Genomic DNA, 67,512 nt, shown 5'->3' on the forward strand with positions numbered 1-67,512 from the left:
TCTGGAAAAGCATGGGCATTTCTTTTGTGTTTGTGGGCTTATATGAATGAAGCCTTAGAATTTTTCTGTTGGTTCACCATGAGTCAGCAAATTCAGCATAGCTGACTTTGGAAACCTAGACTTTCTTAATGTAGTCAGGAACTCAGTCATTGGGGGAAAGAAAAAAGTGCATGTATGAGGAGGGGGTCTCTTTTGCCTGTTGAGTGTTTACTGTGTGAAATGAGGTCCAGAGGAGATGGGAACAGTAGTGTCTTAGTTTTAAAGATTGTAATTCCAGATTCAGTTTAGGAGTGGACAAGATTTGACACGATTAGAGTTTTCCATAACATTTGTAGCCAGTAACCCATGGTAAGAACATAGGCCTTGCTATGGTGAACACTGTTTTGGGTTGACACACAGTGAGGTATTTCTATTTATTCCTATTTTATTTTGCTTCTCTATTATTTTATTTTATGTGTGTGGGCATTTTGCCTGCATGTATGTCTGTGCCTGGTGCCTAAGGAGGCCAGAGATGGAGTCAGATCCCCCGGAACTAGAATTACGAAGAGTTGATTGTGAACCACCATGTGGGTGCTAGGAACCAAACCCAACTTCTCCAGAAGACCATCCACAGCTCTTAACTGTTGAGACATCTCCAGTTTTTTAATTAACTGTTTTTTTAAACTAATTCCACAGGTGTATATAACATATTTGATGAATTCACCTCTTTATCACCTTCTCTTGTTTTCACACTCTCTTGCAGAATGTCTTTCTTCCCTATTGGTTCCCATTCTACTTTCACATTCTGTTTGGTTTTGTTGTTGTTGTTGTTGTTTAGATTTATTTATTTAATTTATTTATTTGTTTAGATAAATTATTATTTATTTTTTTAGAAGCATAAATATTTATTTGTAATAAAGGAGTTTGTGTACAGTGTTAAAAATCTACAACTTCTTGTTAAATTCACATTTGTACTTCACCCTTTTAAACCAACATTTATAATCATTATTTTATACCGATATAGATATGTAAATACAACATCGAGTTCAGTGGTCCTTCAGCATTTTCCACTTAAATGTTTTTTTTTTTTTAACATAAACACAAGTTGTAATTCTTAAGTCCAGAGTTATTTGGAACTGGAAGAATATTTTCTCTGTAGAAAATAGTAAAAATGATAACATTTAATTTATGTATATGAGTGCTCTATCTGCATTTACACCTATACACTAGAAAAGGGCATCAGATCCCACTATAGATGACCATGAGCCACAATGTGATTGCTGGGAATTGAACTCAGGACCTCTGGAAGAGCAGTCAATGCTCTTAACCACTGAGCCATCTCTCCAGCCCCATTTTTTTAGTTTTTGACCCACTGTGTTTGCCTAGATGAGCATGGGTGGGAGATGATTTTCCGAAAGATGGGCATCTTACCAGTGGGCACAGCACTGCATAAAATGTCTCTCTCTTCTTGCTTTTGTTTTCTAGCCTTTTACATATTCTGGTTCATTTGTAAGTTGATTTTGGTTGGATCTCGACATAGATTTTAACCTCTTGACCATGTATGATCATGCCATTCACGGGTGCTAAAAGGCACAGTATTTTATAGCTACAGCTGGGAAATCTTAATACACATTATTAATCCTCTGTTAAATGATTACCTCAACATTAATCATATACAATTATTTCATAATCAAGTGGCCACTAGACTACAGTGCAGTCTCCTGAGTAGTGCCTGCACAGTGAGTGACATGATGGGGCAAGCAATCAGAACCCAGAAATCCTTTGTGGTAGGCAGAGTAAAGACAAGATTTATTCTGGAACCGGGAAAACTGAGTCAGAGTAAAGACCTTTGTCAGGAACTTGGGGTTAATTCAGTAACTATATCTGTGTAAGAAGTCATTTATTTGCTGACGACTTTGTAGGGATAGAACTGGCTGGTCTGTCAGTCTCTGCTCAACTTGGTGGCATCTGGCCTTGCTATCATCTTTGGGTGGGGTGGGATGTGAGGGGAGGCTGGGACCCCTCTTCTGAAGGGGTTTATGCTCACCTTGACTAAGCTTGTTCACAGGGTTACCAGGGGTAGCTTCCCAGTGACTCTGCTGATGGTATGTGTTTGCTGCTACATTATCCCAGCCAAAACAAATCACCAGGCCAGAAGGAGAGCTGAAATGCAGAGAAACACCACTTTTTGATGGGAGGGAGTTATTGTTTAAAACAACAACAACAACAAAAAGAGCCATGGTGGCTTTAAAGAAAAATATCCAGAAGGTTCAACAAGAGCTTTGCTTTTGCTTAGGTATTTTCTGATACCTAGCAATGACAACCTCATAAATCTATTCTGGGCTTGTATTTTTAAGAAATTTGTCTTTCTGACTTTCAGGTAAATATGTATAAATGATTATCTTTACTTTGTTAGAAATACAAACTATGTTGAGAATAAAGAATTCAGATAAAGAATGAAATGAGAGTTGTAGATAGCTATAGATAGCTATATTATTATTTAAACTGTTAACATTCTATTTTTAGAAGACATTATTTGTAGCTGGAAGTTTTCTCCTGTGTTCTGCCTGATCTGCAGCCTCTCAGGCCCCAATAAACACACAAAGGCTTATATTAATTATGAACTGTATGGCCATTAACTCAGGCTTATTACTGACTAGCTCTTACACTCAAGTTAACCCATAATTCTTATTTTTTTTTTTTTTTTTTTTTTTTTTGGTTTTTCGAGACAGGGTTTCTCTGTGTAGCTTTGCGCCTTTCCTGGAGCTCACTTGGTAGCCCAGGCTGGCCTCGAACTCACAGAGATCCACCTGGCTCTGCCTCCCGAGTGCTGGGATTAAAGGCGTGCGCCACCACCGCCCGGCTTAATTCTTATTTTTGTTTAGCCACGTGGCTTGGTACCTTTTCTCAGTTCTGCCTTGTCATCTTGCTTCCTTTGTGTCTGGCTGGCAACTGCTGACTCAGCCTTCCTCTTCCCAGAATTCTCCTTGTCTGCTTATCCTGCCTATACTTCCTGCCTGGCTACTGGACCATCAGCATTTTTTTTTTTTTTTATCAACCAATCAGAGCAACACACATTCATAGTATACAGAACAATATTCCACAGCAACTATATCCTTGTTTCTAATGAAACTACTTGTAGCCTAGTTAAGTAAAGATGACTACTGACAAGAAACGTCCACCTCCTGCCTGGACTGAGTCTACCAGGTTGATCGCAGTCCTCGGGGGAGGCTTTGCCCTGGAGGAGGTGGGAATGGGGGGTGGGCTAGAGGTAAGGGGAGGGGGTGAGCAGGGGGAGAACAGGGGAACCCATGGCTGATATGTAGAACTGAATGGTATTGTAAAATAAAATAAAAGGAAAAAAAATAAATAAATAAAAGAAAGAAACGTCCATCTAGGAGATGTCCCCAGACCACTCAGGAGGCAAGGAGCTAACTATGAGGTAACCATGAAGACCACAGCTATACCTTGGTGGCTGAGACGTAGATAACACTCTGCAATGGTAATGCTAGAAGTTGATCATGGGAATGTGAGAACCAAGAGAGCTCAGTATAGTCAACGGCACCCAAGGAGCCTGCAAGGTCAAAGTGTAGTAACAGTGGCCAAGTGACTAACAGCCAAAGGTTAAAGATGGAGTCAGAGATGAATAGGGAGGGATATTGTGGGAGGGAGGCCTCAACCCTAACTTGGCTAGCAGCACATGAACATTGCATGATCATCTCCCTGGTTGGATAAGAATGTCAAGCATACAGCACACAGACACTGCATTGGCTTTGCCCAAGAGAATTAACCAATCCCAGTAGAGATCACCTCAGGCTCTGTGCAGCTTCTGCTCTCTTTTATGAGATCAGCTTCCTTACATGGAAGTCTGTTGAACTTAGTTGCAGAAGAAGAAACGATACACGAAAGGACAATTGTGCCTCACCTTTGTTTCTATACATTGCTCTATCTATACCCTGGATAAAGGATATCTGTGTCCTTTGTTCTGTTGGAAACCCCCTCCAGAGTTTCAGTTTTCCTTAATTTTCACTTTTCCTTAATTTTTCACTGCTCTGTAATAATTCCTTCAAAATTTTAAAGAGATTTGTTTTCTGTGTGTGAATGTTTGCCCACATGTATGTCTGTTTGACTATGTGTGTGCAGTGCCTGGGGAGGACAGAAGAGAGGTATGGATCGCCAGGAGAGGAGTTACAGATGGTTGTTACAGCTGCCATGTGAGTGCAGGGAATCAAACCACGGTCCTCTGGGAGAGCGGCTGGTGCTCTTCACCGCTGAGCCGTTACTCCAGTCTCCTGTAATAATTTGCAATAAAGTCTGCTTCCACTTGGCTTACTCCCAGGACGGTCTCCATCTTCACTCTGACTGCCCTAAGACAACAAACGTGGAGCCACTGATACAAATGGAGCCTTGATGCTCTTAGGAGCAGGCGTTTTAGAACTCTGGGCAATCCTCATCTGGGTAAGATGTGGCTTGTCACTCACCAAAAACCCTGCACCAAGACCATGACTCAATAAATAAACAATAAAATAAAGTATGAAACACATATTTCGGCTCATGGTTCCAGATTTTTTCTTCCATGGATTCCTGTGTCAGCTGCCAGAGTGAAGCAGAGTACCATGGTTGCAACAGCATGAATAGAAAGCTGTTTCATAATGACCATGAAGCAAAAAAAGGAAACAGAAAAGACGTCCTTAAAAGGTAGAGCTTCGGGGGCTGGAGAGATGGCTCAGAGGTTAAGAGCACTGGTGTTCTTCCAAGGTCCTGCGTTCAAGGTAACCACATGGTTGCTCACAATTGTCTATAATGGGATCTGATGCCCTCTGCTGGTGTGCAGGTGTACATGTAGATATATATAAAATAAATCAATGAATCTTTAAATTTATTTTTTTAAAAAAGGTATAGCTTTCTAGAGCATAATTCTAATTATCTATTTCCTGCAAGTGGACAATATCTTCAAAACTTCACACCACTCGTCAATGCCAAGTTCAACACAGGCGCCTCTTCAGGGGATATTTATATTCAAACCATGACAAGAGTCTGGTGGGGCTTCAGAACTTCAGGGGTTGCTGTCTTTTGTAAATAAGGCGGTTGGACCAGGTCCCATTTGTTCAGACAGGGAGAGCATCTCTGTAGGGGACAACTGATGTTGTCGACTATCTTCTATCTCCTACCAGGTTCTTGTTTTGCCCTTCCCAACAATGAAGTGGGCAGACAGGAAAGTGCTCAAAGGGGAGACACTTTATAGTTAATTCAGGATCAACAACCTTAAGTGAGAAAAACAGATCACATGCAGGAGTGACAAATGGAACGGACTGGAGCTCTCCTTAGCAGCAAGGTGCCATCTGAACGCCTAGGAGTGTTACAGTCCCAGGAAGTGTTTCAGCTCTGTTTCCTGGATGCCCAGTTACCTCTGTCAGTTCTCTCAGGCCACACCAGAGCAGCTGGCTTCTTCTTTGTTACCAGTTGGGTTGCAGACTTGGGACCCCAGCACACTCAACTCTGCCCAGGTGGAGGAGCTCATTGGTGACCAATCAGAAGGCGCTTTCACTCAGCCACGGGCCAATCGCAGAAGTCCTTTCTGCAACGGGCTATTTAAAGATGTGCGCCCTTGCTTCAGCAGCTGGATGTGCTTGTCGGGGTTTGTGACTGAGACTTGGGACGTCATCTACCGCTTCCCCCACCCCTGGTCTGGGCACCAGGAAGGCGGATGCGCTGACCGACGCAGTACCCTCGGCATGCTCGGGCTCCGAGGTGAGCGCGACTGGTGGGGTGGGGGTGGGAGCTGAAATCGGGCGGCGGCAAGGTGGCCGCCCCAGGTAAAGACATACCCACCACTACCTGGGAGAGTGGTTCTTGGATTTCAACCCCTTGGCCGCTGGAGGTCGGCAGCGAACCCTAAAGGCAGACTGAAGCCAACCTCCAGCTTCTCTCTGCAGGCTCCCATGGCACCCCAGCTTCATATGTAAGCTGTCTCCCCGAAGGCACAAAGCTCCAGTAAAGTCCCCAGACAGGCGATTACTCACTTCAGAGGCACCAGATTGTTGGGAACCCGTGTGCTCTCCTGTCTCCTTGTTGGCTCTAGTTGGTGTCAAGAGCTCCACAGAGAATCTGTGTTCCCAATTGCTGGATGCCACCCACTGACTAAGTAAAGGGTTCCGCGGGGCAGGGGACACCCCTCAAAACCTCCACATAGCACAACGGAATTAAAATGACTGTAGGTCATGGCATATCAGAGTGGGATATGAAAAGAAAGATGCCACTGCATGAAAGCAATAGTTTTAAAACTAAAGCCATCCTTTTTTACCTGACAGCCGAGGAACACAGGAAAGTTAGGTATTAGGGGAACTAAGGAAAACCCACTTTAAGCCACTTGTGAGGTATTTGCTGTGACTTGAGATTTTCTCTTGCAGGAGTCTCTGGATTTGGACTGGGCATTAACTTTTTACACACAGAGAATCTATGAGTTCTTCTCTTTTCACATGGGCCTTCTTCCTTGGAGAATGCTTGAGGTAAAGGAGAACGTACCAGAACTACATTCTACCACTTTCCACAGGTAGGGAGAGCTTGGCATGGAGACCTGAGGTCTTTGGATAGGGCAAAGTTGTTGACATTGGGGCTACCATGGAAACTGGTTTACTAGCCACTTCCTCGTGCATGGACACGCCTATCCATGCACATCCACTGCAAATGCATGGCTTGGTGTCTTACAATCTAGGACAGACACATTTGCACACCGCAGCACAGGAAGTGGAGCAGGAAGGAGTGAGTCTCAGCTCTGTTAGTGTCTGTTGCAAACTTGCTTATGAGCTTCATAGTGAAATATCTGCCGGTTTGCCTGTTTGCAGGGAGGCAAGGTTGTGGAAAGGATTGTTTTTCTGAGATCAGTCTTTACCGCTTGGAATTACCGTATTGTCATTAATATATGAAATGAATGTGTACCATAGGAGCAGGAAGGTTTCTCCACACCAAACAATAGGAAGTGCCCATTCTGCTGTTAGTGGGATGTGAGAGCTGGCAGGCTGAGATTGTTCTGTGTGTTTCCCATGATGCTCTGTTGGGTTCGCTCAAGTATGGCACATGTAGTTCCACAGCACTGCTGGAGTTCTACCCTGTCCTAGAAAGCCACAGTTCTATCTGTCTTCGTGCTGCCTTTTCTGTACTTGTGTTTTTGTAAAAACATCACGCGGGCCCTCCCACCCTCCCACCCCCGATGTCTGCTGCTTGTCTTGAATATCCTGGTCACAAACAGAGGTAGCTAACTAAAGGCTAGTAAGGCTACTAAAGATGGCTCAAGGTAATTTGGCTCTGGACTTTCAACATTCTGATCTTTCAACATCATGGGACTTCAAATCCCTTAATCAGCTTTGCAGAAGGTTCAGCTGAGGATGTGACTCTTTCCAGGAACTTTTGTTCATATTGGTCACCACTTAGTTCTCGGTGGCTTGCCTTCCTTCTTTCCTTCCTCCCTCCCTCCCTCCCTCCCTCCCTCCCTCCCTCCCTCCCTCCCTCCTTCCTTCCTTCCTTCCTTCCTTCCTTCCTTCCTTCCTTCCTTTTCTCTTTAAAGCACTCAAACCAAATGGTACAAGCTGTGAGCTGTGTTGGGTTTGTAAGACACCAAGGATGCCACTCTTTCTCTCAACGAACAGGGGTACCCTTGTGGATTTCCCAGGCTCTGCTGCCAGCATCTGCAACTCAGGCATGATGGCATATTACAGACAGGGTGAGAAAACCACAAGACAAAGAATTGAGAAAGTCACAGGGGAGAGTGGAGGGAAGGAGCCAGGAGAAGGCTTGGGAGGAGGGTGGGCGTCAAATTGCCTTGAGATCTCTCTGAAAACACCTTTCCTTGAAAGTCGATTTAGGCACCTACTTCCTGGGGCCTTCATCAAGTTCTTGGCTCCCTGACACCTCAATTTCCTCTTCTGTAAAATGGGAATTGTGAGATTTTGGATGCAGTAAGTTTACTCATTAAAAAACACTTCAAACTGTGTTGGACACTTTGGTGACTGCTGGTGAGCTTTGTCAACCTGACACAAAAGGGACTCACCTAGGAAGAGGGAACCTCAATCAGATGGTGTGTGGACATGTCTGTAGTGTAGGGCATTTTCTTGATTAATGATTGATTGGTATAGGAGGGCCCAGGCCTCACCCATGGGCAGGTGGTGCTGGATTTATAAGAAAGCAAGCTGAATAAGCTGTGGAGCAAGCCAGTGAGCAGCACTCCTCCTGGTCTATGCTTCAGTTCCTGCCTCCCACTTCTTGCTTCTGTTTCTGCCACGACTTCCATATATAATAGACTGTGACTGGATTATGTCAGACCAACGAGCCCTTTCCTCTAAAAGTTGCTTTTGGTCATGGTGGTAATCACAGCAATAGACAGCACACTACAAGACTTATTATTACTACCCTTTATTTATTTATTTATTTTGAATAATCAGTGTTATCAGAGTCCCTGGTGTTTAACAAAGATTTGGTCAGATCTTCCTAGTGGAAACTATTGTCCTTTGTTTCTCCGAGCCACATTTCCCTGTGGCAGTCTGCTCCTGGTTGAGCATGAGGATTTAAATTCAGCGTTGCCTGATCGGGGCCTACAATCAAGGTTGATGTTGGACACACTTGGCTGAAATAGGACTCAGGAGCGACTGTCACACAATGAAGATGGACTCCACCAGGCAGTCTCATCCAGTGAATCAGCTTCAGTACTCTTCATGGAAGGGGTAGTCCTTTTCATTAATTGCACTGCAACAACAAAGATGGAGAGGAAATAGTCCACAGAAGGAAAGATGTGACGGGAGGGGGGCATCCTCTTATACCATTCTTATATCCAGTGATCTCTGTGCTCTTCTGTCTCTTCCCCAACATGACTATGGAGACAGGGCATGGTGGGGAGGGCACACGACATGACCATCCCCCTAAAGTATGAGGGGAGTATTAAGGAAGGAGGGTCTGCTAACAATTAATGACATGGCCACCAGTAGATTGTCCTAACGAGGGGTCAAAGCAAGACGACACATAGCTGAGGGCCTCAGAACTACTGTCTCAAATTCTAACAAATTTGTGAAGGGGGAGGTACTATTGAAATTGACAGATGGTTCATTAATATTAAATAAGATATAAATATTATCAAAGAGCTTACAGAGTCTGCTATATCTAAACTAGTATTCAGTGATGTTTGCTGTAATTAATACTGTCATCTCACTTTGTAGATAAGAAAGCGACTTTGTGACATTACCCAGACTATCCCAGCCTCATCTCTAGTGAATAAGCAGTAGAGATTGTATTAGGACCCAGCTAGGTTCACTTCTGAGTCCACCAAATCCACTAGCTCCACAATCCTCCCAGTTGATACCCACTGGCATAATAAACACATCCCCAAACCTCGACTTTCCCCAAATGATAATTCTGGACTTGAGTTGCTCAAGCAAAAACAAAACAAAGAAATAAAAACATATTGAGCTGTTAAATGCTTTTGGCAAATTTAATTGACTATGTGTTCCCATTTATCTAGATTTTGATCTTCCTCATTTCTTCTGAGACACCATGGTCCAGGTCCAATGACTATCATCTTTCCCATGGGTTATTATAATATTCTCTCAAAGCACAAGTCATTGTGAATCTTTTAAGGCATGTCACATTATTCCAGCCTCTGTTCAAAATTCCCTCATGGCTTATCCCTCCTCTAGACCTAATAAGCAAAGGCCTATACAAGTCTATATCACCTGCATGATCTTAACCTAAAGTTGTCTCCAACTTCTTTTTTTCTTACAGTAACACCCACTCATTGCACTAGATTCTCAATAGCATCCTTACTCAAGTGCTCTGAACCTGTTGCATCAAGGCATTTGCAATAGCTGCTATGACTGTCAAGAATGCTATTTCCTTCATATCCATGTTACTCATCCTTCACCCTCTTCAACTGCCACTTTATCAACAAAGCCTCCCCTAGATAATCGTGTATTAAAGTATCTGTCACACAGGGCTCACCACATCCTGTGCCTTTGTTTTTCTCTGTGGCAGTTGTTACTCTCTGAAGTACATAGTTAGAGTTAGCTCACTTTTCCCTCTGTAGAATATAAGATGGGAAACAGGAATTTTGTAGTGTGATATCATAAATATCTAGACCATTCCTGCCCATGGCACATTGAAGTAAGTTACTGAGTGAATGAGGGAGGGAATGAGAACTTTTGACTCCCACATAATAGTAACAACTCCTTTCTTTAAAATCCTAGCTCTGTGTGTAAGTTTCAGAAAATGAGCATCAAATAACAATGTCTCTACTTGTGGTGATTCCCCTGGACTCAGACGTCAGTTTTTCAGAAGAGCCTTAAAATAGTATTTGAAGACAAAAGTCATCCCCCAGTCCCTCACGCCTTCTGCTCCTTCCCACTAACCCTTTACATCATTGGAGAAAGGCCTGCTCCACCTCCTACTTAACTTGGCGCCACTTACGCAAACACGCCACAGGCCCTCCAGTTTCTGTTGAAGCTGAGAATGGTGGCCATCTCCTCATCACTCAACTGGAAGTCAAAGACCTAGAAAGTTCCAAAAACATCCTTAGCCAGGAAAGTGTGGGTGGGAGGTGAGGTTCTAGGCATTTCCTCTAATATGTCCATGGTAAACACATTATTCTCTAAACTGAGAGTAAATTATAGAATTTCGTGTTCTGAGCAGGAAGAGCTTTGGCTTCTAGGTATGCTAAGTGCGCACAATGACTGTGATTCCTGAAAGGCATTTCAGAAGGACAGTTTTTCAGTCCAGCACATCTGTCTATATGACGTGGGTGAGAGGACAAAGAGAGCGCACAGCTGGCCAGGACAGTGATCGGCCTGTGATCTAAGAGCTCAGTGGTTTGCAGTGGTCTCCTCAGTGGTGTAAGGCACAGCTGTGATCAGTCCTGACAAGGCTTTGCTGGTACCTGCCCCAGTCCATCCATGACCCACTAGTGATCATCCAGCCCTGCTGAGGCCAGCTCTCTGGCCTAGGAGTTGATCAAGTGCTTGAAACAAGGGAAGACACTGACAATGAAGGAATGGGATGAGACGCTGAAGGACAGGGACTCCCCTTCCCTCCCATCATCTGTTCCACTGAAAAATATCAGCTAATCAACCGCATTTTACCTGAAAGTTCTCACGTATGCGTGAGGGTGTCACAGACTTGGGAATCACCACCACATTCCTTTGGATATGGAACCGAATCAGAACCTGTGCATGAGGAAGAGAAGGCATGTGTCCATTTATCTACAAGAACTCCTCCTTCTGGTGAAATGGTGACTAAGTAGTTCCCTATGGTTCAACAACAACAATTAATATTAACAAGGCATGTCACTACTAGGGACATTTGCTAGTTCCCTCCCAATGTGATCCAGGAAACAACATTATGACTTTCCTGGTCAGGAATGAGGAGGACAGCCTGTGGTCGTAAGGCTGAGACCCTATACAATTGGCACCTGAACCGCAAACCCGAGGGCTTGGCAGGAAGCTGATGGACAGAGGCAGTCCTTGCTTCAATGATACTGGTCGTGTTTTCTGAAACTTCCAATGGGCTTACGATTCCCACTTGTCCCTCTCCAAGGGGTTAAAAGCAAGCAACACAGTTAAGTACATGACTCCATGAATGGATTGCTGGGGGGAAGGAAAAAACACTCTGTCTTACCTGAGCTGGTGTCTTCTTGTGCTTGGCAGCAATCTCCTTGATCTTGGGAATCTCCAGTACTACGGGGTCGTCTGGCTTGGCACTAGAGGAAGAAATATGGCTGGAGTGAAAAGCACCATGGCTACCTGCCAGTGAGCATCAGTTCCAAGTCAGTGCCCAGGCTGAGCATTGCAGCCTTTTCCCTCTGCTGCAAGGCAGGGCACGTGATCTGAAAATGTTGTGTCTTTCCCCTGGGTTCATGCATACGGCTAATGCTTAGTAATTTGAGAAGACCGCCCCAGAACTGGATGGAAGAAATGGGGTATTTTGGGGGACCTGACATTTTAAAAACTATCATTTTAAAAACACTTTGTCATCAATACATTTTCCCATGGGACTTGAAATTTCATTTGTAGTATTAACCAATTATGGAATCCCAATTTTAAGAGTAATAAATGAGCTACCACTCTGAAGCCTTACTGAGGTCTGTCTGGGGAGCCCAGCGGGCTGTATGCTGTGATGCCAATGCCCTTGGAGTGACAGAACTGGATCAGTTTCTCCTGGGTGAGGTATGGATGGCACTCAATCTGCAAGAGAAAACACCCCCATCATCAGAGGAGCAGTCCTGCTTTCTGGGTGGTCAAAAGCACTTTTCCACATAAGGAAAGACAAAGGCCAAATGCAACTCATGGGTAGACGTGCTACAGACTGGACCCAGAGATCTGCCTCCCACCTCCCCGAGCATCCTGAACACAGGCCTCAGAGATGAGACTCAGTAGATAGTATGGAAATTGCCTCCCAGTGTGGAAGCAGTCACAGAGCAGGACCCTTCACCAAAGAGGTTCATCACCTGGTTGGTCACTGGCTTGTGTTTCAGTCCAGGCTTGCTCAGGAGCCTTTCAATCTGCACGTGGTTGAAGTTGGAGACGCCCAGGGCTTTCACCAGCCCCTGGTCCACCAGTTCCTCCATGCCCTGTCACAGTAAGGAAGACCGTTTGATGGTTGTAGGAGGACACAGGGATGCTGGCTTGACTTAGTCCTTGGATAGGAGGAATGGCTCCTGCATGGCAAGGTCCAGTGAAGCCCTAAAGGGGATTTCCATCTAGACTGTGGTGTCCCCATGGCTGGTTCCAGCGCTTCTACCCCTCCCCGGCATCATTTCTATGATCTCTTTTTTGGTTTTTAGTTTTGTGGTATTTGTGAATCTATGACGGCTCCTATGCTAGACAGGCCATCTACCCCTGAGCTTCATCTCTAGCTCCATCCCCCTTTCCATTTTTCAGTTTTGAGACAGGATCTCTGTAAGCCTCTAACATGGCTGTGGTTATAAATGTGCAGCAAGGAATGCTTTGCCAATATATGGGCCCTGGCAAGGTACCCAGCCTGGACTTGGATGGCCTGACATCTGTCCCAGTGGCCTTTTGTCCAACCCAAATTGCATCAACCTAAGGATGTGAGGTTTATTTATTATCTAAATAGAATGAGCTTGTTCTGAACTTTTCCAAAGATAATTATCCAGCTGATACTGGCAGCCTTACATTGAAAATGAATGTATAATTCGTTCATTCTAAGTTCCTGTTTATAATCTGCTTCAGGAATGTGAACATATACAATGTGCTTGCTGCTTGGGATTCTTACAGCCCAGTTCAAGTGCTAGGGATCCAGTCACTGAGCCATCACGGCAGTACTGGGAACCTCAGCTTATTTGGCAGTTCAGATGAGGAAGATGAGGAAGAAATCATCTGATCCCAGGGGAGACATTAGGAAGAGGGTTTAAATTGGGGCTGAAAACAAAACAACACATGAAGCAAGGTGGTAAAATCGTGAAGAGATTGGGGGAAGGAGGAGCTAGGCTTAGAGGCAGGGACAAGCAGGTTGTGTTCAGCTGGCACTTGGTGTCTCGTCTTTGCCTACAACTTGGAACACTCTGAAAGCGCTACAAGAAATGCATGTCTAGGTTCCACACCTTGGCTTCTGAGGATTTCTCTGGAATGCAACATGGGCATTAGGATGTTCTGAACTCCTCTGGAGATTTAGTGTACAGAGTTGAAAACCAAAGCATGGATGTGGACAGATTTTTCTAGGCAGGGCAGCTGGATGTTGATGAAACAAGAAAACCCAGTGGGCAGTGAGATACTGTGAATGTTCTTCTGTGTCCTAAGTCAGGTTTGGTTAGGTTGTATGATCCATCTTGCCCTCCTTACATTCATTTCTCTTTCCCTCTTTTGAATTCTGTTCCCTGAGGTTTCTATTGGATTTGCTGTGGGTCCACAGAACTGCCACACAGCTGACGCACTCAGTCCTGTTGGTTTCTATCAGAGCCTCTGACTGGCAGCAAGACACGGACCAGGGAAATGTCTCGGTTGGTAAAGATCCTTGGTTACAAGCTTGACAGTCTCTATCTCTGGAACCTACATCTTAGAAGGAAAACAACCTACATCTGTCCTCTGACTCTCACAAGGCCTGCACATACATCACTTTAAAGTGGAGAGGGAGAACTGGAGAGTAATAATTCTGAAGTTATATACAGAACATATGAGCCTTTTCACATCAGGCTGGAGTCTCAAGGGGCCCTGACAGAAGACTTTAACTCTGAGCACCCTGGAAGCAAGTTGGAACCTACCTCCCAGGCATCCAAGAATGTGGATTTACTCATGAGAACTTTGCCATTATTGTCTATGGGTAATAGCTCACTCCCAGCCTGTAAATAAAAACAAAAGGTTCACTGGAATCTGCATTTAGATACCTGGTCCTGTGAAGAGATGTCTCAGAACAGTGCACTAAGAAATACCCATGCCTGCACAACATTTGGTCAAACTCTGGAAAGCTCACATAAAAACAGTAATCCTCAATCAAATGTCTATATCAGTCCACCATAGGATGTGAGTCCTCTATTTCTGGCAATACAGGATAGGCTCCAGATACATTATTATAGAAGCCATCATTATCATCCCATAAATTAACCAATATAAACTTGGAGGAATTTTAATGTCAAGGTCACTAGACAAAAGTTCTATCAGAAGGGTGTGGTTATCTGGGGAAGTGGGTAGCCAGCTTCTGCCTTTGCCACCTTCGGAAGGCTTGAATGTTGGAGACTAGGCCACTGTCACCACAGCTGTTCCTGAGGGCAACAGAATGAGAACTCACAACCCTCCAATCCTTGGGAGCAGAGCCCCAGACACTGTAGAGTAGTTCTTCAGGCTTGGCTAACTAACTGCCAATATCGCCACACTTGGAGATCACTCCCTGGGCACACTTTGATTTCTAGGGACTTATGCAAGATTACCCTAAGATGTCCTACCCAGGGCACTCCTGGGCATGGATTCAAGAGGAAGGTGACTGGTCATTTGAGCTTATCTGAGATGGCAGAAATTACTGTTTCTTTCCAACACAGTTGCATAAAACCAAGCATGAAGCTCACCAAATACCACCTGTTGTCTCAGCCTCCATGCTACAACGGGGTTCTTTTTTGCTCTGTGCATGATCTTCTGGGGACCAGAGAGATGGCTCAGCAGATAAGAGCACTTGTTCCTCTTGCAGACGACCTGGGTTTGGTCCCCAGCACCCATGTGGTGGTTCACAACCAATCATAACTCCAGGTCCCAGGGATCCCATGCTCTCTTCTGACCTCCACAGGTGCCCAGCATGCACATGGTGCACATACATACATGTAGACAAAACATCCATACACTCATGATAAAATTAAATTTTAAAAAAGATCTCCTGCATCATTTTGGCAATGTCTTGGCACTGTAGCCACTTTGTGGCATCTCCTAGAAAGTAGAGATGAGGCAAAGAGCAGCTCAAACCTGGAATCCCTGTGGCCAGTGCACTAGATACAGGTCCAGATAGTCCAGTTTCAGATCCGTGAGGGTTTTCTGAAAGCATTTCTTCACCAGGCTTTTCTCAAAGAAGGTGGGCCACAGCTGCAGGTGACAAGGGGGCATTAGGACTAGGGAGAGAAAGGGCCACACCACAGTCACCCTCCCTGCTTTGAGATTTGTCAACCCCAGGGCAGGCCATTCATTTATAATAAAATTAGTTAAGTAATGCAAATGAATGGGAAAAAAGAAAAAAAAATTAAAAAGGAAAGGAAAGGACATGACCACTCTTAGGTATGGTGGAAGAGAAAGTTTATTGTAGATAAAAGGGGGAGCATAGGTAGAGGAAGGGACATCTGGATTATTCCAGAATGGACATGACCAGACTGAGATGGGCCATGGGAGGTGGTGAGGGAAAGAGGGGAATATGGTCCAGCAGCATGGAGGCCAGAGGTACAAAAGGGGCAGGTAACCAAAATGTCTGGATTATACAGACATTATATAATGCCTCTGGAGAATGGGCAGCCCAGCCCCTGGGCTGGAGAGTTCAGGGTAGATGGTGGGGTATGCTAGTCATACCCTGTAACAGGTAGGGACCTAGGGATGCTGGAGAACCTGGTAGTCAGGCCCCTTTTGATATATTAAATATAAAACACCTCAGCTGTTTGTCTGGGATTTGAAACTTATCAAGTAGGTAGGTCATCAGCTCTCATCAAGTCAAGGTCATTTCCTAAGGGTTCTTCTATGCTCTTGATATTCTCTTTGTTTCTTTGGTCATTTAACACAGTTGGCCGTTGACTAAGATTTATATTCCTATGTTATGCCTTGCCTTGGCTCTCATTTCTCAGAGGGCAGGAGTTGTTGTTTGCTCTTAAAATTCAAGCATTAGGGGCTGGAGAGAAGACTCAGAGGTTAAGAGTACTAGCTGCTCTTCCAGAGGTCCTGAGTTCAATTTCCAGCATCCACATGGTGACTCACAACCATCTGTAGTGAGATCTAGTGCCCCCTTCTGGCCTGTATGGATGCACACAGACAGAACATTGTATATATAATAAATAAATAAATCTTTAAAAAAATTCAAGCATTAGGATGCAATTAGAAGCAGCTGGCCCTTTTAGTACTTCCTTGTTCCCAGGCTGGCCAGGCCCTGTGATGAATGACAATGAGTACATATAAGTGTAGCCACTCCAAGAGTGGCTGTTTGTGTGTGTGTGGAAATCTGCCTAGAGATATAAAGGAGGCAGGGGAAAAGGTCTAGGAGACATACAAGGGCATAGGATCAGCTGGTAAGCTCTAGAAGCCGTCCATACCCAGAGACTTTTACCTGCCTTGAAGTCATATTCGCTAATGGAGGCTGGCTCTTAAAAGACCTCCTTTCAGGGTCCAAAGGAAACACTATAGTAAGTGAGGGAAAGACTAACGGCGAAGGAATGATTCCACTCACACTGTGACCCTTCTGTGCATGTCTCCTCATTCTTTTGCTCTCCCCCTAATTTTCTTGGCCTAATTGTCTGTAATTTTTTAGTTCTAATTCTCTGTTCTTATCTTTCTGCTTCCTCTCATCTAGCCTAATACTTTTTTCACAGTAGGCTCTAAACAAGAGTTGCCTCTCATTGGTCAAAAGCACATTCCTAGGGTAAGCGATAAGGAGCCGAGCCATTTACCATGGCAACACACATTTTCAAGGTTTTGGGAGTAAGGGAAGGGGCCATAGTACCCAAATGAGACAAACTTTGAGGCATAGGTCTATTGTCAGCAGACTTGGCAATCAAAGAATTGGCATGCTTTTCTTAGGGTGCTTTGTGTTAGTAATCTTGGTAGACACCTGTGACCCTGACCTGTGCGTGACTGTAAAGTTTTAAACTCATGATCTATTTACAAATGCCTTTAGTCTAGTTTGAACTTGCTCTGAGGTAAAAATGAGCTAAATGTGTGCAGTTTGTGTCAGACTGAGGTGAGATTGTTATTTTTGTTAGTGTGAGTAAAAGGAACAAGGCAAGCTTTAAGTGTCTACAGTCTCATGGGACAATAGATCTAGTTGTGAAGCATATCCTAGTATATTTTTAACATATCAACAATTGTACAGTTAAATGAAAAGTCATCTTCCTGACCATCCACAGATATATGTGTGCCTATAAGATTGAGATGCAATCATGTGATTACATATAGACATTTCATGAAAATGTTTGGTAATGGGAAGATATCATTGTTGTAATTGCACAAGAAGTCTACAAGAAACAGCCAATTCATTCAAAAGGCAATAATTTCAAAATGCTCTGTGTTTTGCTTTAATCCTCCATCAGAATTCTTGATTCTTGTGGGTTGACCTTGTAAATGACAGTTGAATTCTCACTGCATAAGCCTGTGATCTGCAATAGCTCATGATAAGGGCCTGACAATCCACCATGGGCCATTGTACCTTGCTGACGATGAAGAGGTCCTCCCGCTTCACAGCCTTCTCTTTGATCTTCTCTTGGATGGCTTCTCCCACTTCATTCTCATTCTGATAGGCATAGGCACAGTCAATGTGGCGATATCCAGCATCAATGGCGGCCTTCACAGCTTCCTTGACTTTGCCTGGTGGGGACTAAAAGAGAATAGAAAAGACAGTTAGATACTCCCAAGGCCCCCTCTTAAAGGCTCCACATAGACCAGATTCTCAAAACCATAGCCTTGTTGGGGTCTTTAATCCAAGTAGACATGGGAGAGGAAAACATATATTGGGAAACTTTTCAAAGCAAAAGAAAAAAAAGAATTATTATTTTGTTATTTCCTTCAATTTTGGGGTTATCATCTAAGTGATGGGTTTTATCATGGTATCTTAATACACATGTCATTGTAATATTATCACCCATGTCCTAGTCTAGTCAATATTTAGTTGTCCTCTAATCCAGGTTGATCTTGAAGTCCCTCCAGTTTCTGAGAGTGACAGATGGCTTCCTTGCAACTTGCCCAAGGTCAGTCTGAAAACCAAGAGAAATTTTCAGACTTCGGAGAGAAGGACCTCAAAATGGTCATTACAAGCTAATTTGCTCTGCCATGGTGGAGTATGAGGCTGAGCAGATTCCTCAATTTCTCTGAACCTTGACAACAAATTATAACAACAATAACAGCCCTGCCTCATGAGACCTTTGTGTTGCTTGTTTGCCACAAGAATGTGAAGTTTTTAGCCCATCACCCACACTTAGTAAGGCTCGGTGGATACAACATGTGCTCAATGTTTCAGAAAAGGAACGAATAGGAAACTATAATAACTGATATTTCCCCCGACCAATAAGAAAAAGAAGAGAAAAGAACATTTAAAACGTCACCTTGTGATCTAACCTAGCCAAGCCAGACATTAGTGTAGGAAAAGTAGCACTCAGCACTGATCCCTCTGCAGAGTATAGGGCTACATGCCCGTGATCCCACTATGAGAGGCACAGAGGCAGCAGGGTCCTGACCCTGACGCCAGCCTGGGGCACATTACCATCTCACTCCAAACAAAAGAACATCTGCTGGATGTGGAAGCCCATGTTTGTAATGTTAGTATTTGGGAGGTAGAGGGTGGGAGAATCATGAGTTCAAGGTCAGTCTCAGCCACATAATGAGCAATAGGCCAACCTGGGATACATTAACACACTCTCAAACAATAAAAATAACATTTTATCTCTCACAAAATCTAAACATTCTGTTTAAAGTAGCAAACTTTGAGAAGCACATTAAGCAGAGAAGAACAGCTATACCATCACGTGAACATGGAATTGCCAGAAACTCAAAAGCTCTGGGGTCAGGCCCAAGGCCCCACCCTCCTGCATGCCCACTGATGAGCAGATCCTTACAGCAGCACCATCTTTTAGGTGGAAGATTCTGTCCCACCAGCTCCTCCTAAGTAACCACACTGGAAGGTGTTATTAATAATAAGTTATTAATAATTAACTTGGCTGATAGCTTAGGCTTGTCTCCAGGCAGCTCTTACAACTTAAATTAACCCATTTCTATTCTTCCTCCCAGCATTCTCTCTGCCCTGAAATTCCTGCCTAGCCATCTACCGATGAGCTTTTTATTAACAATGAGAGCAACACATCTTCACAGTGCACAGAAATATTGTTCCACAGCACCATCTCCTTACCTTGAAAACAACTCCTTTACGATATTTACATCTGCTTTTGAAATTCTGAAAGTTGAACTATTGTGAACTTATTCAGGGTGAGTAGATTCCCTGGAGATTTATGGTTATTTGTTACCTTAATGGAATGTGAAATTTCTAATTTGGTTGCAAGTCTCACTGTTCTAGGAAGATTTCAATCCAGCAAATCACAAAGAGGGATTCTATCCTCTGTGAGAAAGAGAAACCGACGAGGAAGACTGGAGATAAGTCTCTGAGACAGGAGAGAAGGTTCCCAAACAGCTCATGATCTAGGGATGAAGGTTTACACCTGTAATCCCAGTGTTCATGAAGCTGAGGCCAGAGGGTTACTCCAAGTTCCCTTGAGGCCAGTCAGAGTGAGACCCTGTCTCAAGAAGTCAAACTGCAAATTGAAAACGGTTCTGTAAACAAGCTGGCTATTGTCATGTTACCACTGAGCAGAAAGGCAGAGTTAGAAGATGGAACAATGCCAGACTTGTCCCGAGAGAGGCTGGGAAATCTGCCACTGAGCACTGGGATGGGCCAAGGAGCAACTTGCCAGGAGATTAACACACCCAGGGCAGACCTGAGCTGACTCCAGCCCAGGTTCTGTAGTCCTCATGCTGCTCAGAGTTCACTGTGTCAGGGAACTACACGGAGTCTCGGTCAAGGGCAGGGATTCAGGAGCCTGGGCTGGGGTCTGATACTCTGTTTCTCCCCCAGGACCCCCCTGCAATTGGAATGCTGGCATAGAGCCTTACATCATGAGCAGGAGAGGGAGAAGGGTCATTCAGAACTCTCTCCTCTCAGTCACTCAGTCAGTAGCAAACCAACAGAGAGTCTGAGAAGGAGAAGCTTCTAAGAAAACAATGGCTCTGAAAACAGTTTTCTTCCCAAAGTACAGTACAAAATGCAGGGAAACGAGTCTCATTTCAGAGAAAGGCTCGTCTTGGAACTTTGCAACCCAAAGAAGCCCCAAATGAAAGGACACTGGGGGTCAGCTCTGGGCTTCCTTCATTGTACAGCAGATGCTGGGCAATGAGGGGAAATGCCAAGGTCCCCCCCTCAAGAGAAGCAGGTGGCCCAAGATGGCACACTCACCTTCCAGGTGCCCAGGCCCACGATGGGCATCTTGGCTTTGGTACTGAGCTCCACAAAGGTGGCCATGGTTGCTGCAGAGACTTTTCTGAGAGAGCAGATGAATGCCTGCTTCCTCTCTAAGGAGGCTGGAGGAGTTTTTATGTCCTGGATAAGAAGGCGGGCTCTTACTGCATTGGCAAGCAGCCACAGTCAAGGGGCGGGGCACTCAAACAGGATGTTTATTCACATCTTTGTAGGACTGATTAGTGTGAACAAAGATTAAACTTTGTACATTGCAAAGTCTCCCTGGTGCAGCATTCATGATTTACTGTGGAGTTCAGCTCAGAGGTTTGTGAACCAAAACCATGGGTGAAAGGCCCTCCAGGATGAATCGGCAAGTTTATTAGGAAGGAGACACTGCCATGGGAGTGGATATAACTCTAGTGAACTGAGTGGGTGTTCCAGATGTTTGAGGCAAGGAAAAATGTCAAGGCAAACTGAAATACCTTACAGTAACTATTTTGAAACAACCGTGATGGGCCACAGAAGAATGTCTGTTTTAGAGTAAACTGACAGATGACGTTGCGGAAAGATTTTTTTTTAATGTAAGGTCATGGTAGCCTTTGTGCCAGGCTCTGGTCCTGCAAATGCCAGTAATTTAATTTATATTCATGCAATTCTGCCAGACTGTTGAGCAAAAATTTCTGTAAGCAAAAATTGAGAATCAATCTACCTCAAGATCCAGCTATACCACTCCTGGGCATATACCTTGTGGTATACTCTGTCCTACCACAAAGACACTTGCTCAATTATGTTCACTGCAGCTTTATTCATAATAGCCAGAAACTGGAAACAATCTAGATGTCCCTTAACTGAACAATGGATCAAAAAAATACGGTACATTTACACAAGGGACTATTACTCAGCTATTAAAAATAACGACATCATGAAATTTTCAGGCAAATGAATGGAACTAGAAAAAATTATCCTGAGTGAAGTAACTCAGACCCAGAAAGACAAACATGGTATGTACTGTTATAAGTGGACTTAGCTGCTAAGTAAAGGGTGATCATGCTACAATCCACAGACCCAGAGAGGCTAAGTAACAAGGAGGGCTCAAGGGTAGACACATGGATCTTCCTGGGAAGGGGAAATAGAATAGGTTTTGTGGGTGTACTGGGGGTGAGGGGGATGAGAACCTGTTGGGGTGGGAGGCGATGGAAGGAGAGAGTACCGGGAGAGATGACTGGAATTGGGGGCCATGTGGAAACCTATTGCAACAGAAACTCTCTGAAATATTTGAGAGTGACCCTAGTGAAGACTCCTAGTAATGGGGGACACGGGGCCTCCCCTGGCCATCTTCTACAACCGGGCAAGTCTTCCAGCAGTGAAACTGGGATTCCAACACAACTACAAAACCCATAATCTGTCCTGCCTCCAAGATGTGCTGGGTAATGGTGGTACAGAACTTGTGGGAGTGGCCAACCAATGACTGGTCCAACTTGAGTCCAACAACCAGGAGAGTGAGCCCATGTCTGACACTGCGTGGATGGCCAGAAACCAGAGGCTGGACAGCTCGGAGACCAAGGATAGAATGAAACACGACTGGGGGAAAATTCTATGAAATGATAAGTAATGACATTCTGCTATACTCATAGGTCAGTGTTGTTTTAAAAAATGATAAGTGGCGCTGGTTACCATGCAGAAAGGTCAGGAGGCATGAGCCACAATAAAACCCAGGATCAGAGCTTTATTAGGAGGAGAGGAGGGACAAAAGACCAGGCCTGGGGAAGAAGCACATGCAGAGAGAAAGAGGGAGAGAGATAGTGGGGGAAAAGAGAGCAGAGGAGAGAGAGGAGTCTGTGTCCAGCTTTTTAAGGATTCCTGTGCACATGCGCAGGCAGGCTTACCGAGGTACACCACACATGCACTGATTGTGTGAACACTGCGTGAATCTAAGAAACCACGTAGCACATGGCACAAGACACCCTCCACCCCCCACCCCACCCCCCTGCACGTACTCTGACTGCTCAAGGTTCAACCAGTTGTTTACTGTCTGGGACCCCTCTCACCAACTTAGAGCTACGTGCATAGGTCAATGTGAATGTGCTAGGCCAGCCAGCCTCCATGGCAGCTCAAGGACAGAGCCTGGGACGTGTTCAGGCCTGCCCAAAACAATAACTGTAACCCCAAACCAGTAAAATCAAAGGTTACACACCCTCACCCAATCATATGATGCAAAGGCTTGTACCACCATGCTTGCGGTTTTTCCCTTTAAAAACCCCTTACCCTGAGAGCTCAGGGCCATTCTCCTCCACCCGCTGTGTCGAGTGTTGGACATGGACCAAGCCTGGGCTTGCTTGTTATCAATAAACCCCTGTGTGTTTTACATCAGATATCAGTTCTGTGGTGGTCTTGCTCAGGGTCTTGCAACAAGACCAGGTTGCTGTAATTCTCCAACATCACATCAATGTACAAAGCCCTCTGAGCAGAGTCCAGGCATCCCCACTCCTCTTTCGAGAAGTCCACAGCTGCACCCCAGAATGTCAACAGACCCCGGCGCATGTTTACTGGAGAACCCGCCATTTCTTTCTGTTTCTCTTCTTTGAGTTTCTCCTTCAGGGACAATGAACTGATGGCTTGTTGCCCTGAATCCTTTGCTACTGTCTCCTCCGTCTCCATTTTCCAGGCCTGTTTGTTCTGCTCCACAGGTGAGCAGGTCTGATTATCAGTGAGCTCTGAGAGGTTCCAGGGCCACAGGGTTTCAGTTCTGACATTGCCACTGCTGCTGACTGGTGACTTTCCCAGGCCACACCACAGGGTGCTTGTGGTTGTGGGTAGTTTTAGCTTCCTGCAAGACCCCACCCCCCACCCCACTGTGCAGAACAAGACCCCCCTTGCTGTGTCCTCCAAACCCAGGTCTATACCACGCGTTTCCCCAGGTGCAGGCCCCTGAGCTCTGTCTGGGAATGAGCCCGTGGCAGTCCTGGCTTTTGGCTCCTCAGTCCCACTTCCCTGGCCTCACCCACAAGGTATAACAAGAATTTCAATCCCGAGCATCCTCAAATGGACTAAAAGTCTCATCAGGGAGAAATGTCCTAAATCACAGAGGAGAGGCATCCCTTTCCACGTGAGAGGGGGCGATAGGGTGAGAGGAGGCTTCCTGGCACACTGCTGTGGCTTTCATAATAAAAGTAGACCAAGCAGGGAACTCTGCAGTGACACTTAGGCTGTAGACAGGGAGAGGCAAGTGGTTAGAGCAGGTAGGGGAGAAAACAGCTGGAGAGGTACACTAGGAGAGGCTTTGGAAAGTGAGGGTTCCAACAGAAGAGCAAGTGTCTTAGTAAGTACAATTGCCCAGGTGGTAGGGTCCCGAAGGGTGTAGCAGGAAAATGCCCATGTGGTAGGTAGGTGCCCCAAAGCAGGGAGATGCCCCCATAGTGGGTGCCACAAAGTGGGTAGCAGGTTCCAGGAGCCAGAGAGAGGATGCTTACTGAGTAGTGGAGGAGAGATGGATGGTTAGACAAGGTGGAAAGAAGGACAGGCAGACTTTAGAATCAAATTTGGTGGGTGGCCAAAGCCAGCAGAAACAAATGATCCATACATACCTTAAGAGAGTCAGATTAGTAGCATGGTTCAGAGTGGCCAAGTTCCTTAGGAGGGAACTCATTTATGCCACTCCTGATTTTCAGTGCCATATGAATGAAGAGAGAAAGAAAGAAAGAAAGAAAGAAAGAAAGAAAGAAAGAAAGAAAGAAAGAAAGAAAGAAAGAAAGAAAGAAAGAAAGAAAGAGGAAAGGGCAGGACTTCTCCTAGGTATGGTGAAAGAGAAAGTCTATTATAGATAAAAGGGAGAGCACAGCCAGAGGAGAGACATCTTGGAGAGTCCAGATTGGACATGACCCTGAAAGGAGACAGGAGAGGAGAGTGTTATGCCCAGATCGTGGGGACCCCCAAAAGACCACCACAGAGACTGAATCCCATATGTAAAAGCAAAGAGCCTTTATTTTCAAGCTCTGAGCTTGGTCTCTCTGTCTGTCTGACAATGTAGTGGTGAGAGCAGAGAACCCCGAGCTCAGATGGGGTGGGGTTTTTATCACAGCAGAGGTTGGGGTGAGGGGATTTCCAGGGTTCAGGACCCTGATTGGCTGACATTTGTCTAGGGGTATCTGTAAAACAGAAAATAGGTGTGTGCTAGACTCAAGGACATCTGGCCACCTTATGCAATGGTTGGAATGTTTGGGATGTCAGGTACTTCCTCATCCCTGGGTGGTGTTAGCTTATGGCTTTTCCTGGGTCTTGGTGTTGCCTACCAGTAAGCCTGTCACAGAAGCTGTGTCTGGGCCTCTAAGCCTGTCATGGCAGTGTGTGGTCAAGATGTTTTGGGGCCCCTCTACAGGGAGAGAGGAAAGGAGACAGACCAAAAGACCAGGAGGGTAAAGGGTAGATGAAAGAAGACGAGATAACCCAAATGGTTGGGTTATATAGAGAAGGGCGGCTGGGGGAAGGGCAGCCTAACTCCTGGGCTGGAGAGTTGGGGTGGAGTGCGGGGTATGCCACCCATACCCTGTAACAGGTAGGAACTGAGGAATGCTGGGAGAACCTGGTAGCCTGGTCTGCTTTGATATGTTAAATAGACACCTCAGCCATTTGTCCCAGGGTTTGAGACTTAATAGTGCTAATAATCAAACTCAGGGTACATACTCCTCAAGCACCCTAGCATTTTAGCTAATCCCTATTACTGCCCCTCCCCCCTTTATGAGAAATGTGGACGACAGTCCTCTAACTCACTGTGTAGCCAAGGTTGGCTTTTATCCACTGATCCTCCTGCCTCCGGCCCCTGAATGCTGGAATTCCTAGCATGGGTTATGCTTGATTTTATTTCTTTTTTAAATTATTGCTTGAGAATTTTATATGTGCACATGATTTGTTTTGATCAAGTCTACTCCCCATTCCCAGCCCTCCAATGCCTTCCCTACCCATCCCCACCACTACTCCTTCCTAATTTTATGAGTTCTTTAAAAAACAAACAAACAAACAAACCCCAAACCGCAGATACCACTCCATTCTGCCGGTATGTTTGTGGATGTTAGGGCCATGGACTGGAGCATGGGAAGCTCTGAGAGGTAGTATCCATGAAGAAAATAGACTTTCCCTCTTCAAACAGCTATCAATTGCCAATAGCTCCTCAGCCAGGAGTAGGACTTTGTGACTACTGTAAGAGCCAAAGTTACATTTTAAGTTTTAATTACGATGCCTAAGAGATCCATGAAACAAAAATGCCTGTGATTTGCAAGCCCCTTGCCCAAGGACAGATAGTTCCTGACATGCTGGAGGCTATTGTTTGTGGGAGATAACAAGCCACATGTTTTCCATTCCCCTAAACAAGTTTGTTTGACCCATCTGCACTGGATGCCTTGATCACTTACCAAGGGGAGGTTCACAGGCTGGAGGTACGTCAGGGTGTATGCTTGCCCCTGATTGGACCTGATGGGTTTTCCTTCTTAAGTTGCTACAAACTGTGATTTGAGCCATTTCCCTGGAACCTGGGTATGAACCTGGTCAGAGTTCATCCACCTGGCCAGTATTTAATTAAAGCTTGCTTTAAATTTGGCTTTAAACTGTGGTAGTGGGATTAATACTGCCTGTGCTGAGATTTTTTTTTTTTTTCTGGTTTGATCTTGTGCATGTCTTATACATGTAGGCACAGCCACTGTGAGTTGACATGTGTTTATGCCCTGTTATGCCCAGAAAATGCTTTTCCTATAATAATTTACTTCCTTCTGGCTCTTCTAACTTTTATGCCCCCACTCCTTGACAATCTCTGAGCCTTAAAAGAGGGTTGTGATACAGAAGTCCCACCCGGAGATGAGCATTCTGCATTGTGATAATGTATTGTGTCCCCCAATAAAATTTATCTGAGGATCAGAGGAAAGAGCCAGCCACTATAAATAAACATAGGAGTCAGGCAATGGTAGCATAAGCCCTTAATCCTATCATTCAGGAGGCAAGGATCTATCTAGATCTCTGTGAGTTCAAGGTCACACTGGGGAACAGAGCCATATGTGGTGACACACGCCTTTAATGCCAGTACTAACCATAGAGATCTGGAGGTCTGTACAGACAGACAGAAAGTGACTGAGAGAGCAAATGAGTGAGCAGAACAGAAAGGAATATAGGTGTGGGTATACAGGAAGTAAGTCTCTTTGGAGACTGAGCTGTCGGTGAGGTGAGGTTAGCTTGTGGCTTTTCCTATTTCCCTGATCTCTCAGGTAAAATTTACTGGGGGACACAGTATATTGGGAGACACAATACATCACCACACTGCATTTTCATTCTCCACACATTGGCCAGTTTTGAATCTGTGTTAACCACCATCTACTGCATACAGAAGCATCTCTGATGAGGACTGATAGATGTACTAGGCTATGGGTATAATGACAAGACTTTAGGAGTTGGCTTCTGGCTGTATTTCTTCCTCATAATTATTTCTTTCTCAATATGTCCCAACCACTGAAAACAAAACGCATTTCCAGAAGGCATCCACACCTTATTACCGTAAACTTTGAATCCCCCTGTGCTTCACAGTGACTTGATGACTCATTGCTATTTTCTCAGTGTTACTCTTCCACTGTCTGCATGTCCCACAGTTTGTTTTGTTTGTTCACTTATCTCTGGAAATGCAAAGCAGTTTCCTCTGTAGTTGTGACGTTTGAATAATATACTTTCTCTGCTGGTTCACCATGAGTCGGCAAATTCCGCAGAGTAGCATGTCAGAAAGCTAGACTCCCTTAATGTAAACAGGAACTAAGCTTTCTGGGTGGAAGAAAAAGAGAGGGCCTCTTCAGCCTGTTGGGTGTTGCCTGTGAGAGATGAGATCCAGAGGAGAAAGGAACAGCAGATCTTGATTTTAAGGACTGCCAAGTTTTGATTCAGTTTAGCGACTGACAAATCCTGACCTGACTGAAGTCAGCTACAACACGAAGGCTGGACAAGAAGAGGTGTGGGATGCGTTAGATTTAGAGGCTGGAAATGGCTTGGATGGAATGAAGCCTGGTGGACAGAGGCTGTTATGCAGGATGTGCTTCCTCGTGCAACCCACGAGTATGGGGTAGATAGGTCTCACTGAAAAGGTTGAATGTGACATGGGAAGGTCCTGAGGTTTGGGAGATTGGGAGGAAGGTTCCTGGCCCAAGCCTAGAGCTCCTTTGGAGTGAAGACAGAAGGCCAGACTAGAATGGTGTATGGATGTGGGACCCAAGCTAAATCCTCTGGTTATGGGAAAGGCTAGACGGTGAAGGAGGCTGTGGTAGTCTGGATACCAAGTGGGGTGGTAAATGCAGTGAAGAACACACGAGGCTCACTTGGGACTGTGTGCATTTGTCACATTTATTGTAGTCCTAAATTAATCGTTGTTTTGGGAAAGTTAGCATGAATAGCTAAAATATCTGCTTTGGAAGGACTGAAAAGCTGTTTCTAACATCCAGTGGAGTGTTTTGTAAGTTATCTGCCATGCCAACACAATTCCCCATTAGGTAGCTTGCTGTGCATTATAGTGAAATTGGGCAAGAGATGACAATTCAGAAACTTGTGAATGCATCTGATCTCTACACCACAATTCTTTTTTGTTTGTTCTCTCTTTCATTTATTCATTTTTAAAATATGGATCTTTTTTTTACTTTTAAATGGTTTATAATTTATTTTTTATTTTATTTTACAACACCATTCAGTTCAACATAATAGCCACAGATTCCCCTGTTCTATGGATCTTGCTGTGTGTTCCATTCTGGCCTGGAAATTGCTATGTTCTTGGCTTGGCAACTAAAGATTCTCCAAACTCAGTCTTTTTCATAAATGCTGGGATTATTAGTATGTGCCACCCCTCCATTCAATATTATATTCAATGCCAAATCTGGTAGCCCCCAAATGAGAGCCACTGAGACTGCTAAGTGATAGTATTGTTCTGTCTTATCATTTGCTCAGTATGATCTATAGGATTAGAAATGATATTAAAGGAAATCCTGGCATGTCCAGATTTCTACCAACAACATAGGGCTGTCCAATGGCTCCCTGAAAAGGAAAAGTATAGATTAGAATTATAAATTAAAGAAAGATAAAATTGTTGAGAGAGAGAGTGAACAGGTGGGTGTGGCATCTAACGGGACCTTCGTGTCTTGTAGAGGCTTGGAGCTAGAGAACAGCTTCAATTCAGGTAACTCTTGGGACACAATTGCTGGGAGCATCTCTTCAAGAACTCAGAAGTGAGCTGCATCATGTTCAAACTGATAAGCTCATCAAGGACTTTGCTTAGAAAGCTACTCATGGGCATGCTTCCCCATCCAATGCAGAGAGCACTGATCCATGGTATTCTGAGTAAGCACTGTGTGGTCTGACCCGTGATTAACGAGAATGACCCTGGCTATAACAGCAGAAGGTTACCTTTTGCTTCTGCCAAAAATCAAAAGGCATTCTTTTATGCATGATGGCTAATACCTATGATGCCATGTACTTAGGAGGCCGACGCAGGAGACTAAAAAGCCAAGGTCATTGTTGACTACCACGGAGTGCAAGGCCAGCCTGAGTTATAGTCCCTTACTCAAAAGAGTGAAGTTCAAGGATACACTGGGGTGCAGAGAAAGTCAGCTGCAGGCCAAGCATGGCTGTGTAGGGAAAACTTGTCTCAAAAATTTGAAAATCATTTTGGAAAAGTTGCAGAAGCTCAGCCTTGAAGGACTTGCCTGGCAAGGGAATGCTGCCTAACAGTTTCCTCCTCCAAGACTACACATTCCATCCTTCAAGGAAACTCCTTAAGCAAGAAGGTTTAAACAAACAAACAAACAAATAAACAAAAACCAGCAACTCAAAATAGCTTCTGGTAGTCCCTGAAACTGATCAGATTCACTACACCCTTCCCCACCAGAGCAATTGGAACAGTTGCCAAGAAGACTGCCAGAGAAGCCATGGTACAAAGAAGTCTCTCAGACAAACAGCTTCCTAGAAGAAGCAGAAGCCAGCTGAGCTGCCTGGAGGCAGTTTAGCCCAACTGAGACATCAGAAAGGACACTGTCCAACCTGTTGGGCTGCCTGCAGGCTGTGCAGTGTGCTCCAGGTTCCCAGCTTTGTGAGATGTCACTGATTCTGAGGTGAGCTTTGGTGATGCAGCTGCCTTTGAGTTATTTCTGCTCCTGTAAGTAACTCCTTACCCATACTCTTGTAAGTAACCCCAATAAAACTCATTGCTTCGCCTAGTTGGTCTTTGGTGGTATCCGTACTTTGGTCTTTTGTGAGTTCCCTAAATGGGGTTGAGTAGATGTGTGTGTTGCATCTCCCCAGGAAACGTTTTGTCACACAACAGGAAAGAACCTAACTTTCACCCCTAAAACTAAAAAGAAGTTACCTCTTTCTGAGTCCCATCCATCAGTATATTATGTGTTTAAAAAGAAAAGAAGAAAAAAAGCTGTGTCAGACATCAATGAGGAGGTGATGGTACAAACAGGACACTTGGGTCCTGACATAGGACATTAGTTATTATAACCTGGAGGGTCAATGTTGCTGAGAATCGAAGACCATTACATGTAAGATTTTTACATAAAACAAAGCTCAGTCAGAGTGGCATTAGTCTGCATTTTTACAAAACTCTTAATGTATGTTTCTTCTTAATTTAATGAATTTACCTATGTCCACATGGGGGGATATGTTCACATGAATGCAAGTGCCTGAAGGAACCAGAGCTGGAGTTACAGGTGATTGTGAGCTGCCTGGTATGAGTGCTAGGAACTGAACTTCAGTCCTTTGGAAGAGCACTATGTATTAACTTCTGAATATATGGTTCAATTAAAGATTGCTGGAAGCTGGATCCTCCACCTCCATTTATTCTTTTTTTTTTTTTTGAGAATTTCACCCAAGTACTGTATTTATATCCTTCTTACCCCTCCTCTCTCCCCTCTCCAACTCCTCCCATCCCCCATTTCCTCTCAAATCCATGATCTCTTTTTTCTTTAATTATTTTTGATACGCACGCACGCACGCACGCACGCACGCACGCACGCACGCACGCGCACACAACTTACTACATCCATTTAGTGTTGCTCATATATATGTGTGTTTAGGGCTGACCACTTGGGACTGGATAATCTATTAGAGGGCTCTACCCTGGAGAGACTGATTCTCCCTTTCTCAGAAACCATTGATTTCATGTAGCATTTCATCATTCAGGCTTGCATGCTGACTGGTGGTGTCATTATGCAGGTCTTGTTTAGATAACCTTGTTGTTGAAATTTCATGGCACAGCTTCCATGCCATGTCTAGAAAATACTATCTTGCAGCAGACACCCTGTTCCTCTGACTCTTAACAATCTTTCCACCTCATCCTCGGAGGTCTTCCCCAGGTTGAGTAGTAGAGTTATCCACTGGGGTTCTCTGCATTTTGATCATTGTGGATCTCTGTAATAGTTCCAACCTGCTGCAAAAAGAAGCTTCTTTGCTGAAGTTGAGAGCCATACTTACCAGGGAAGGCTGGTATAGGAGCTCTGGGACTGGAGGAGAACTGGAATGATGCTGGAAAGCTCATCAGATAAGGCTGGTAGGCAAGCTGTGCCTCTTTCTATTTTTTTTTTTCCAGACAGGGTTTCTCTGTGTAGCTTTGCGCCTTTCCTGGAACTCACTTTGTAGACCAGGCTGGCCTCGAACTCACAGAGATCTGCCTGGCTCTGCCTCCAGAGTGCTGGGATTAAAGGCATGCACCACCACTGCTTGGCAGCCTCTTCCTATTTTAAACAACAGTAGTGGTGTGTAGCTGTGGATAGCCAGGAACTCACTTGGTAGACCAGGTGGCCTTGAACTTGAGGCATTCCTCCTGGCTCTGAATATGAACTCCTTTATTCACTTCTGGGAAAATAAGAATAGGAGAAGATGCTACCATTGCTCCAGAAAACAGTTTAAGCTTCATAAGGTCCCTGAAAGCACAATGCGGATCCCAGACATGGCAAGCATTCAGAATCTAAGAACATCAACTCACTGTATCTAACTAAAAACGCTAGAAAAGTAGGCCATGCTCTCCTACTCCTCATTCAGTGCAGGAATGAAAGAATCCTACCCTAGAAGAAAGAATAGTCGTGTAAATTCTTCAAACTCCAGAAAGGTTATTCTACTTCTGTCTAGAATGAAACTAGGATTTCTTAATCTTCAATCAGAAGTTCAAAAAATGTTTATTGTTGTTATTGTTACCTGAGATAAGGTCTTTACACGTAGCTCTGACTATCCCAGAACTCACTTTGTACACCAGGCGTTCAGTAATCTTGAGACTATTCCCTAAAACATTATTATTTAAATATTAAATAATTAAAATATTAAAACTCCCTTAAAATTATTAAAACCGAGTCATCAAAGTTGATCTATCTATGATGAAATTTAAATTTCAGATTGTCCAAAGAGTAGCTCCTTGATTCATAAATCAAGAAGCAAAGGGGAATTTATTTTCGAGATAGGGTCTCTCTACATAGCCCTGGCTATCCTGGAACTTACTACATAGACCAGACTGGCCTCTGCCTCCCAAGTGCTGGGATTAAAGGTGTGCACCACCACAACCGCAGAATTTTAATTTACAAGTCATTTTCACTTTTTTTCTCAGCTCCACATAAGTTTTTTTTATAATTATACTGGCAACATTTTAGAAGAAATATGAATTAGATCACAACAGAAAGAAATAACACTTCAAGTGAACTAAAAATTATATATAAATTTAAATGTACATGCCACCACAGCAGCACCTTTATTGTTGTGTCCAGAGTCCAGACCCCCAAAAGATCACTAAGAGACGGAATCTGATGCAAAAAAACAAAAAGTCTTTCATACGAATTAATTCAGGCCTCTCCGTCCAACCGACTGATGCAGGAGAGGCCCAGAGCAGCACAGGGTGAGGGTTTTTATAGTGGCTAGACAATGGGGGGACTTGGGGGATTCCAAGATGGCCTAGTTACAGGCCTGGGATTGGCTCAAGCCCTGGCTAGGAGTACCTAGACTGAGCTGATTGGCTCTCTTGGGAATTGCAATATTTTAGTCTCAGCAGAGGGACACCTGGAGTTGTTTGTCTGCTTCTGATTGGCCCTTCCCTGTGGGATGAGGTGTTCATGGCTCTCTCTGTGACTAGGGCAAAGGTCAGGGGCAGTTGGGGGGAATAGGGGAGCATCCTGCTCAGGCCTTTTAGCTGTGGCTGCAATTCTGCTGAGGCCTGGGTCTCTTGTTATGAGAATGTATTTGCTAATATATATATTATTGGTGAAATTATTAAGGCCACTCCACGTAGTTAAAAGGATATTTATTTAATGGCGTAACTTACAAATTAAGGGATAAGTAGGTCGCGGGGTCTGGGGAAGGTGTATCACAGTCCAGCAGTGTTCTCTGGAGCTCTGCTTGGTCCATCTCCACCATTCACGGTCCTGGAACAGAGAGCACACTGGCCCATCCAGATCTTGGGTCTCCAGGCGCCTCCCCTGGCCCTGCCTCATAGGCGTGACAGTTGCCAGAGTCTCAATGGGGGTTGGAACTTCCAGATCCAAGCTGGAATGGCTACCCACTACAATATATAACCAGGTGAATATTCTTATTCTCAAAAACGCTTTCTTATAATTAGTTATTAGATTTTTGAAAGATTGAGACTAATGTATTAATAGTAAAAGTTAGCAACATTAAACTATTATTTTGGTAGGCTATATATATTTGCTTTTGCGGCACTATTTTACAAAAGTCAAATATCAAAACAAACCCACTCCTCTGTTTTGCAATGCTGCTATGGTATTTATTTATTTTTTTTAAACAAGTAGGTTTATGAGCTACTTCACAGATTGTACCTAGGTAACAGCTGTGTTATTTGTTTAAAAAAATATGAAGCCATTGGATTATTTTCCCAAAGAACCACACTTTCTAAGCACTATGTCTTTTCCTCTGTTGCTACTTATTTTCCTGGCCAGTTTCTATGCATCTCTTGCGTTCTTTATTTTATTGAGAGAGAGTCATGCACAGTCCCTGGTGGCCTTGAACTGGTGGCTGGATAACTTAGCACAACCTTCGAATCTTGATTCTCATGCTTCTACCTTCTAAATACTGGGATTACTGATGTGGATCTCACCTGGGTCTGTTTCCTATTTTTATATTATTTCTTTTTCATCCTTCCAAGTGTGTCCCATAGCTAGAATAAGAAGTTGTTTATAAAAGATGTTCAAAACTTAACATTGTAAACTTAGAATCCCTCTGTGCCTCTTAGTGCCTTGGTGATTGGTCATTTCTAGTTTATTGAGATTATTGTTCCACTCCCTTTATGCACCACATTTAAATTTTATTTTATTTTTACTTATGTGTGAGTACCTGCAGAGGCCAGAAGAGGGCATCCCAATCACCTGGAGCTGGAGTTTCAGGTTGTTGTGAGACTCCAGACATGGATGCTGGGAACTGAATTCTGGTCTTCTGGAAGAGCAGGAGGCACTCTTAACCACTGAGCCATCCCTCTAGCCCCGATTATACCATATTTTGCTTGTCCACTTACCTCTGGAAGGACAGAGTTGTTTCTCCACATCTGAAGGACTTTATTAAACTTTATTAAACTTTATTAAACTTTTACTGTTGTTCACATCAGTCAACAAGTTTAGCATAGCTGGGAAACTAGACTTCCTTGTTGTAGACAGGAACTCAGTTACTGGGAGAAAGAAAAAGAGGGATTTTCCTGGCCTGTCGGGTGTTTCCTGTGAGAAAAGAGATCCAGAGGAGAGGGGAACAACAGAATCTTGATTTTAAGGATTTTAATTCCGGATTCAGTTTAGTGATGGGCAAGTCCTGACTGGATTTAAGTCAGTTATAACACTCAGGTAGTCAGCAATCCATGGGAGGGAAGTAGGTGTTGCCATGGTGTGATATTATGTGGGGATAACACATAGGTGATGTGTTTCTTTCTATTCTTTTGTGCTTCTTTTTGCCTTTTATACATTCTCATTGTTAATAAGTTGACTCTGGTTAGATCTTGAAGCAAATTTTAATTCCCAGATGGTATATGATTACTCTGTTTATGGAAGTCTACTGACATGATGTTTTGCACCTAGAAAACCTTTATGCCCATCATAATGTATTGTTAAATGATTTACTTCAACATTAATAATACACGCATATATCGTAATTGGTGGCACCAGAATACAGTACAAAGTCCCTTACATCTACTCCCTATGCACACTGGGTGGCCTGACAGTGTAAATGTTATCATTTGGAAATCCTCTGTGAGTCACAAAGTAAAGACAGGTGTATTATTCTTGTTAATATTTGTTCTTTAGCCAAGAAATCTGAGTCAGCAAAAAACACCTTATTGGGCAGTTGGGAGTAATCAGTGATTTCTGGGTAAGATGTCAGCTCATTGTAACAACAGCCATTTACTCAAATTCTAATGGCTTCAAGGTTTGGGCTGGGAATGTTTGGTCCACATGGCATCAGTCAGGCTCCCTCTTAGGTTTGGCTTGGACTTATTCACAATCATAAAGTAATAGCATCTCAGTGACCCTATTCATGAGGTATGTGCACTGTCACTTCCACCACATTCTCTTGGTAAAAGAATTGCCAAAACAGTACCAAGTTGATGATTAGAAAGTGACTTCACTTCTTGATGGGATTTATTGTAAATAAGCTGTTGCTACTTTTAATCAACCTCAGAGTGTTTAATAAAGTCTTTGCTTATATACGTCTGGCTACATGGTTTATACGTCTAAGAAACTTGTCTTTCTATTTTTTTTATTCTGATGAATACATGTGCATAATAAAATTTACTTGATTAAAAGTATAAACAAAATCTAGAAGAAAAAACTTAATGAAAAAGAATGAGCTAGGTGTTACATATTTATAACTTTTCTTATTGCCATAACAAAATATCTGGCAGAAACAGCTTAAGGGAAGAAGGGCTTATTTTGGTTCACAATTTGAAGGAATACAGTCTACCGTGCAGGGAAGACATGAGACAGGAATGTGAGGTAGTTGATCACATTGCATCCAAACTCAAGGAGCAGATAGAAATGCATGTTTGTACTCAGCTAGCTAGGGCCCCAACTCATCAAATGATGCCATCCACAGTTAGAGTGGGTAATCACGCCCTAATTAACCTAATCTAGATACTTTCTCACAGGTATTGGAGTAATTATTTTGGCCACTCCACATAGTTAAAAGGATATTTATTTAATGGCGTAACTCACAAATTAAGTAATAGGTAGGTCGCAGGGTCTGGGGAAGGTGTATCACAGTCCAGCGGTGTTCTCCGGAGCTCTGCACAGTCCACCTTCACCGTTCAGCGTCCCGGCACAGAGAGAGCACTGGCTCATCCAGCTCTCAGGTCTCCAGGCGCCTCCCCTGGCCCCGCCTCGTAGGCGTGACAGTTGCCAGAGTCTCAATGGGGGTTGGAACTTCCAGATCCAAGCTGGAATGGCTACCCACTACACACAGGCATGCCAGGGGTTTGTCTCTTCACCTATTCTAGATCCTGTAGTTAATAATATTACCTATTAGAGGCTGTGATTGTATTTTATGTTAACATCCTGACTTCAGGCAGTGGAGCTTTAGCTCAGCTGCTTGCAGTGAGTCTTTTCTGTGTCCCACCAGCCTGCTCCCAATTAATGACACAGAGACTTCCTATTAATTATGAAAGCTCAGCCTATAGCTTAGGCTTGTTCTAACTAGCTCTTATAACTTAAATTAACCCATTTATATCAATATATATTCTGTCATGTGGTGTTATATTTCTTCCATCTTGCACCTCCTGCTTCCCCTCTGTGTCTCCTGGCTTCTGCTGTGTTCCTAGATGCCTCCTCCTCTTCATTTCTCTCCCTGGAAATCCCACTTATGCCTCCTGCCTAGGTAAGGACCATTCGGGTTTTTATTACACCAATCACAGCAATACATCTTTACACAGTGTACAAATATCCCACAACATATCCACTTTTGACTAAGTAAAAAGGAAAGGTTTTAACTCTAACATAGTAAAATTATATACAATAAGAAAAATTATCAGATAGGAATTACATTTACAGTGCCCACTCTATTTGTATTTGTCAAATTCAGAGAAAGTACTGTATTATCTATCTTATCTTAGTAAGCCCAGAGTTTCATACCTAAACTACTTTTTATCATAACTTGTATTACCATCCTAAAAAATATCTTTTTAGACCTTAAAACATCTTAGATAAACAGCTTAAGCTTTTATGTTTCTCAACCTTATAAACTTAACATCTCTTAAGTAAGTTACTTTTCGAATTTTCTGAATTATAATTACCTAGTCTTCAACCCCATCAAAGATCTGAGAAGGATATGACATTACCTGAGTAAATAGGGCATGCAGAGTAAACAACTATAGAAATGACAGAGACAGCTGACTACCTGGACAGTCACCCAAGGCTCCATTGCAACATTGAGCATTCATCTTCAGCCTACAGGCCTAGAATATCTGACTGACTTTTCTGTGAAGCAGAAATTTTGAAGGACTGTCTTGCCTTATCTTGGCAAAGTTTAGCAGTCACCTTCTTTTGTGTCCTGTTTGTCCAATTTGGACAGCATGCTGTCGGCAGTCGAGGCAAGGGCAGTATCTAGCCCAGTTGTCTAGCTTTGCCACATTGAAAGCAAAATTCTATATGGAGGTTCTTTGATGCCCATCATCCTTTTTTGAAGGAAATTGGAGCTGCCAGAAGCAGGTATGTCTTACTGTATGCCTTATGTTATTAAAATATTTTAAATGCCATATTCTTTGGGTCTTTAAAGTATTTGAAGACTATCTATCTATTTAAAATATATCCCTGTTTGACCTTAAAACATACCTAACATGACTATAAGTTTGATTGTTATAGATGACTAACTACTAACCTATCTTTCTTTATCCTAAATAGCTTTCAAGGGCCAAAACTTTACATTTTTCAATGAGCCACATAGGTACAATACCTTAAACAAGAGAAGAAACATATACGGTATAATAAAAATAACTTCAAATTTGTATCAATATATAAAAATCCATACCAATGTAAAAAATTTGAGACTAGTGGTTGTTCAAAAATAGACTCAACAGGGGTTAGGGATTTAGCTCAGTGGTAGAGCACTTGCCTAGCAAGTGCAAGGTCCTTGGTTTGATCCTCAGCTCTGAGGAAAAAATAGACTCAACAATCCACCCTTTAATCCCATTGTTTCTATACTATATTCCCTCTTTTTCCCTTCAGAAAGAGATCCCTGAATCTAATCTCCTTTGTTCAGCTTTTTTCCTGACCATGACCAATAATAACTTGTAACCAATTCCCCTAAATGATGACAAACATCCATAACCCAATGAATGACCAAAAACAACCCACTCCAACTCTTGGGAATGTGTACATCATGTTCTCTAGAATGATTTCTGTTGTTTGGGGGTGATGACATCTTTAGGGGACCCTGACAAAATTGGGATAATGGTCAAGTCCTGGGAGAGCTAGCTTTATTATTTTTTCTTTAGTCTCTGTGTGATAGAAAAGTATAGAGCTTACCTGAAGGATTGGCTAGATAGTCTGTGAGGCTGGGCCATGTCAGCTAGCAGGTTTGAAGTTGTTGTGGATGCAGAATTTTGAGGAAACTGCAAAAAAGGCATTCTGAGAGGCTGGATCACCTGGGCTACTTATCTTTATTGCTGTTTGGTCCTTTTTTTCTGAAAACACATAAACTTTTAAAGGTAACATATATATCTGCATTAACACAAGTATGGATTGTGTGGTGTGCACAAGACCACTAAAGATGATTTTCTGTCTTATGTTTGTGCAGGTAAAATACATCTGTCAACTTTATAAATCCTTTTGGGCTATATAACCAAACTATAAATCTCCATCCATGTTATATGAAATGATGGCATGTAATAATAAGTCATGAGGACTCTGTAGCCAACAAGACTTATCATGTCTCATCCAGTCTCAGAGCTGTTCCCATAGTAGAGGGATCAGCATATATCCCTGTCCTGTAGTCTTTCTTAATTTCTTTCTTTATGTCTGTAGCCAAGTGTAGATGTAACCAACCGTCTTATTAAATAAGAAACACAAAACCAATACAGAGATGAAAGCCAAGAGGTCAGAGCAATAGCTAAGAGCTAAAAACCTTACCCTTCACTGTCATGGTGATCCTACCTCTCCGAAAGAGAGCTACTTCCTGTGTCTGTCTTTTTTTTTTTTAATATAGTTTCTGTTCTGCCTTCTCATTGGTTGTAAACCCAACCACATGACCTCCTAATCACTGCCTGTCTGTATAGACTTCCAGGTCTTCTATGGTTGGTATTGAGATTAAAGGCGTGTGTCTCCAATGCTGGCTGTATCCTTGAACACACAGAGATCTACCTAGCTCTGCCTACCAAGCGCTGGGATTAAAGGTGTGTGCCACCACTGCCCAGTTTCTGTTATGGTTTGCTAATAGCTCTGACCCCCAGGGCAACTTTATTTATTAACATACAAATCACATTTTAGTACAAATAAAATATCACCATAGCCAAGATTTTCAGGTCTCCCTCTAATCAAATCTGATCTTTATTAATTTTGTAGAGAGCCATAACTTTTTGTTTCCTGTGAAAACAAAGGCATAACCTCTCTTGAAACCAAGACATCTCTAAAATATCTAGGCTGGTTTAATTCAGCAGTCCCTTTCATAATCCAATGTCTCTCAGCAGCTGCCATTTGCTCATCAGCATTCACAAAATTCAAAGTCAACAAAGCACCATATAGGATCCAGATGCCCTGTGTATTTCCTATCTTTATGTGGCTTCTTTCTTTTATAATACTTTACTCTCTCTTTAAAGACTCTATTATTTTTAAACTATTTTTCCTATGACTGTATATACCCAGTTTTTACTGCACACTTGCAGCCTTCTCTGACCATGTGAGCCAAGCCTTAAACCCACATGTGGCTCCATACATGGATTTGGCTGGCTCTAGCCCACATGCAGGAGCCAGAGCCATGTCTCTGTACAGTGTGGCCTATGTGAGAGACTGTGGACTAGAAAGCCATGTCTGGCTCCATGTTTGTGTGTTTGGAACTTTTCTTTTTAAGCTTTCTCAGGTCCTATGTGGAAATATATGCCCCCATGTTGGATACCATATGTAAGGAGTCTTTCTCAGTCCCTCCAGCCATCTTCCAAATAATGACACAGAGAGTTTTATTAGTTATAAAAGTTCAGCCTATAGCTTAGGCATGTTCCTAACTAGTTCTTATAACTTAAATTAACCCACTTGTATTAATCTATATCCTTGCCACATGGCTTAACCTCTCTTTCAACTTGAACCTCCTGTTTCCTCTCCATGTCTCTTGGCTTCTCCTGCATGCCTAGATTCCTCTTCCGTTCTCTGCCCAGAAGTCCCACCTATTTCTCCTGCCTAGCTATTGGCCATTCAGCTTTTCTATTACACTAATCACAGCAACACATCTTCACACAGTTTACAAATATTCTGCAACAGTCAGTAGAATATTTGCTTAGCACGCCCACTCCTCTGCTTTGTAATGCTGCCACAGAATTTATTTTCATGCATTTTCTCTCTAATTTCATGCATTTAGTTCTCTGATCTCAGCAGGAGTGATGAAGAGATGTGGAAGGTGTCAGTGTACTCTGGGTGCTGGTGTATCTGGAAGGTATGTATTTAGCCCTTCCTTCTCAAGGCCAGGCTTTCTGCCCCATTATTCCAGCCCCATAAAATAATGATTTCCCAAGGCTTCTATTCATCCTTTCTTTTCTTTTCTCTCTACTATTCCTAGGGATTATCTCTCTTATTTACATTTCCTGGAACAGGTTCTGATTTACTCAAATCAGCATTGATAGGATTCTTGACTACAGAAGTCTCCTAGAGCTTCTGGAAACAAATATATCAGAATCCATATATAAAAGAGCAGACATTCACTGAAATCAGGCTCCAAATCATGATTGGGTAAATGGTACTATTGTTTGTTAGATATTTTGCACTGGAAGTATGACATGCTTCCCTTATTAGCTTGGCTATAAGGTAGTGAGGGAATTTTAAATACATAGTTTGTGAGAATAATTTGGCTATGAGGAAGCAGAGAAGATGGCTTCAATATTATCTGTGCTGTTGGTATATAGGGTTCAGATATCCTGAGGTGAAATAATGTGACAGTTCACCTTAGTTTCCCTTTCTTAAGGCAGAAAGTACAGAAGGCTGCCTCTTGCTCATATTGATTCTCATAGCATTTCTTCTTTGGCATTGCGCTAACTCTGTCTTACTTGGTTTTTAGCCCCATGGCATACATTGTTTTTCTCTTCCATTTATCTCTGGACAGGTGAATGAACCCATTAAGGTTTGGCTGACCTTGGATACTGTGTTGGTTAGTTTCTGTTGTGAAATACTTATCAGAAAGCAACTTAAGAGAGTGTATAGGTTTTCTGGCTTACAGTGTGGGAGGGCATAGTCCACTGTGGGGGGAGGGCCTGTTGGAGGAATAGAAGGCTTTGTGCTCGAATCGGGAAACAGGAAGAAATAAGAAATAAATTCTGGAACTCCGCTGGGCTTTTCCTTTCCCTCTTTCATTCAGCCACCTCTTAGGAATGTGCCACTGCCATCGGGGTAGGTCTCCCTCTCTGTTACTGCTACCAGGAGACACTTCCATGAGGGCACTCAGAGGAGGTGTGCCTCAGTAATGTCCTAGATATTTTCTTATTCTAATCATGTTGATGATAAAAATGGACCATAACAGATATGGACAGAGCCATTGCACCCAGGCATATCAACAAGAGAAAAAGGTCAGAATGGTCCTCTAGGAGAAGCTGAAGGAGTGTGCTGAGAAGCACTAGGAGCTCTTTGAACTAGCCAGGTATGGAGGAGACCCGGGTATATCACGATCCTGGAAGATGTTATTCATGCTAATTGATTGAATTTCAACTGTATCCACTAATTGGAGATATTTATCAAGAAACCAAATGAGTAGAACATAGATGTAAAGCAGCTAGATTTAGTATTGGGGTGGGGGGCTTTCCTGTTTTGCTGAAGGCTAGGACAGCCTGTTCTATGCTTTCACTGCTCACAGAATTAAGATGCACAGGAAGAAAGTAGAGGCGAGCACATAAGAGTTTCCTAAACAGAGCATTTCCCAAGGATTCCTTAGGAATGGAGTTCCTGGTCATTGGTGGTGCTGGAACACTAGCCAGACTGTGGTGCTGTAACACCACACAGTGGTCTCTAACCTCAACTAGACTTGAGAGCCTCTGGCTGACCCAGGCTGCAGTTCCTGAACCAGCGCCATCCTCTCTTCGGCAACCCAAAGCCCACAACTGCATTTGTCCTGGCAGTTAGACATGGCCTTGGCTGCCAGCCCAGGCTCACCCCATGCTGAAGCAGCACAGGCCTCCACTGGGGCAGAGCAAACCCTTCAGCTCCTCAGAGTTGTGAGTGCACAGCTCCTTGTCTGGTGAATTCTTAAGGGATGATGGTGCCGGCTGATAATTATGAGGCCTGTGTTTACACGCTTGTCCCAGAACTGGGCTTCCAGCTTCCTGGGAGAACGGAGTGAAGTCACAAGACTCCAGAGCCTGAGAGCTACCACAGAGACACTGGCTTTCCAGTGCTGTTCATTCATAAACAGATGAAGCCAAGCTCAGAGAGATGTTTCGCTTCAATGATGGAGTCAGAGAAGGAGCAGGAAGGTTCATTTTGTGAGGTTACTATTCCCTGTCAGAGCTCGGGCAAAAGTGATGATTTCTGTTCTTGTGTTTCTAAGGTTTTTTGTGTATTGTGTTGTGTTGTGTTGTGGTGTGTGTTTCCTGGTTTGTTTGTGTTTTTGCCTATTTGTTTGCTTTCCAAAGACACAGAGAGAAGGGTGTAGAGTTGGGTGGGTGGGAGATGGAAAGAATCTTGAAGACGTTGGAGGAGGGGAAACCACTATCAGAATATACTGTATAAAAATTTTCAATTCAAAAAATGAAAGAATTGGTCACTGAAGGGACCCAGGGCCTTTAGAAACTTCTGCAGTTTGCCATTAGAGAAAGAGCCTGTCTCTAGAGCTGCAGCTTCTCTGAGGCAGGCAGAAGGGGGAACTTACTTTGGAAGATGTAGAAATATAAATATTTAGAGGATCGTGACCTCCAACTTACAGGTCCCTCCTCCTGTCTCTGTACTTGTGAGAGGACACTTGACAGGCTGTGTGTTCTGAAGACCATTGTGAGTAATGTACATGGCAAATTTGTATGTGTGTGTATTAGAGAGACAGAGAGAAACAGAGATAGAGAGACAATGTGTGTGTGAGTGAGAGAGAGAGAGAGAGAGAGACAATGTGTGTGTGAGTGAGAGAGAGAGAGAGAGAGAGAGAGAGAGAGAGAGAGAGAGAGAGAGAGAGAGAGAGAGACTAGGTTGCCTGCTGAGGTCTGTGGGAGTATACAGCAAGTGACAACTAGTGTTTGACAAGTCGACCCACAAGATGGATAACTCCCTGATGGGGAGCCCACCTGGCAAAGCCGTGGGGTCACTGGCTGTGGAAACCAGTTGTTTTCTGTCTGTAACTTTCTCGGATGCCACTGTTATGTCTCCCTAATAAGAACAGCTGTGGGTGCTTTCCACAGCCAAAGGGTAGTGTGTTTTCCATCTCTGGGCACACATTTAGCTGTGGATTTCTGTGTAAGCTGTATAATTCTGATGAACAGAAATATTACCAGAATATTCTTCTTTACTGACACATTTTTCAAAGACCTTAGAATTAGTTCAAAACAGACTAACCTGCCCCTGCAGAATATACGCAAAGACTAATTTCCAGGTGTTGTTTATTGCTAAATCAAGGCCAGGCTGTTTACATCAAGTCATAGTCCTTGCAGTAGCTCCCTTTCTGCACATACCGCTCAAGGTTCAGCCAATTGTTTACTGTCTGGGACCCCTCACCAACTCAGAGCTACATGCGTGGGTCAATGTGACATTACTAGCCTAAGAAAAACTACTTATCTTGTGTTTTGAGAATGAGTAGGGCCCTGAAAATGTAACTTACAGTTTTCCAGAGTTTGGCTGAGGGTGGAGCAGCAGTGGTGGTGTGGAGAGAGATGGCTGTGTAGAGCTATGTGAGAGCTGCAGTGTGTGTGTGTGTGTGTGTGTGTGTGTGTGTGTGTGTGTGTGTGTGTGTGTGTGTGTGCATGCTGGGTGAGAGATGAAGATGAAGAAGACATATGAGAGAAGTGTGAGGGAATGAGTGGGTGAAAGAGTGAGTAAAGAGTGAGTGAATAATGTAGAAGAAAGGTGTGTAGACATGTGTAAACAGATGTAACTGTGTATAGAGATGTATGGCTGTATGTATGCAGAGACAGATGTATGTAGCTGTATGTGTAGAATGTAGCAGTGTGGGGATATGTAGCAATGAGGAGACAGGAAAGTTAGAGAAATTCTTAAGATGAAGTAAAAGAGAAAGTTAACATCAGAAAATGTGTGTTTTCTTATTTTACCAGTCAGAACCTCATTTCTAAATACCCTCAGAAAAAGTCTAGTCCTCGCCACCTTCGTGGATTTTCTTGCATTACCCTGGGGGTGGTCTTGGAGCAGGCTCTCCACAAGGCCCCTGATAGCTGCTAGAGCCAGCCTGGATCTTTTTGCAATCTTCCTGCTTCAGACTCCTCAGTGCTAGAAATAAATATCCGCAACATCAGGCTAGCTCATTATTACAAGTATTGTTTTATAGTTAACACCAGGAGAAGAGGTTCTTAGAGAGCACAGGCTGGCCTTGTGGATATTTTTATTCTCACAAATCTGCTTCCCTCTAAGATTCCACAGCTCTCGTCTTGGTGGGAGAGTATAATGGTGAGAGTGGGTCATGAATCCAAGGACTGGAGTAAGAACATCATGGGAAGGCAGAGGAAGAAATGAGTCCAGCAGCTACACAGCCAAGAGCCACAAGGATTCCAGCAATCACCAGAGTCAGGGAGAGTCCAGGCCGAAAACATCAAAGCCTCAAAAGCGAGCTCCACCCTTCTGCAACCTTGATGGAAGAGCAGGGATATCGAGCAAAAGAGTAGGAGGTGATTCCAAGGTGAGCAGCAGCAGGTAGAGACCACCGCTCCCTATTGTTGAATATTATTTTTAGATGTGTTATATTCATTTATGCTATGGAACATTTGTTTAATGATGCAAAGATGTGTTGTATTCTTTTATGTTGCCTTTGTTTAACTCTCTGAAGCTATGTTACTGTGCCTGTCTAAAACACCTGATTGGTCTAGTAAAGACCTGATTGGTCAATAGCTAGGCAGGAGAAAAAGGACAGGTGGGGCTGTCAGGCAGAGAGAATAAATAGAAGAAAAAGAGAAGGTGGAGTGAGAGAAGGAGAAGGAGAAGAGGACATCAGGGGCCAGCCACAAGCTACACAACCAGCCCCAGAGTAAAAACTAAAGAAAGATATATAGAATAGAGAAAGATAAAAGCCCAAAGGCAAAAGGTAGATGGGATGATTTAAGTTAAGAGAAGCTGGCTAGAAACAAGCCAAGCTAAGGCTGGGCATGTAGGGACCCATAGAGGCTCTCTAGTGAGACCTTCCTCAGGGTCAGAGAATCTGGGCTTGCTTTACCCAGCAGGGCTGCATAATGGGATGATTTGGCCACAGGCGTGGTTACCAGGTGTTTTGAAGGGTCTACACTTGGCTGTATGTTGTGCTTTGATCTTGAAAGGGGGAGGTCTTTTGCCTCACCCCTTGGCATTATATAAAAAGCCCTTTGGAATAAGCCTTGAGGTGACTGGGTATTGACCCAGGACATTCCCGAAGCTATCCTGTATCTCTGTCTTTCTCTGCGTCTCTGCTATATTTCTCATACTTCCTCATTCTTCTCTCCTCCCCCCAAGAACTCTTTGAAAGGTGGGAGCTGGACTCCCACAGGGCATTCGTAAGAATAAGCCTCTGTACAATTATTTGGGAGCTGGGTGGTGGGTCCCCCAGGGAGTAACGAGTAAAAACAACCAACTCTTCTAGGAGGCATGGGATGCCCTAACCCCAAAAGTGGTGTCAACTGGTAGGAATCAGAATCAACGTGGAGGCTTCAAGAAAGAGCTGGGATTGCGTGGACAGATATACTAATGCCTTTCTCTTTCTGCAGATTTTCAGCCTCTTAAGAGAACCTCACTGAGCAATCACACAAGAAGCCATCTGACTAGGATATTTGGATAGCAGGTGTCTGCCCATCCCCATGGGCCCTGGGGAAGAGCAGAGCAGGAAATTTATATGAGCATAGGGAGGGCCATGAGCAGCAGAGAATGAGGTGACTCAGTTGTCTTCAGTGGACACTGATTATGGGGAACAAGGATGAGGGCAGTATAGAGTGGTCCTCCACTGTCCAGACTACTACTTGGTTCTTTAATAAATTTCTTTTTAAAAAGCATTTGGACTAAATGTGGCAAAACGTTAGCATTATGTATTTTAATTATTTAATTTGTAAAATGGATGGCCAGTTGCTCATTGTGCTCTCTTGTGGACATTCCTAGATTATTGGAATAGTTTCTAAAAATGTTTTCTAGAAATGGTTTCTAAAAATAGTTCTCTATAGAAAGAAGGACATGTTCCAGATTAATGGCAATAGTAAATGTCCTATCCAGACGTCCCAATTCCCTGCCCCATTCCCAGAAATGTTATACTTTCAAGGAACGGTGGAATTGTGTGAATTTTAAGGGCTCTTACACCAACAGTATTGACCCTTTGTCAAGAGGCATTTCAAAGGCAGGATGAAAGAGCAACAAGAGGAGACAGTCAAGAAAGCCGTCGGGGAAGAGGAAAGTACTGGCCAGGGCATTGTTGTGTGATATTTTGTGTTCTGACAAATAAGGCTTGCTTGGAGTCAGAGGGTGGAGCCAGCCACAAGCCGACCAAAATTAACCATAGAGGTTTGGAGGACTGTGGACAGAGAGGAGGCAGGAAGTAGTAAGGCAGGGCTGAGAGAGGATTTCAGCCCTTCTGGACGGAGGAACGGAAGAGGTATGAGGCGACTGGTAGCTGCTCGCTGCTTCTCTGATCTTTCAGGTTCTTTCTCTGACTCCCATTTTTTTTTTATTGATAAAGATTAATTAGATTGATGCTTCAGGAGAAGGCTTGGGAAGAGGAGGGTCTCAAAGTGCCTTGAGCTCTCTCAGAGAGCTTCCTTTAAAACTTGCTTTAGCCCCTTATTTCCTGGGGCCCTCAGCAATATGAATGATGAAAAGTTGGACCCGATGAGTCCATCGTTCAAAAAGCACTTCTGAAGGTGTTGAAAATGTTTGTGACTATTGTTATTTTTATTATTTTATCTTTATAGCCTCAGGATTACCAGTATTCCTGGGGTTAGACAGACATTTGGCCAGATTAAATTAATGAAAACCATTGTCCTTTGCTGAGTCACATTTCTCTGTGACAGTCTGCTTCTAGTTGGGCATGAAAATTAGAATTGCCTTATCATGGCTGGCTTGGTGTGATATCTGGTAGGCTGGGCAAAAATAGTAGTCCTGAGGAGTGGATTTCACATCATCGAAGAGGGGCCACTGGGCAAGCTCATCAGGTAGTTCAGCTTCAATATTCCACGTGGAAAGGAAAGTCCTCAATATGACTTGCCCTGCAGCAACAAGCATGGAGAAGAAATTGTTCCGTAGAAGCAACAGGTATGATCTAAGAGGGAATAAGAACTCTGGCTGTCAAGGGGAACACTCCTCCACTGTTGGTGGGAATGTAAACTTGTACAACCACTGTGGAAATCAGTATGGCGGTTTCTCAGAAAATTAGGGATCGAACTACCTCAAGACCCAGCCATCCCACTCTTGGGCATATACCCAAGGAATGCTGATTCATACCATAAAGATACATGCTCAGCTATGTTCATAGCAGCACTATTTGTAATAGCCAGAACCTGGAAACAACTTAGATGCCCATCAATGGAAGAGTGGATGAAAAAAATGTGGTACATATACACAATGGAGTACTACTCAGCAGAGAAAAACAATGAAAGCATGAAATTTGCAGGCAAATGGATGGAACTAGAAAAAATCATCCTGAGTGAGGTAACCCAAACCCAGAAAGACAGTCATGGTATGTACTCACTCATAAGTGGATTCTAGATATAAAATAAAGAACAATCAGACCACAACCCATAGAACCATGGAGGCTATATATATAGCTTGGAGGTCCCTAGGACGACTGTGGCTTATAATAAATTTCAGTTTTACTCAATTATTGAAAAAAAATAGCCAAATGAATGGAAACACATGAACTATGAACCAAAGGCTGAGGGGCCCCCAGCTGGATCAGGCCCTCTGAATAGGTAAGACAGTTGATTGCCTTGATCAGTTTGGGAGGCAACTAGGCAGTGGGACCAAGTCCTGTGCTCACTGCATGAGTTGGCTGTTTGAAACCTGGAGCTTATGCAGGGACACTTGGCTCAGTCTGGGAGGAAGGGACTGGACCTGCCTGGACTGAGTCTACCAGTCGGGGGAGGATTTGCCCTGGATGAGGTGGGAATGGGGGGTGGGCTGGGGGTAAGGGGAGGGGGTGGGAGGGGGGAGAATAGGGGAACCTGTGGCTGATATGTAGAACTGAATGGAATTGTAAAATAAAATAAAATAAATTTTAAAAAAAGGAAAAAAAAAAGAACTCTGGCTCCCACAGAGGAGTGATAACTCCTTCCTGTGTGTGTAAGATTCAGAAAATGAGCATCAAATAACAATGTCTCTACTCCTGGTGATTCCCCAGGACTCAGACGTTCATTTTTCACAACTGCCAGAAAATAGTATTTGAAGCCATCCCTAATCCTACATTCCTTTTATTCCTTCCCACTTACCCTTTACAACCTTACAGAAAGGCCTGATCACCCTCATACTTAACCGGGTGCCACTTACGCACGCAGGACACAGGCCCTCCAGTTTCTGTTCAAGCTGAGAAGAGTGGCCATCTCCTCATCACTCAATTGGAAGTCAAAGACCTAGAAAGTTCCGAAAACATCCTTAGCAAGGGAAGTGTTGTTGGGATCTAAGGTTGTTTCTCCCATTATATACACAATGCATCCAAATTATTCTCTAAATTATGGCTGGATTATTTAGAAGTATTAGTATTACACAAGGAGGTATACACAGTGTGTGCAATGACTGAAATCCTTGAGGGGGTCTATCAGAGACATGGTTTTTTCAATCCATTCTATCCCCTTTGAAAAAGGGGTGAGTAGACCAAGACAGTCCACAGTTGACCAGGACAGTGTGTGGCCTGTGATCTAAGTGCTCAATTGTAAGCCAGAATCTTGGCTGTGGATAAAGCGCATGTGCTCAGACCTGACAGGCCTTTGCTAGTGCCTGCCACCAACCCATCCGTGGCCCACGTGTTCGCTGCAGCTCTGCTGAGGCCAGCTCCCTAGCCTAAGTGTCGATCAAGTAGCTACTTGGAAGGGAAGACACACTGGCCCTGAAGGAGTGGGATTAAAGCCCCACTCCCCTGAGGAATAGCAGATGTTCAGCCCACGTCTTACCTGAATGTTCTCCTGTATGCGGGAGGGTGTCACAGACTTGGGGATCACAGCCACATTCCTTTGGACATGGAACCGAATCAGGACCTGTGCACAAAGCGGGGACAGTAGGTATCCACTTACCTACAGGGAACCCTCCTAGTGCAATAAATAAGAAAATGCATCTGTGTTTCTCTGTGGCTTTAGCTATTATTAGAGACACTTGCCAGTCCTCGTCTTATATCAGGGGATGCTGGAAGCAGCACTGCAGTTTCCCCAGTTAGGAAGGAGGAGGGTAGCCTGTGGTCAGAGGGCTGAGACTGTGTCCAGTTAGCCATGTTCTTGAGGCTGAGCCTAGGGCTTGACCGGAAGATAATGAACAGAGGCAGCCTCTCTGATGCCAGTGGCACCACCAGGAGATGCCAACAGACTGGCATTTCTCATTTCTTCCCCTCAAACAGATTAAAAGAAAGCAATACAAACAAAACACACGACTTCAAGAACGGATTGCTAGATACAAGGGGGAAACACTCTATTTTACCTGGGCTGCAGTTTTCTTGTGCTTTGCAGCGATTTCTTTAATCTTGGGAATCTCCAGTACTACAGGGTCCTCTGGATTGGCACTAGAGGCAGAAAGATGGCTGGAGTGAAAACCACCATGGCTAGTACATGCCCATGAATATTACGGCCAGGACAAGGTTGAGTACAACAGTCTTCTCCTTCTGAGAGACAGGGGGGGAAAAAGGAGAGCTTTGTGTCTCTCCCAGAAGCCCAGCTATGGGACCAGGAGCTTTAGCAATTAGAAAGTGTGACCCAGCACTGCAAGATGGAAATGGCATATTCTCTGAGCATCAGCCAGGACTACTGTTGGGTTTTCCCAAACATTATTACAGCTGCATTCCCCCTTGTGTGGCCCAACACATTGCCAAGATAGACACATTTTTTTTTCCTGGTGCCTTAGAAATTATGAACCAATTATCAAACACTGTTTTAAGAGTGTTAAAAGAAAGAGCCACTGCTCTGAAGCCTTACTTAGGTCTGTTTGGGGAGCCCAGGGGGCTATAGGCCGTGACAGTGATGCCCTTGGAGCGGCAGTACTGGATCAGTTTCTCCTGAGTGAGGTATGGGTGACACTCGACCTGCAAGAGAAAACACCTGTCACTAGGGAAGTAGGTCGGGTTTCTGATTGGCTCAGAAGGACTTTTCTACAGGAGAAATAGCAAAGACCAAATGCAACCCACTGATAGATGTGCTACAGACCAGACCAGAGATCTGCCTCCCACCTCCCCGAGCATCCTGAACACAGACCTCAGAGATGAGACTCAGTAGATAGTATGGAAATTGCCTCCCAGTGTGGAAGCAGTCATAGAGCAGGACCCTTCACCAAAGAGAATTTACCTGGTTGGTCACTGGCTTATGTTTCAGTCCAGGCTTGTTCAGGAGCCTTTCAATCTGCACGTGGTTGAAGTTGGAGATGCCCAGGGCTTTCACCAGCCCCTGGTCCACCAGTTCCTCCATGCCCTATCACAGTAAGGAAGACCGTTTGATGGTTGTAGGAGGACACAGGGATGCTGGCTTGGCTTAGTCCTTGGATAGGAGGAATGGCTCCTGAATGGCAAGGTCCAGTGAAGCCCTAAAGGGGATTCCCATCTAGACTGTGGTGTCCCCATGGCTGGTTCCAGCGCTTCTAACCCTCCCCAGGACAGCTGTGACCCAGAAGGAAAAGTGAAGGTCTGGCCTCTCGTTATGATTTTACCGCCTTTGTTCACATTCCTTTTCCAGGCCCAATTTAAACTCTCCCTTGAAGGTCTCTCCCGGGATCAGACAATTCCTTCCTTCCCTCTCTGATTCTTATGCTATTTGAACTGTGAAGTAAGCTGAGGTAGCCTAGCACTGAGGCTGATGACAGAAACCTTGGCTCTTGAACTGGGCTGAAAGACTCTCAAGCAGGAAGCACATTGTATATGTTTATAGTCTAGCAACTACTGGACGGGAACTTACAATAAAAGAATTACAACTTTATGTTCAGTTTGTGGCTGGTGCTGTAGGGTTGGATAATTATTTTTGGGAAAGTTCAGAACGAGATCACTGTGGATAATAAAAAAATAAACCCCAACTCCTTGGGTTGATTTCATTTTGGGCTGGGCAGGTAGTCAGTAGGCTAGATTTCAGCCCTAGTTCAGCACCGAGGCAGGTACTCCTACCAGGGTCCACATATCTTCAAGGCCTTCCTCACAGCACAGCAAGCTGTGTTTGGCATCGGAGAGAGGAATTACGACAGCAGATGGGCCTAGGTGTAAGCTGATAATCACAGCCACGTTGGGGGTGAAGGCAAGAGGTTCACAATTCAAAGTCCACCTGGATGGCAGAGTAAGGTCAAAATCAGTCTGTGTGACTTAGAGACCAAAGTTAGTTTCCAGAAACTCACATAGGTGAAGTAGAGAACCTCCTTCCACAAGTGTTTTCTGACCTCCACAAGCACACCTTCCCCCAAATCAAAAAATGAGTAGAAGAGAGAGAGGCAACTTGTAAATCATAGTGGTAAAGTTAGACACGGGGCACTTGGGCATTTTCACGCCAGGGTGGAGTGTCCAGGGGGCCTGATGGAAGTTTTGAGCATAATTGGAGAAGCTGCAACGTACCTCCCAAGCATCCAAGAATGTGGATTTACCAGCAAGAAGGTTGCCTTTATCATCTGTTGGGAAAAGTCCATTTCCAGACTGTAAACGCAGAACAAAAAGCTCATTAGGACCTACATCTGGATGCCTGGCTCTGCGAAGTGAGGTTTGAGGACAGTGGCTTACCAGAGGGAAATGCCTACACAGCCATTCGTCACACTCTGGGGAACACACGTCAGACCGCAAACTTCAGTACAGTCTCTGTAGCGACCCACTGTGGAATGTGGACCCTATGTGTCCGACCCTCATGGACACTGTTTTACCATCTGCCCTAAATATGTTGTAAGAGCCGTTATTGTCACTATGGAAACTAACCCAACATACCTAAACCCATAGACACTTGAGGGGTATTTTGGCTTCAAGGTTAGTAGATAAAGGTTACATCAACGGGCATGGTTAACGGGGGAAGATACTAACTAGCGTCTGTCCTTGCAGCCTAAACCTGAAGTTTGGGATAGTATGCCATCATCACCAAAACTGGTCACATGTGCAGCAGAATGAGAATTCACATCACTTCAATTCCCCCCCCAACATTCACTTTTTTAAAAAGACTTGGTCGTTTTATTTTTTATTTATTTTTTATTTTTCTATTTTTTGGTTGTTTTTTGTTTTTATGTGAATGGTTATCTTGCCTGCATGTATGTCTGTGTAACCACATGCTTGTCAAGTGCCTGTGGAGGCAAGAAGAGGATGTCTGATCCTTTGGAACTGGAGTTGTAGACGGTTATGAACCTCCATGGGGATGCTAAAAATCAAACCTGCATCCTCTAGAAGTGCAACCAGTGTTCTTAACTGCAGAGCCATCTCCGAAGACCCTCCCCCACCCCTTTCCACCCTGAGGAGCAGGCAGGAGTGGGGTCCCAGACACAGACCTGTCGTTTTTCAGATTATATTATCTGTCAGCATTACTATATCTGGGTTTTGCTCCTGGGTGCTACTCACCAGTGCAGGGGTGCTATAAATGGCAGGAGGGTTGATCCTTGAAGTGTGTTATACAAGACTATCCCAAGAGAGTCGTACCCTCTCTGCCCAGGGGACCTGGGCAGGGAATGAATAGGAAGATGACAGGTCAGTTTGTAGTTTGTCTGAGCTGGCAAGAATCAGTTTCTCTCAGACCATATTGTAAGAGAACACAAACACGTGGTGCTCCCACATGCTGCCCTAGACTGTTTTTGTTGTGGAACAGTATTTTTGTACACTGTGAAGATGTGTTGCTCTCAGTGGTTTAATAAAGAGCTTAATAGCCAATAGGTAGGCAGGGAGAGGGTAGGCAGGACTTACAGACAGGGAGAGAGAGCTCAGAGATGAGGAAGAGCTCAGCCAGATGCAGAGAAAGCAGGACATGTAGAAGATGAGGAAACAAGCCATGAGTCAAGTGGCAGCATGTAAATTAATAAATATGGGTTAATTTAAGTTGTAAGAGCTGGTTGGTAACAAGCCTAAGCTATTGGCCAAGCATTTATAATTAATAGTAAGTCTCTGTGGTTATTTGGGAGTTGGCTGGTGGGACAGAAAGTCCCACTACATGCTTTATAGACCATTGGCTTTCTGCTATGCACAAAACTACTGATACAGCCCATCCCCCTCCCCCAGCTCAGGTGTAGCTGCTATTTTCTGGCATGTGCTCAGCAGCTAAGGATGAGGCAAAGAGCAGCTCAAACCTGGAATCCCTGTGGCCAGTGAATCAGATAGAGGTCCAGATAGTCCAGTTTCAGATCCGTGAGGGTTTTCTGAAAGGCTTTCTTCACCAGGCTTTTCTCAAAGAAGGTGGGCCACAGCTGCAGGTGACAAGGGAGTGGGGCCATTCATATATAATAGAGTTGGTTAAGAAAGGTAGCACAGTAGGTTACCAACACTCAGCAAGTCAAGGTCATGCATGCGTGTTCTTCCATACTCTTGGTGTCCTGTTTCATTTAGCACATTTGACCACTGATTAGAAGTTGAAATTCCTGTGTTATTCTCTTTCTTGGCTGTCAGCTCTCAGAGGGCAGAAATTGTGTCTGATCCTTAAAGTTCAAGTATCCTGATTTCCCTGGGAAAAGATGACCCTTTCAGTACTCTCTTTTCCCCAAGAACATCGGTCATACTGCTCCAGCAGTGGGCCTATCTGTCACACCAGTTACAATTTCCTGGGACAAGAGTGCTTTAGCATGCTATGTCCAGTCCAGGACCAAAACTCCTCAAATACCCAACACTCAACACCTCTGTTTTATAACAATTTATAATCCATACATTTTACTGATTTGAAATGAAAGGAGGGTCCTTCATGACAATAAATGATGCTCCCACCATCTCTAAAACACACACATCTGAGAACATCAAGGCCAGAGCCATTCAGACCACAGTGGTGTTAGGCAGTAAGGTTCAGGGGCCATACCAACCAGACCCCTCACTGCCACTTGGAGAGTTGATCCCACTGACTGAAAACAGGGAGGCCAAGAACACCAGGAGGTTCAGTGGAGTCATCTCTACTATAGGAGAACCAGTACAGTAAGGGACCAGCATCAGCATTTTCTTACTAGTACTGATTTGGTGTGGATGTACATCCAGAGATATGATGGAGGTGGGAGAAAGGGGCTGGGGGAATACAGCGGAGAGGAATGTCAGATAAAGCTCTTGATGCTTCCCATATCCAGATACTTCCACTTGCCTAGAAGTCATGTCCACCATGGGCCATTGTACCTTGCTGACAATGAAGAGGTCCGCCCGCTTCACAGCCTTCTCTTTGATCTTCTCTTGGATGGCTTCTCCCACTTCATTCTCATTCTGATAGACATAGGCACAGTCAATGTGGCGATATCCAGCATCAATGGCGGCCTTCACAGCTTCCTTGACTTGATCTAGGGGAGACTGAAAGGTAATAGAAGAGATCATTAGCAGCCATTCTCCCAAGTCCACCTCTAACAAGCTCCACATAGATCAGATTCTCAAAACCACAGCCTTACTTCAAGTACACGGAAGGTGGGGTGGCAGGGCTGGGAAAACCTACTTTGGAAAAGTCCTTAAAAGAATAGTGAATTGTTTTATTAATTTTTATAGTTAGCATAAAATATAATTGGCCTCATTTATTGGTCTTCTTTCATATGTGTTATTATAAACAATAAATTGATTTTGTGATTATCACCCATGCCCTGTCTTAGTCAAAAATGAGCTCTTCTCTCATCTAGACTGACCTGGAAGGGTCTCCAGTTGCTAGGAGTGACGGATGGCAACTTGCTGAAGGCTAAACTCAAATCTAAAGTGTCCCAGAGGAATTTTAAGTTACAGGCACTTAAACTACAGTCATGATGAGTTAATATGAACTCTACCATGGAACATTTGAGGCTGAGCAGATTGCAGTTTCTTTAAACCTTGACAGCAAAATAGCAGTCAAGACAGCCTGCCTGATGAGGTCCTTGTGCTCCTTGCTTGTCCCAACGAATGTAAAGATTATAGTATATCCCCTGTCACTTAGTAAGGCACTGGACAGGACTGCAGATCCATGCATAATCCATTATATAACCACTGTCTCAGGGGAAAAAACAATAGGAAACTATATAGCAATGGATTTTCATTTCTGCCAATGAGAAAAAGAAGCGAAACAAAACATTTGAAATACCATCTTCTGATCTCAACTAACCAAGCAGATATTGGATTAGGAAAATAAACACTTAAAATTCACCTCTCAGAACAAGCAAGATGATTCACAGGTAAAGGGGCTTGCTGCTTAGGATCTGAGTTCAATCCTCAGACTCACATGGTAGAAGGAGGGAACTGACTCATACAAATAATCCTTTTGAAGGCCACATCCACACCATGGCATAAAGATACTTGAGTGTGTATATGCACATGTTTGCATGCACACAACCACACTAACAAACAAATAAAACATGTAACAGAAAACAAGTTAAGCCAGGCATGGTAATACACGCTTTTAATCCCAGCAGTATAAAGGTAGAGGCAGGCTGATCTCTGTGATTTTTGTGGCCAGTCTGTTCTACATAACAAGTTCCATGCTAGCCATGGCTACACAGTGAGACCCTGCCTGAAGAAAAAAAAACCACCTCAAAACTCATCATTAACCATGTATCATAGTGCAAGCCTGAATCCCAGCATGAGGGAGACAAAGGCAGGAAGACAGTGAGGCTGAGGACGGCCTGGAACTCATCGTTGTCTGACTAAAAATAAAAGTAAAAATACCCTCAGACTCTGGGTGTGGTGGCCTATGCTTGTAATTTCAGGCTTTGGGGATGCAGAAGTGGAGGGGTGCTCAGGAGATTAAGGCCAGTCTCAGCCACTTACTAAGCTCTACAGCTGCCTGAGCTACATGAGCCTGTCTCAGACAAAAAGTAAAGCCACCTCTCACGACGTCTAGAAGTTCTTTATGTAGTCATCAAACGTAGAGAAGCATATACAGTAGAAACAACAGCTACACCATCATGGAGACAAGGAATTGCTGGCAGCCACTCCGAGGCACTGGGGGCCAGGCCCAAGCCTCACTCTCCTCACACACATTGATGAGCAGCACATGGTCCTCACCAACAGCCCCAGCTCCTCCTGAAAACGACTCCTTTACAGTCTCTACATCGCTGCTGGAATTCTGAAAGTTCGTCTCAGCTGATATTTCCAGGTGAGTAGATTCCCTGGAGTTCTGCAGGGGATTATTTACTGTTTTGATGGATGTGAAATTTCTGATTTGGAGCAATCTGCTTCACTAGGCACTGGGATGGGCCTTGGAACAACTTGCTAGGAGAGACGGACACAGCCAAAGTGGACCTGAGCTGACTCCCAGCCTGGGCTCTCTGTCATCTGGATACTGCTCAGACTTTAATGTGTGGGAACACATGGGGGTCCTTATAAAGTGCAGGTGCCAACTCAGTAGCCTGGGCGGGGGTCTGAGACTCTCCCTTTTCCCACAGGCTCCCAGGCCACTAGGACGCTCCAAATGGAGTCCTTCACCTTGGGCGGCAAGGGAAGCTGGGTCATTTTGGAGCTCAGTGGTCTGTCTTGAAATAACTCAGACAGAAATAAATACACAGTCCAACCCTGTAAACTGTAAAGTAATTCAGAGGAAAAGCTTACAAAAAGAGAAACTGCCTGGAGCCGGTTGTTTGCTGTTCACTGTCAAGGCCAGGGACAGCTGGGTACCTGATGCTGGTTTGGGAAGTTATCATCCTGCTGAGAAAAGCCAGTCTGAGCTCTGAGGCCTGAAGAAGTGCCCAAGCTGAAAGCAAATTGGGTCCTGGCTCCAGGGTTCCAACCCCACCCCCCATCCCCCCATCCCCCAACTCCCCCACTCCCCATCCCCCACCCCCCACCCCCGAGGCTGTGCAAACAAGAGGGATGCCAGGAAGCCCTTCTCACTTGAAAGAAGCAGTTGTTCAAAGACTGCACACCTACCTGCCAGGTGCCCAGGCCCACGATGGGCATCTTGGCTTTGGTACTGAGCTCCACAAAGGCGGCCATGGTTGCCGCAGAAACGGTTCTGAGAGAGAGCCGTTTTAGGTTGTGTCCTTGAGGAGGCAGGCTCTTCCTATAGGCAAGCAGCCACAGCCTAGGGGCGGGCATTGGAACCGGAAGTCCATTTCAGTGTTTTTGTGAGACTAATTAAACACTCCAGATTGCCAAGTCTCCCCGCTGCAGAAGGCAAAGGCTGCTGCTGGAGTGCCCACGCAGGTTTGCGGACATAAACAACACGAAGTGAAAGATGAATTAGTAAGTTTACTTAAGAAGGGCCATTGCTGTGAAAGTAGACATACTCTAGTGAACCTTGTGGATGTTCGAGAAGTTTTCAGCTAGAGAAAAAAAAAATTCAAAACCGAGGAGGCTTATCTCAGTCATTTTGATAGGTTAGCAGGGAGAGCCCACTGCTGTGAGACCGGCCATATCAGTTATTTCTGGAACCACCGTCCCTAGCCACAGTAGTAATTACAGGGGATGTCAGCGGGAGTTTAAACAGTCAGTTGGCTGATTCCTTGCAGAAAATTATTTATATGGATTTTTAGTAGCTTCTGTGCCAGGTGTGGCTCTGGAGGTACCTGTAATTTCATTTGTGCTCACACAACTGCTGTGAGATTGTGGGGGTGAACTGTTCTAAAAATAGAAATTACCCGCTAGTCATTTGGACGTGACCTTTTACTACTAAAATTCTCTCTCTCTCTCTCTCTCTCTCTCTCTCTCTCTCTCTCTCTCTCTCTCTCTCTCCTTCCCTACATCCCATCTTTTCTTTCCTATTTCATTCTTCTCTGCATTTCTTTCAGATTTGATGACTTGACCGGTTGTGTTCAGAATAAACTTCAAAAATTTTTGCACCTCCTTAATAAAAAACCCTTCATGATTTTAAAATGTTATATATACACAGTATGGAGACTATGAAAAGTAAAAATGCTTATAAATGTGGAAAAACTAGGTTTGTCAAACTGCTCAGGCTGGTGATGCCCAATACTGTTTTCCTCCATCTTACATATGTTTTTAATTATAACGCATATGTGAATGTGTCTATTTTTATATACAAGTATATTTCTAAAGTTAATACAAACAAACTTTCTCCGCATTTGTAAAAAGTCATTTTAAATTGCTTTTACACCAAACATTTTTTTTTTTTTTTGTGGTCTGATTGTTCTTTATTTTATATCTAGAATCCACCAATGAGTGAGTACATACCATAACTGTCTTTCTGGGTTTGGGTTACCTCACTCAGGATGATTTTTTCTAGTTCCATCCATTTGCCTGCAAATTTCATGCTTTCATTGTTTTTTTCTGCTGAGTAGTACTCCATTGTGTATATGTACCACATTTTTTTCATCCATTCTTCCGTTGATGGGCATCTAGGTTGTTTCCAGGTTCTGGCTATTACAAATAGTGCTGCTATGAACATAGCTGAGCATGTATCTTTATGGTATGAATCAGCATTCCTTGGGTATATGCCCAAGAGTGGGATGGCTGGGTCTTGAGGTAGTTCGATTCCTAATTTTCTGAGAAACCGCCATACTGATTTCCACAGTGGCTGTACAAGTTTACATTCCCACCAACAATGGAGGAGTGTTCCCTTTGCTCCACATCCTCTCCAACATTGATTGTCATTGTACACCAAACATTTTAATGGTTCTTGGAGGTTCAATTTTATGGAATTTATTTTCACTATACTTAGGTCTATAGTTGGTTTCCAGTTAGTTTCTACTGGAATATATTTCAAGGTAAACCATTGTAAACAAAGCATTGAAACATTTTTCTTGGGCTAGATCTTCAGAAGCTGGAATTTATTTCAGTTTATCATGTGAGATCTAGATCCTAATTAATCTTTTTTCCAAGTAGGGAATTCTCTCACTGTCATTTATAAAGTAACATAATCTCATTACTCTTGCTTATATTTCAATAATCATTCTAAAGAATTCTCAACTTTCACTTAATGGATGTATAAAACTAGTATTTGCTGATTATAAAAGGGAAAAAGAGGTACAAAATAGAAAGTATGTGAGAAAATAAAAATCCAAATCTCTAGTTTAGAGATGATTATTTCCAATAACATGGGGTTATGTCAGGGGATGCCCAGCTAAGTGTGGAATTCCCAGATCACAGGACGGCTGTACCTCATGTCTCAAAGTGAGCCTGGGAGAAAAACATCAAGACTAAGAAGTTCTGGAGCCTCACTCATTGACAGTACATCAGAGAGACAGACAACTATTCACTATAGATAACCAACAATACCCCAAACAGCAAATCTACCCAAGTGTAACACGGATAAACTAATGAGTTTATTGGGGTTACTCTCAGGAGTATGGGTGAGAGGTTACTCTCAGGAGTATGGGTGAGGGGTTACTCACAGGAGTATGGATGAGGGGTTACTCACAGGAGTATGGGTGAGAGGTTACTCACAAGAGTATGGGTGAGGGGTTACTCACAGGAGTATGAGTGAGGGGTTACTCACAGGAGTATGAGTGAGGGGTTACTCACAGGAGTATGGGTGAGGGGTTACTCACAGGAGTATGGGTGAGGGGTTACTCACAGGAGTATGGGTGAGGGGTTACTCACAGGAGTATGGGTGAGGGGTTATTTACAGGAACATCAGTAGCTTTAAGGCAGCTGCATCACTCAAAAGCCCGTCTCAGCTTGGGTAACAACTCACAAAAACTGCATCCCTAGAACTTTGTGTGTGATTTGAAGTCAGTTTGACAGTTCAGAGTCTCCTTGAAGCTGGCCAAAGGAGAGTCTCTCCCCGGCAGGCTGGTCCACAAGCTCCCTTCTCAGTGATGATGGTTTACTGTTTCCATAACCTTGGGGAGGGCCCTTATGATTGTTTCCACTTCCCCAGTTATGTGAAATCTTCTACTTCCTGAGTCTCTCTGTCTCTCTCCTCCCTCCTGGAAGGGATGCTTTAATTAGGAGGAAATGGCCACAAAACTAAAGGTATCTTCAGAGTGCTCATTTTAAGTTACTTGTCACCTTCAGGTAAGATGGAGTCACTGGTCAGACTGTGTGGCTAGAGATTTCACAGTGACATGGATATCCTCAGGTTGTCTGCATACAGAGCTCACCACAGCTGAGACTAGAAACAGGTCAAGGGAAGTCAAGCTTCAAAGAGAAGACACAGCCAAGCCCCACCTCACACTGGGACATTGTACACATGCTCCCCCACACCTCCTGAAATCCCATTGACACTTGGAGATAGAAAATCCTACATGCAGCAGATTTTAATCTAGAAGTCAATGGGAGACAAAAGGAAATACAAAAGGCAAAGAACTAAGTTGAGGAAGCCACAGTTGTATCAAAGATGCTGCACACTGCCTCATCTTGGCTCTCATAATAGCCTACAGAGTTGTAAGTCAAGAGCCATAACCTCTGGCTACTAACGGCCTCAATAGCATCTACTTCAATAGCTGATCTGATGGACTATGTCTCTGAACTTGACACATCTCTAGCCTCCAACTGAATGGGATAAGTGGCCTGGGACCCTTTAAGGGGGCATCTCTTGGGTTCCAGGCTTGTCTTCCTCACCCCCCACCCCTGCCATGCTCCCCCACAACTGTTACAAACTACTTACTGCTCAGCTGGATACCCTTGGCAGGACCAATCAGGGAGAAAAGGAGGGCAGAAATCTGGAAGGGGGAAGGACTTGGAAGCCCACAGGCCATCCAATGCAGAGCCCCTGGCAGATTGCCAGCCCTGGAAGCCTCCCCAGTTCCTTAGTGAGAACAAAGTGTGTCATTCTGTTCTTTGTTGCTCTGTGTGTGGCTGGTCCTTCTTCTGCGTATCTCTAAATGTCACTTTGAGGCAATGACTGCTTTTGCCTTCTTTGCATCTTAGGCCATCTTGATCGCCAACTGTCACTTCACTCTGAAGGACAGCCATTCCTGCATGCCCTGCATCCGCTGTCCTCTTCTTTTTCAGTGTCCTTTCGCTTCCCAGTGGCATTCGCTTTCTCTCTGTGGGTCTGTTGAGGGATACTCACACACTGTGTGAAGGTGCATTGCTGTGATTGTAATGAAGAGCAGAATGGCCAATAGCTGGGCAGGAGGCATAAGCAGGACTTCCAGGCAGAGAGAGGAAGGAGGAGGAGGAGGCACTCTAGACAGACTCAAGGAAACGCGGAGGAAGCAAGATGGGTGGTACATGACAGAATGTAGATTAAGAAACGGATTCATTTAAGTTATAAGAGCTAAAACAAGCCCAAGCTAAGGCTGAGCTTTTGTAATTAATAAGAAGTTTCCATGCTGTTATTTGGGAGCTGCCTGGTGAGACACAGAAAGACTCACTAGACAGGTCTTCTTTAGGAGATAAAATTCTTTGTCCTTCCCATAAAACCAATTTAATAGTAGTCTAGCCCAACACCCTCCATCCCAAGCCCCCTGTAACATTGGCAGCAGATAACCCAGGATAGACCCCTCCCCACTGGGGTTTGAAGAACATTGCTTAAGGTCCATATAACTAATTGAACATCTTGATGGAGGATGACTGTGATTGTCTGGTGCCCCCAAACAACCTGGTAGATTCAAGAGGACATCCTGGCCACTATTGGCATAGCCAACTCCCTCAGTCGCCAATACCCGCCCTTTATTTTCTTAGCAGATTAGGAACAATAGAGGGCCTAATCTTTGGAGGGAACAAATGGATTTGATCTCATACAGCTAAATGGAAATCACTCCCTGTAATAGGGATAATCAGGGAGGGTTTATACTGCCACTCCCAAGCTAAGTGGCATTACTGCCATCCTCCAGGAAATATGCACCCATGGCAGAGAAAGAGCTTTTATTCTAGCCCTAAAATGCCCAATCAACCTTTTCATCTCTGTTTTAGGATTTCTATTGCTGTGAAGAGACACCATGACCATGGCAACCCTTATAAAGGAAAACATTTAATTAGGATGGCTTACATTTTCATAGGTTTAGTTCATTATCATCATGGCCAGGAGTATGGCAGCTGAGAGTATGGCAATGTGGAGGCAGACACAGTGCTGGAGAATGCTGATAAGTATTTTGTATCCCCAGTTGTGGGTCCACCTATGCAATAAGCCAAATCAAGCCAAATTAATAAGATCAGGTTTAATCTGAGTAAAGCATTCCCTGGTGATCTTGAGGGAAGAAGAGAAATCACGTGGCAAGTCTATGGACCAGAGCTTAAATACCCTGTAGGCATGCTCTTGAGGAGCTTTGGGGGAGGAGCTGCCACTTTATGGGGGGCAGGATTTGGAGAGGAAGAAGTGGGCTGAGGTGGAGATTCCCAGCTAAACAAATTCTAAACAATTCTACATCTTGATCCAAAGGCAACAGGGAGTGAACTCAGACACTGGTGGTATCTTGAGCATAGGAGACCTCAAAGCCTGACCTCACAGTGACACACTTCCTCCAGCAAGGCCACACCTCCTAATATTGCCACTCCATTTGGGGGCTATTTCCTTTCAAACCACCATAGTATACATGATGTTTAGCCAACTTTCTCTGTGGGTAAGGTCCATGAAAGATGTACATTCTTCCATCAAACATCTAGTGCCCCATTTGGATTCTCCCAACAGCCCTTTCTGCTATCCCCTTTTCTCTTGGCTCAGACTACATCACTAGTGTCCCATTTCCCGAGGCTTTTCCATCTTAGCTACCACTTGACCACTTGGCTACCACCAGACTTACTCCTTTTCAACACAACCAAGGCAAAGATGCAGAGGAGCTAGTTGATGGTGGCACACACACCTTTAATCCCAGCACTCAGAAGGCAGAGGCAGGCATATCTCTGTGACTGCAAGGCCAATCTGGTCTACAGAGTGGGTTCTAGGACAGCCAGGGCTACACAGAGAAACTGTGTCTGGAGAAAACAAAGCAAACAAACAAACAAAAGATGCAGAGAGCTGATAGAGTCCTGGCAGATATTCACCAGAGCCCGCCTGGACCCATCATGTTTGATGGTCTCTAGAAATATGGGCATTTTCTTTCCCAACTGGACATTTCAGGGACCAAAGAAAACTTGCCTCAATCTTCCTCCAGACAGATTCCTACTGACTTAGGGTCTCAGTATCTAGCCCTAGCTCTCTTGGAACAAAGTATGTAGACCAGGCTGGCTTCAAACTCTCCGAGATCTGCCTGCCTCTGCCTTCCAAGTGCTGGGAATAAAGGTGTGCACCACCATGCCCAGCTTTAATCTTTTGTTTTAAGCAGCAATGCTACAAGAGATATTAGACCGTAAGAGGAACTGCTGGGGACCAGGTACTTGGGGTAGAAAGGGGTAGAAAGGGGAGGAAAGTGGGTGGTGTTCGGAGTGGAGGTATGGGTAGGAGGGGAGTCCCTGCTAAATCTGGTGTCTCTTCAGGACAGACCAAACCAACTGCTGCCTGCTACAGGCTCGAACTTCCCCTCCAGATAGTGCAGGGTAGACCATGGGGAAAGGGCAAGCTCCACCTAAGACTTCTCCATCTTTCCTCCTCTGTCTCTTCGCAGATGGGATAAACTGATTCCAAGATTTTTCCAAGATCTCCACTCAGCTGCCTCCTGAAACACTGGGCAGCATAGGGCCCCCAAACTTAAAGTGACGAGTCAATCAAGATAATGAGAAAAGCTGCCCCCCCCCCCGTCTAAATTATAACACCACATTCCAACTGCAAAAAGAAAGGAAAATGATCAGAGGTAAATTGTGTATAATCTGTCTCTTGGATTACCCCGAGTTAACCAGGATAGGCAAATAGAACAATGAGACCCAGTTATGCTAGGCCTTGTATACTGAATGAGTCTTTCTTGTTTAGAAACCAAAGATCTTTCCCACCACACCCCTACCACTGTTTTTTGTTTGTTTGTTTGTTTTTTGTAACCTCTGATTCCCCTCCTCTTATTCCTGAAGACCCCACTCTATACCCCACCTTACCTTCTTTGAAGACATGTTCTTTATATCCTGAGGACTCTCTAAGGTGCTAAACCAGAGCCTTCTAGATCCCATTTAGAGGAACAAAGGATACTCGGTCTGCAGGGGTAGACTTAGCCTCTTATACAACCAGATCTCTTTATAGGAAGGAGCGCACTTAGTAAGCTTCCTTGGGTTACATGCCTCCATCTGCACACACACAAACTGATTATGGGTACAGGGTTTGAGCAGCTGGTCACCCAGGACTAGGCAATGAGAATCTTGGGGTGGATACTGTTAAAAGTAAATGCTTCTGTCAGCTTGATCCTGCTTGATCATGGGTGCAGACTGCCATGCACCTGTCACCTTATAAAGTGTAAAGAGGTCAGAGGGCGTCCCTTTAGGATCAAGTGTTCTGTCTCTTGAAGGGAAGAAAATTCTTTCTACCTTTCGTCAGTCCCGTTCCCAACATGCAGTCCAGAAAGTAAGAGTCATTTGGACAACTCTAGGCAGGTCAGAGAGAAGACGGGTGCCTTGGGTGCAGGCACTTGGCACTGGAGTCTGCAATAAGCTCTCTGTCCAGTGTAAGCCCTGGGTTTATAGAGAAGCATTTGGGGTACAGAGTATATTGGTGAGTTGTCACTGGCTGTTTAGATTCACTGAGAAGCTGGCTCTGGAGATGAGGTTTGGCCTCCCCACTTCAGACCCAAGCATGTTTGTTTGAAAATGTCCTCAAAAATCCTGTCCTGGACCAGGCTAGTTCTCAGACTTACTGGCAAGGAAAGAAGAGTACAGCTAAATGTCCTAAGAACAAAGGCACGATGCTCTTAAAGAATAAATTATTTCCAATAAAAGCTGCTATTGCTTATCCCATGACATAAAGATGTTTGTAGTAAAATTGGAAAATGTGATATTCATTTGTGGAGAAGACAGAGAGGACTTCCAACCTGGAAACCTCTCAACCAGGAACCTAAGTATAACAGTTGTAATAAGATTTTCTTTCTTGTTTTCTGAGGAGGGTTGTAAATGTAGATTTGAAAATGGTTTCCTGCGTGTCTGCTGCTTCTCTCTATTTGCTACTTAGACCTACAACTAAGAGCATGGCCAGGGTAGGTCATTCTCTGGACTGCACGAAGTATAAAACAAAGTGCAAAAAGACCTGGGGACAGCAGCTGGGGGATTAAACCCCAAAAACCATGAGATGTAAAGGAAACAGGCAAAGTGACCTCTTAGTCTCTACTTGGAGCTGGGGGAGAAAACAAAATATAAAAAGGTCATAAAGAAAGGATCCTAGCTGGGCAGCAGTGGTGTGTAAGATGAATTGCTAAATGGCCTTGGAGTCAGATATTGGGGTGAAAAGCTGAGAGATCAGAGTGTTGGGCCCTGGCCCCCGTTTTAGGGGAGCTGTTGCCTTGCTTGCTGACCTTATTCAGATGTCCTCCCTATGCTAATTTCCCTGCTGGTTTCATTCCTCTGAAACAGCTTACCGAAGGTTCCTTGTTTGTGTATCCTGCCTAATGATGTAATGCTAGAATGTGAAACATCTGTAGCAAACTTTTGCCCTCCGGGGTTCTCCCACTGTGCTGTAAGTCTGTATTTAAGACCTCCTCCCTCCTTCAATAAACGGTGTTCTACTGAGACGAATGACCCGCTGTCTTGTCTCTCTTTTTTAATCCTCAGCCCCTCGCTCGGACATGGTGAATGAGTAGTAACACGGGTGTTGCTACATCAGAGGAATAGGACACGCCACACCTCACTGACACCTCAGCCTCCAAAGGGACCTACTTCCTGTATACACACGCCTACATGCCTTTCTGTTCTGCCGTCTTATTTCCTATCTCCACCCAACTGTATCAACTCCTCTTCCTACCCAGCTCTGTCACTTCCTTTCTGTCTGTACAGACCTCCAGACCTTTATGGTTAACTAGTGTTGGAATTTAAGGTGTGTGCCACCATGTCTGGCTCTGTTCCCAGTGTGGCCTTGATTTTCCGGAATGCTAGAATTAAAGGCATGTGCTACCACTGCCTGAGCGCTATGTTTACTATAATGGCTGGCTTTTTCCTCTGGTCCTCAGATAAACTTTATTAGGGTGCACAATATACTGGGGGACACAATATATCACCACAGTGGTTGGTGCATGCCTTTAATCCCAGCACTCAGGAGGCAAAAACAGGCAGATCTCTGTGAGTTCAAGGCTAGCCTGGTCTACAGAGTAAGTTCCAGAGCAGGCTCCAAAGCTACAGAGAAACCTTGTCTCAAAAACAAAACAAAACAAAAGATAAAGGACCTAAAGGGGTATAAGGTCTCTCAGGAAAAAGGCCCCACTATGCCGGTCTCGGGGTACATAACTTGGGGATGATTAAAGGGGAAAACAGTCTCTCTGGGTAAGAAGTCTGATAATGTAACAGCGACGACTCATTTGCTCATGAATTTATGGGCTGGAGGTGGTTTGGGTTAGAATTAGTTGGTAAGGCTTGTCTCTACTTGGTGTCAACTCGGCTTGTTGTCATTTTGCTTCATTTGGGTACACTGGGATATGAGAGAAGGTTCAGACTCCTCTTCCTAAGGTGTCTGCTCTTGTCCTCCAAGACTTGCTCACATGGTCACAAGCAATAGTGTTCTAGTGTTTCTACCAGTGGGAAGTATGCAGTATTACTTGTGCTACATTTTCCTGGTCAATATAAGTTACCAGTCTAGCACAGAGGTCGAGGACTAGAGAGAGAGAGAGAGAGAGACCCTTCTTATTATTGGAAAGAAGTTGAGGTTACTTTTTAGCAACCTCAAAGGTTTACTAAGAGCTTTGATAGGCATTTCCTACCCTCACAGATTCACCAATATATTCCTGGTTTGTACTTTTAAGAAGCATATTCTTTTTTCTGATCTGATAAAAATATATTCATAATATGATCTATAAAAATTTTTAAAAAATAGATGGGCTTGCTATGTGATCATATTTTATCTCCTTTAACATTCTTACCTCTATTTATTCAAGAAGGAATAGAAGCAAGAAACTTGTGTCCAAATAACAAGGAGAATAATCTTATTATTGGAGAATATATTATACATTTTCTATTTCATCTATCAATATTATATTAATCTTGTCAATATTATTCATGAAAATCTTAATATCACAGCACACTTTTATTCCTCATGGGTGGGAACAGAGGAACTATGAAGAATAACAGGGTCCTGTATTAACATTCCCAAAGGCCAAGAGGACTCAATAGTATTTAGCAAGGAACAGGCAATAGCCTATTCTCAGGCTGGCTGTAGCAGAATGCAATCTGGAAGAATTGAAGACTTTCCATGCCTAGATGCCAGTGTCCTGGGCTACTGACATTCCAAATAAATCCTGACACTATTGTAGACAAATTTCTAAGCAGTCTTATAAATAAAAAACATGGAGCCAAATATAGGGGTAAAAGCCTTAGATATCAGGGAAATAGTGAGAGCCACCAACCAACCTTACCTCACCAGCTCTGTAGCTT

The 67,512-nt window shown here is 44.0% G+C and overlaps 3 protein-coding genes and 1 long non-coding RNA gene across 17 annotated transcripts; 1 reads left to right on the top strand and 3 right to left on the bottom strand.

Annotated features, from left to right (window-relative positions):
* The first annotated feature begins 5,236 nt into the window (after window positions 1–5,236).
* Window positions 5,237–19,619, top strand: LOC121827918 (uncharacterized). 2 transcript variants are annotated; one of them, XR_013049774.1, is made up of 4 exons: window positions 5,237–5,730; window positions 6,390–6,532; window positions 18,326–18,388; window positions 19,425–19,619. XR_013049774.1 is itself a non-coding variant. In XM_076566545.1 (2 exons), exons 1-2 carry the CDS (start codon window positions 5,376–5,378, stop codon window positions 6,440–6,442), a joined length of 408 nt encoding a protein of 135 aa, XP_076422660.1. In that variant the 5' UTR covers window positions 5,237–5,375; the 3' UTR covers window positions 6,443–6,561. The 2 variants fall into 2 exon arrangements, 1 of the variants encoding a protein (XP_076422660.1); XM_076566545.1 differs by lacking the exons at window positions 18,326–18,388; window positions 19,425–19,619 and having other exon boundaries at window positions 6,390–6,561.
* On the bottom strand, window positions 8,373–20,800 carry LOC102914779 (aldo-keto reductase family 1 member B7). Its single transcript, XM_006990375.4, has 10 exons — window positions 20,641–20,800; window positions 17,851–18,018; window positions 15,420–15,536; window positions 14,234–14,311; window positions 12,461–12,583; window positions 12,091–12,197; window positions 11,632–11,713; window positions 11,097–11,180; window positions 10,429–10,511; window positions 8,373–8,718 (listed from the first exon to the last, which is right to left on the bottom strand). The coding sequence occupies exons 1-10, from the start codon at window positions 20,704–20,706 to the stop codon at window positions 8,676–8,678; spliced, it is 951 nt and encodes a 316-aa protein (XP_006990437.2). The 5' UTR covers window positions 20,707–20,800; the 3' UTR covers window positions 8,373–8,675.
* A 7,183-nt stretch (window positions 20,801–27,983) lies between these two features.
* Window positions 27,984–37,550, bottom strand: LOC143272314 (uncharacterized). Of its 5 annotated transcripts, none has more exons than XR_013049778.1 (7): window positions 35,841–37,548; window positions 34,160–34,355; window positions 33,982–34,080; window positions 32,957–33,056; window positions 31,846–31,929; window positions 31,126–31,506; window positions 27,984–28,689 (listed from the first exon to the last, which is right to left on the bottom strand). It is a non-coding gene; the product is annotated as an uncharacterized LOC143272314 (long non-coding RNA). The 5 variants fall into 5 exon arrangements; XR_013049780.1 differs by lacking the exon at window positions 27,984–28,689 and adding an exon at window positions 31,637–31,715 and having other exon boundaries at window positions 30,606–31,506; window positions 34,160–34,309; window positions 35,841–37,546; XR_013049779.1 differs by lacking the exon at window positions 27,984–28,689 and adding an exon at window positions 31,637–31,715 and having other exon boundaries at window positions 30,647–31,506; window positions 35,841–37,550.
* Window positions 37,551–46,839: 9,289 nt separating this feature from the next.
* LOC102914479 (aldo-keto reductase family 1 member B7) lies at window positions 46,840–57,232 on the bottom strand. 9 transcript variants are annotated; one of them, XM_076566550.1, is made up of 12 exons: window positions 57,106–57,229; window positions 56,788–56,880; window positions 54,409–54,576; window positions 53,388–53,504; window positions 51,691–51,768; window positions 51,253–51,406; window positions 50,447–50,569; window positions 50,081–50,187; window positions 49,590–49,671; window positions 49,073–49,156; window positions 48,453–48,535; window positions 46,840–47,176 (listed from the first exon to the last, which is right to left on the bottom strand). In XM_076566550.1, exons 5-12 carry the CDS (start codon window positions 51,759–51,761, stop codon window positions 47,134–47,136), a joined length of 747 nt encoding a protein of 248 aa, XP_076422665.1. In that variant the 5' UTR covers window positions 51,762–51,768; window positions 53,388–53,504; window positions 54,409–54,576; window positions 56,788–56,880; window positions 57,106–57,229; the 3' UTR covers window positions 46,840–47,133. The 9 variants fall into 9 exon arrangements, 8 of the variants coding, with proteins under 8 accessions (XP_076422665.1, XP_076422666.1, XP_076422667.1 ...); XM_076566551.1 differs by having other exon boundaries at window positions 56,788–56,883; window positions 57,106–57,221; XM_076566552.1 differs by lacking the exon at window positions 56,788–56,880 and adding an exon at window positions 52,669–52,764 and having other exon boundaries at window positions 53,008–53,504; window positions 57,106–57,192.
* Between the last annotated feature and the right edge of the window lie 10,280 nt (window positions 57,233–67,512).

Source organism: Peromyscus maniculatus, chromosome 3 (genome assembly GCF_049852395.1).
Source record: "Peromyscus maniculatus bairdii isolate BWxNUB_F1_BW_parent chromosome 3, HU_Pman_BW_mat_3.1, whole genome shotgun sequence".
NCBI lineage: Eukaryota > Metazoa > Chordata > Mammalia > Rodentia > Cricetidae > Peromyscus > Peromyscus maniculatus.

Coding starts and splice junctions, on each gene's coding strand:
- LOC102914779 (XM_006990375.4), bottom strand. CDS start 20,706: ATGGCCACCTTTGTGGAGCTCAGTACCAAAGCCAAGATGCCCATCGTG. Junction 15,537..17,850: donor ACCTCTTCATCGTCAGCAAG/GTACAATGGCCC, acceptor TGTCACCTGCAG/CTGTGGCCCACCTTCTTTGA. Junction 8,719..10,428: donor AGGGCCTGTGGCGTGTTTGC/GTAAGTGGCGCC, acceptor TTGTTGTTGCAG/TGCAATTAATGAAAAGGACT.
- LOC102914479 (XM_076566546.1), bottom strand. CDS start 57,171: ATGGCCGCCTTTGTGGAGCTCAGTACCAAAGCCAAGATGCCCATCGTG. Junction 49,690..50,080: donor GGCTCCCCAAACAGACCTAA/GTAAGGCTTCAG, acceptor TTTTCACTCCAG/CCATCTTTCTGCCTCTAGTG. Junction 49,157..49,589: donor ACAAGAAAACTGCAGCCCAG/GTAAAATAGAGT, acceptor CTTTGTGCACAG/GTCCTGATTCGGTTCCATGT.
- LOC121827918 (XM_076566545.1), top strand. CDS start 5,376: ATGCCCAGTTACCTCTGTCAGTTCTCTCAGGCCACACCAGAGCAGCTG. Junction 5,731..6,389: donor CGGCATGCTCGGGCTCCGAG/GTGAGCGCGACT, acceptor TTTCTCTTGCAG/GAGTCTCTGGATTTGGACTG.